General features: G+C 38.6%; 4 protein-coding genes and 1 long non-coding RNA gene across 5 annotated transcripts; 4 read left to right on the top strand and 1 right to left on the bottom strand.

Moving 5' to 3' along the window:
• LOC109849678 (tyrosine/DOPA decarboxylase 1-like) lies at positions 24,665-26,463 on the top strand. The gene is given in 10 exon segments (XM_020419536.1): positions 24,665-25,171; positions 25,174-25,383; positions 25,385-25,476; positions 25,478-25,644; positions 25,647-25,698; positions 25,700-25,775; positions 25,777-25,845; positions 25,847-25,924; positions 25,926-26,060; positions 26,062-26,463. Coding segments are annotated over 10 exon segments (1,587 nt in total). The 5' UTR covers positions 24,665-24,712; the 3' UTR covers positions 26,311-26,463.
• On the top strand, positions 39,700-41,485 carry LOC109849620 (phospholipase A1-Igamma1, chloroplastic). The gene has a single exon (XM_020419477.1). It carries the CDS (start codon positions 39,718-39,720, stop codon positions 41,386-41,388), a length of 1,671 nt encoding a protein of 556 aa, XP_020275066.1. The 5' UTR covers positions 39,700-39,717; the 3' UTR covers positions 41,389-41,485.
• On the bottom strand, positions 41,895-48,160 carry LOC109850606 (CSC1-like protein ERD4). Its single transcript, XM_020420652.1, has 6 exons — positions 47,780-48,160; positions 45,765-45,940; positions 44,929-45,204; positions 43,788-44,632; positions 42,952-43,207; positions 41,895-42,403 (listed from the first exon to the last, which is right to left on the bottom strand). The coding sequence occupies exons 1-6, from the start codon at positions 48,048-48,050 to the stop codon at positions 42,026-42,028; spliced, it is 2,202 nt and encodes a 733-aa protein (XP_020276241.1). The 5' UTR covers positions 48,051-48,160; the 3' UTR covers positions 41,895-42,025.
• LOC109849669 lies at positions 49,464-50,383 on the top strand. The gene is made up of 2 exons (XR_002249197.1): positions 49,464-49,546; positions 50,175-50,383. It is a non-coding gene; the product is annotated as an uncharacterized LOC109849669 (long non-coding RNA).
• Positions 63,575-66,081, top strand: LOC109849423 (non-specific lipid-transfer protein A-like). Its single transcript, XM_020419258.1, has 3 exons — positions 63,575-63,896; positions 64,512-64,783; positions 65,773-66,081. The coding sequence occupies exons 1-3, from the start codon at positions 63,666-63,668 to the stop codon at positions 65,780-65,782; spliced, it is 513 nt and encodes a 170-aa protein (XP_020274847.1). The 5' UTR covers positions 63,575-63,665; the 3' UTR covers positions 65,783-66,081.

Here is a 72,089-nt window from a genome sequence, read left to right as displayed (position 1 = left end):
CTCCACGAGATCATCATCCCCCTGCTCAGTATGCTCAATGTGTCACTAGTACATATTCTCCTGAGTTTGTCTCTTTTCTTGCTGTTATTCACTTTATACATGAATCTAACTCATATTCTAAGGTAGTTAAGTATCCAGAATATCAACAAGCAATGACGGAAGAGTTGGAGGCTTTTCGTCGGACTAATATTTGGGACCTTGTTCCTCTGTCTTCCGGTGTTAAACTGATAAGCTACAAATGGATTTATAAGGTCAAGACTTGATCTGACGGTTCTATTGAGCGGTATAAAGCTCATCTTGTAGCTCGGAGATTCTCACAAGAGTATGGTATTGACTATAAAGAGACTATTGCTCCTGTTGCAAAAATAAAATCTATTCGCACTCTCATTGCTGTTACAGCTACAAAACATTGGCATTTGTATCAAATGGATGTTAAAAATACTTTTCTTAATGGCGATCTGTCTGAGAAAGTATACATGCAGCCACCTCCTGGTTTTCCTGCTCCTCCAGGACATGTCTGTCGCCTTCGTCGTGCTATATATAGTCTCAAACAGGCTCCTCGGGTTTGGTTTGAGCGTTTTCGACAATCTCTTTTTTCTATTGGATTCATTGAAAGCCTAACTGACTACGTTCTATTTTATCGGTCCTCAGCCTCTGGTATAGTCATTCTATTACTTAATGTTAATGACATGATAATCACTAGGAGTGATTCCTCTGTCATTACTTCCTTAAAGCAACATCTTCAGAGACAATTTGAGATGAAGTATCTTGGATCCCTTCGTTACTTCTTGGGTATTGAGGTTACTTTCTCCTCTCGTGGTTATCTTCTCTCTCAACAGAAGTACATTGCAGACATTCTTGACAGTGTTTTAAATGTCGGCCGACATGTCGGACATGTCGGACATGTCGGCCGACATATCGGATAGATGCCTCAAACGACACAAGTCAGGGAATTTTAAGTCGCATATCGTTTTTAAGGGAGATATCGGATATATCGGCAAAAAATCGGTCATATCGGCCGATTTTTCATGTTTGGAAAATCGACCGATATGCTCTAAAATCGGTTTAGGCTCTTTTCACTTATTGGGTTTGAGTTTAGTGAAACCCATTTGACCTTTTATCGGTTCAGGCTCCTTCATTGAATATAGCAGGCTCTTTTCGAACCCGATAGACACTTGATCAAAACAAAAAACAGAAAAAACCTTAAGGCTCACGACTGGGAACCCATCAGCCTCCTCTCTTCATCGTCTTGCTTTTGTGGTCCTTACATCGAAATCGTCGCTGGCTTCTCCATTTCTGGTGCCGCCTTCCTCTCTCCTTCCCTGCGCCATCGGAAGTCGAAGGTAAGCCTCACTGATCTCTCTCTCTCTTCCCATTTTTGGCGCCGCCTACCTCTCTCTTTTTTTTCCTTTTGAAGAACGCAACCTAGAAACGAAACGAAAAAAGAAAATACAGAAAAATGTGAAGAAAATCGATCGATCTGAGGGGAACAAGGAGAGAGAGAGAGTTGACGTTTGGGTTTTTATGAGGAGATAGGGTTTTTATGAGTTGATGTTTGTAAAGAGTGTTTTTTATTATTATTCTTATTATTATATTATGAGTTTTTTCCCCTTTGGAAGAACTTTGTTAGTCAGCAGAATATATGCAGCTGCCGTTTTTATAAGTTGGTGATTGCGATTTTGTCTCAAGCAAAGATTTAAAGAAAAAGTGTTGCACGGTGACAATTAATTAAACTTATTAATATATCGCTAATGACTTTTTTTCTTTGCATTTTTTTTCTAGACTTTTAGTGTGTTGTTGAGTCGCTGACTACTAAGTAAAAGCAATTGTTTCTCAAAATCAGGTAAGCCTCCCTCTTGAATCTTTTCTCTGTCAATAAAATTAATTTTAAGTTAGTAATTGAATTATAAAATTAAAATGTAACAAATTCAAATGCTAATGCATAGGAGATACTTATTAATAGAATCAAATTGTTTCAAGATGCAATCAAGAATCAAATTTCTACAATCGGTTAGTGATCCTAAACATCATATATTATTTACTTTTTTATATATCTAGTATATAAAATTTATAAAGTATGCTTATATTGAATTTAGGAATGCTTAGATTACATTTAGGATATGATATTATATATATGCGCATCACCCGATATGACAATCCGATATTTAGTCCATGTCCCCCGATATATCCCCGATTTTCGCTATCCGATATGGATTTCAGCCGTCTGACATGAAACCGACATCCGATATTTAAAACCTTGATTCTTTAGCGTGCTACTCTTAGTGATCCTTCCATTGCTACCACTCTCTTCACACCGATGGAAATGAACTTGAATCTTTGACATGATAATGGCGATGGCTTATCTCAGCCTACTCGATATCGGGAACTTGTCGGAGCATTGATTTATCTTTCAGTAACACGTCCAAATATCGCCTACGCAGTACACATCTTGAGCCAGTTTGTCAGTAGTCCGACTTCCATTCACTATGCAGCTCTCATTCGGGTTCTTCGATATCTTTGTAGCACTATATCCCGATCATTATTTTTTCCCTCAGACTCTTCTTTGTCTCTTCGTGCATATTCTGATGCTGGATGAGCTGATGATGCAGACACTCGACGTTCCACTACTGGTTTTTGTATTTTTCTGGCTTCATCTCTCATCTCTTAGCGTAGTAAGCATCAAGCCGTTGTCTCTCGTTCTAGTACGGAGTTTGACTACTGGGCGCTGGCAGACACCACAGTTGAGCTGAAATGGCTCCGCGCTCTTCTGTCAGATCTTGATGTCTTTGTTACTTCCCCTATCACTTTATACTGTGATAATCAGAGTGCCATCTTCATTTTTACAAATCCGGTATTTCATGAGCGTACCGAACATATTGAGGTGGATTGTCATGTGGTTCGTCAGGAGCATGTTGCTAGAAACATTACACTCTCATATGTTTCCTCTAAGGAACAAGTGACAGATTTATTTACCAAGGCTCAAACCATTTCTGCGTTTCGCTATTTCTTGTCCAAACTCTCGGTGTTCGATCCACCGTGAGTTTGAAGGGGGATGTTAGATAATATCATGAGCCGTCTCAGCTGCCTACATGTGTATAGCTGCCTCCTAGCCTTCTAGCCGCCCTACATGTGTATAACTATCCCAGCCGCCTCCTAGTATGGGTTAATGTTTGTGTATAATGTGGGCTACTGTTTGTGCATATATACCCTGTAAATCTGATCATCAAACCACAAGTTCTCTTCAATACCAAATTAACACCATTAAAGTTGAATCGAGAAATCCTAAATGGTACATTTCAATTACGTTAGTGTTCGCTATAGCTTCAAGGTTCAAAACTTAGCCTACTCATCAATCAACTCTTTGTAGTATGAACTCTGACTTCCAAAAATTGCATTACATACTATAATGGGTTAGTGTCGATTTTCCCTAAAAAGGGGGTTTGTATTGATTCCTCTGGAGCTTAGTCAGCGTGCATTGTATCCCTTTGAACTCAGAGAATGTTCAATTCAGCAGCCCACCATATCGGACGTCTGATATCCCCTTTTCTTGACAGTTGATAACTGAAAATAGCTGACAACACTTTCCCCTTTTCCCAAATCAAGACTCGTTGTATTGGTAAATGTCTTTCGTGCTTTGTTTTGCCCATTATTAGTTTGAAGATTTGGTACTTACTCAGTTAGTGCATAGTCATTTTTCTCAAATGAGAAAAAGACACCAATACATATGAGATTCGATACTAGCTAGTTTCGCATTCTATCCACTATCCAGTAGCACAAGCATTCCAGAATCCAGAGTCAGATAATGTTCAATTCAACAACCCACCATATCAGATGTCTGATATTCCCTGTTCTGTACGGTTGATGACTGACCACACTTTCCCCTTTCCCCAAATCAAGACTCTTTTTATTGGTAAATGCCAATTGCGCTTTGTTTTGGCTATTATTAGTTTGAACATTCGTTACGTTCTCAATTTCGTGCATAGTCTAACCTAATTCTCCTGCTTGTTTACCAGGACTATTCTGACTATATGTTCTCTGACTTACAAGTTCGAGTTTGTCGGCATACAATCCCACAATGGCTTCAGGTTTTTCGCTGATTTTGTTGAACACTAGAGGTTGGTACATACAATTACCAGCCCTTTGCGAATATGAGATTTGGTTGTTTTCCTACCACGTACATGACATATTCGATCTTCATCTTCGATGTGCATGATGATGTACAGTAAGTTATCATATGCATAGTCTCAGTATCATACTATGTTTAGACTTGCATTTGAGAATATATATATGTGAGTATATATTATATATAATATATATATATATATATATATATATATATATATATATATATATATATATATATATATATATATATATATATATATATATTTGCTTTTTAGTGTATGTATTAGGTATTTAAGGGAGTTGGTTACCTAACTTTTCCAGTGCCGACACCAAGTTTGTATCTATGGCCACTGTTCCCTTCCTGTGTTGATATCTAGCCATCTCGAATGTAAATTATTTATTAAAGTTATTAAGCAGAGTTGTATGTATTTGTCACGGTATATTATAGCTGCCCAACCATTATTAAATCGCAAAAAGGTGGTGTGGCGTGGCGGGGGGTGGGGTGGGGGGTGGGTTGGATCGATGCTTGTCATTATGTGCTAATGTCATAGTCGTGTTCATTTGATCCTATTGCTAATGTCATAAGTTTGAGGGTAAAGTTAGCACTTGGAATAAGAAAGGATATATTGCTTAGTCATTAGCATTAGAATATGATGCCAATTGCATCATCTCGAGTCTATCCTTGTATAGTTAAAAGTATAATTAGTAGTTCAACTAAGAGTAACAGCATCTAGTTGAAAATATTTATCGAGTGTTTATACCTCGCAATTAACTCAGCCTCTATGGTCTCTTTTCCCTCCCTTTGAAGAGAGAAGCAATTTATTGAGTTGCATGAATATACTTCATTTTTAACTCTAATAAATATTTGGTTGCCGAAGAATGCACGGAAAAGAAATAATTTCATTGGACTTGCATGTCTTTAAACTTGGTGTTCCAACACTAAAACACACATACGTACATGTGCCAGGTTTTGGAATTATAATACCGATAAAATAGTAGGGACTTATGATCAATGGTGGATTTAGACAATATTTGTTTCATATCATACTAAAAGGCCAGCATACGCACTTACTAATGTCCATTAAGTTGCCACATACATGGTTCGCAATTCACGCAAGTACTTAGTAGTTAAGTTTTTGACTATACTTATAGCGCGTCTTGAGTCGAAAATGAAAGCTTCTTTTTTTTTGAAGTACCCATCGACTGCTGAGGGGGTCTCCGTCATATCTCCTATGAGATGCGGCGGCCGGTGAGCGATATTTAGAAGAAGGGTAAATTACACTATACACCCCCGAGAACTTTCAGCATTTTGCAACAAACCCCTAATAACTTCTAAAATCTCACTAAACCCCAAACTATTGGAATTGTAGAAAACACCAATAAGTTTCTGCTTTGTGTAGATTGTTGCGCGCAGCGGAAATTTCGGCAGCACTTCGGCAGCACAACAAGAGAGTCATGTCGCAATAAGAATTTCCGTCTCACCAAGGAAACAAGAATCTGAAGCGAATATCTTAACAAAGTAAGATATGAGCTCTTCCTCTCATCAGTTCTAGGACTGACCTGTCGAGGGATCCTAAAAAGCTATTACAAATCACACAAAAGAGATACCACCAATTTTTACGTGGTTCAGCAAATTGCCTACGTCCACGGGGCAAGGAGGGGGGAGATCTACTATTAGAGGGGAGAATACAACTAGGGTTTACAATCACTCAATCTAAACCCTTACACAAACTCTCAAATCCCTCACACAATTATCTCTCTCAAAAGGGGATGCACAAAACCCTAAACAAAAGATTGCGTTTTCTCCTGCCGAAAAATAACCTAAGCCGAAAAATCTCTCCTTGCACTCTTTTTTGCAGCCGCCAAACTTCTGTGCACCCGCAGCCTTGCTCCCACCAAAAAACCCTAAAGAAAAGAATAAATCTATTTATAGTTGAAATTGCGGAAGCTGGGTCATGGGCTCGTGCTCTTCACGCGCACGCGGTTTGCACCCGCGTTCACACACACGTGGCCCCCCCACGAAGCCACGAAGCCGCGTTCACAATTCTCCACCTCGGTGAAGTTTTCCCAAAACTGAGCCGACACCAAAGCAACCAAATGTCGGACAATTCTCCACCTCGGTGAAGTTTTCCCAAAACTGAGCCGACACCAAAGCAACCAAATGTCGGTATCTTTCACCAAATCGGCTGTATCATAAATGACTGTCTACGTATCCTCTTGCCCAAGGAATCAAGCCGTCCGTAGTTCATCCAAATGGCCGCCAACGGTCTCAACAATCACGAATGTGCAACAAGTTTCGACAATGATCAAACTTGTTGCTCGGAACCACCTTAGTGAGCATATCCGTCGGATTATCTTTCGTGTGGACTTTCACAATCTCCACATCTCCATCTTCAAGAACATCCCAAACGAAGTGATAACGAACATCAATGTGCTTCGTCCGCGCATGAAAAACTTAATTCTTTGCCAAATAGATAGCACTTATGCTATCACAATGAATAGTGACAGACCTCTGCGATATACCAAGTTTCTCCAAAAGTCCTCGAAGCCAAATAGCCTCCTTCGCAGCCTTCGTAACCGCCATATACTCTGCCTCCGTCGTAGACAAAGCCACCGTCGACTGTAAGGTGCATCTCCAACACACCGACGCACGGGTCAAAATGAACACATATCCTGTCGTAGATCGGCGCTTATCCAAATCCCCGGCATAATCCGAATCAACATAACCAATGCATAGCTGCCCACCTGTAGTGTCCCTCTCATAAACTAAACCAACATTGAGCGTACCTCGAATGTACCTCAAAATCCATCTCACGGCGTCCCAATGACCTACTCCTGGATCGTGCATGTATCTCGATACCATGCTTACCGCTTGTGACAAGTCTGGTCTCGTACATACCATCGCGTACATCAAGCTCCCAACCGCACTCGCATATGGAGTCTTCGACATCAACTCTCGATCTTCAACTGACTTTGGTGAAAGATCAGCTAAAAGCTTCAAATGTGCTCCCAAAGGTACACCAACTGGCTTCATATCCATGCTAACATGGAATCGCTGTAGAACCTTCTTCAAATAAGCCATCTGTGTCAAACAAATTCTGCCCTTTTTCTTGTGTCTACCTATCTCTATTCCCAAAATACGTTTGGCCTCACCCAAGTCCTTTATCTCAAACTCATTTGAAAGCTAAACTTTTAATTCATCTATAGCCAACCTGGAAGTAGAGGCAACCAACATGTCATCGACATAAAGTAACAAATAAATGTACACATCCCCTTTCAACTTGCAAAAATATACGTAAGGATCAAACTGACTCCGAGTGTACGAATGACCAATCATAAAACCATCGAATCGCCTATACCACTGTCGAGGAGACTGCTTCAAACCGTATAGCGATTTCTTCAATCTGCAAACCAACTTATCTTTCCCTGCAGCTCGGAATCCCAATGGCTGAGTCATATATATTTCTTCATCAAGATCACCATGAAGAAATACCATCTTCACATCCAACTGATTTAACCCCAAACCATACTGTGCCACCAAAGCTAGCAAAATCCGAATCGAATAATGCTTCACCACTGGAGAGAAAACTTCATTATAATCAATACCTTCCTCCTGTGCATAGCCCTTTGCAACTAACCTAGCTTTGAACCTCAATGGAGTGCCCTCAATGCCCTCCTTCTTCGTGTATACCCACTTGCAACCAATTGCTTTTCGCCCCTTTGGAAGCTCAACAAGCTCCTATGTATCGTTCTTATGAAGAGATTCCATCTCCTCCTGCATAGTCACCTACCACGAATCAGCCTCCGAACTCTGCTCGGCTTCTTTGAATGTAGTAGGTACCAACTCATCGATACTCTCCACCAGAAGTGCATACGCAACTGTGTCGGTATACCATGTTGGCATCTGTATGTTTCTCCTCTGTCTCCGAACCGTAATAGAATCCTGAACCTGAGCCGTCGGTCCCTGATCCTGCACATCAGTACCCGTATCCTCCGTGTCACCGTCATGCTTGCCTGGCGTCACCTCAGTCGGCACTCTAATGGATACTATACCATCTGGATAATGTGAAGCTGCATCGATCTTCACCACCTGCGATATCTCCTCTGTCGGGTCGCTCTCCACCTGATGAGAGCTGAGAAGCTTCAAGATAGAAGCTTCATCAAACGTGACGTCCCTACTCAGCACAATCTTTTTATCAACTGAATCCCAAAGCTTATATCCCTTGACACCACGCTTGAATCCTACAAATATGGCCTTCCTAGCTCGAGGTTCCAATTTATCAGTTCTAACATGATAATATGCAGGGCACCCAAATACCTTGAGCTGGTCATAGTCATGTGCTGGCTTTCCCGACCATATCTCCATAGAGGTTTTCCCCTCAATCGCAGATGAATGCAACCTATTAATGAGGTGGCTGGCATATGTAAGTGCCTCAGATCAAAAGATCTTCTCCAAACCACTCTGCGATAATAAGCATCGGATCTTCTCCAGTAAAGATCGATTTAACCTCTCTGCCATCCCATTTTGCTGCGGTGTATGACTAACCGTGAAGTGCTTCTTTATGCCCTCGTCTCGACATAGCTGCAGAAAGGGGTCTGATGTGTACTCACAACCGTTGTTGGATCACAACGTATTGATCTTTCTCCCAGTCTGCAGTTCCAATCTCTTCTTCCACTTTACAAATAAATCTAGGACTTCACTCTTCTTTGTCATGGTGTACACCTAACAATGCCTAGAATAGTCATCTATAAAAGTAACGAACCAATATGTACCACCAAGTGATGCAGTCTTGGTAGGACCCCAAATATCTGTGTTCACGTAGTCTAGGATGCCCATCGTCTGATGAATGGCAGTCCCGAACTTCACCTTCGTCTTCTTGCCAAGAACATAGTGCTCATAGAACTCAATCTTCCCACTCTTGGCTCCCTTCAATAGCCCCTGCTTGCACAATGCCTGCAGTGACTTTTTACCTGTGTGCCCCAACCTATAGTGCTAAAGTCTACTCATGTTCGCTTCTGAAATAGTCGAAGCAACCTGGCCAATCTCGGTGCTTCCCTTCAGATAATATAAATTCTGATTGCGGACTCCCTTCATCACCACCAATGATCCCTTAGTAACCTTCGCTACAACGTTTTCGAAAGTCACCTTGAATCCCTTCGCCTCCAAAGCTCCAACTGAGATAAGATTTTTCTTCAGTTGAGGAACAAATCTCACCTCCTTCAATTCACGGACTACTCCATCGTGCATCCTAATCCGCACGGTACCTATCCCACAAACGCCACAGGATTGATCATTTCTCATGACAACAACGCCCCCGTCGACTTTCTCAAAAGATGCAAACTAGTCTCGCTTATGGGTCACATGATAAGTAGCGTCGAAATTAAGCATCCAATCTGATGCATCCACATGGTTCACCTTCGGAGTAATCAATAGAGAAAAGCACAAATCATCAGAATCATCGCCTTTTGCAACGTTCACCTCATTGGCCTTCGGGCCCTTTTTCTTACCATTCTCTTTCTCCTTGAGCTTCGGGCAATCTCTCTTCTAATGTCCCTGCTCCTTGCAGAATGCATATTGATTATTTGATAATTGATGGCGGCCTCTAGACTTTGACCTTCCTCTATTACCACCTTTCGGATATGGGCTTCTACCTCTCGTCGACAATGACTCGCCTGAAGTACTAGTGCGGGAAGTCTCTTCCTTCCTCATTAAATCGTAATTGGTCAATGCGTTAGTCACTTCACTATAGCTGATAGAAGATCTCCCGTTCAACAAAGTGAGCACGAAGGTATCATACTCCTTATCCGGTAAGGAGCCCAACAAAATAATCGCCTTGTACTCATCTGATATCTTCTCATCAACATTCGCCAAGCAACAAAATAATCGCCTTGTACTCATCTGATATCTTCTCATCAACATTCGCCAAGTCCGACAATAACTTCGTATAGTTGTTCACATGAGCCGCTAGTGAGGTGCCTCTGGACATCTGAAATCTGAAGAGTCTTCGCAGCAAGTGCAACCTGTTCTCAACACTCTTCGTGAGATACTTGTTGTTGAGAATTTATCACATCTTCATCGCAGACGTCACCCCAATCACATCATATTTCAGCTCCTGTTCCAAACAGGACCTGATCACCCCACAAGCGTTCCTATTCATCTTCTCCCATACCTCCTCATCATATTTAGGTGGCTTCTCGTGGACCATGATGGTCTCTTCCAAATTCTTAGCATTGAGCGCATCCTGTACGTCGCTCATCCACAAACCAAAGTTGATTTTGTCGTCATACTTCACCACAATCCTGTACGTCGCTCATCCACAAACCAAAGTTGATTTTGTCGTCATACTTCACCACACTAATCTTAGTATTCTGAAAACCAACTTGACCACAAACCAAAGTTGATTTTGTCGTCATACTTCACCACACTAATCTTAGTATTCTGAAAACCAACTTGAACTGTACTCGCCGTCGACTTGCTGCTTTCACCTTCTTCTCCCATTGCAAACTAACTCCAAATTGTAGAGAAATAACAAATTTGATAAAAATTAGGAACCACTCAACTGAACCCTAGATCGGATTCTAAATAGATCTCCTATCCACACGAGGAAAGCAAAATCTCCAACGGCAACTCCTAATGTTATCTCCACCGAAGCCTAGAACTCCAAGAACCAAGCTTCACACAAAAATCTTCCTCCACCAAACTCCAAAACCTTAGATCTGAAATCTGGGCTTTGATACCACTTGTTACGCGCAGCGAAAATTTCGGCAGCACTTCGACAGCACAACAAGAGAGTCAGGTCGCAATAAGAATTCCCGTCTCACCAAGGAAACAAGAATCTGAAGCGAATATCTCAACAAAGTAAGATATCGGCTCTTCCTCTCATCAGTTCTAGGACTGACCTGTCGAGCGATCCTAAAAAGCTATTACAAATCACACAAAAGAGATATAACTAATTTTTACGTTGTTCGGCAAATTGTCTACGTCCACGGGGCAAGGAGGTGGGAGATCTACTAATAGAGGGAGAGAATATAACTAGGGTTTATAATCACTCAATCTAAACCCTCACACAAACTCTCAAATCCCTCACACAATTATCTCTCTCAAAAGGGGATGCACAAAACCCTAAACAAAAGACTGCGTTTTCTCCTGTCGAAAAATAACCTAAGCCGAAAAATCTCTTCTTGCACTCTTTTCTGCAGCCGCCAAACTTCTGTGCACCCGCAGCCTTGCTCCCAACAAAAAACCCTAAAGAAAAGAATAAATCCTATTTATAGTTGAAATTGCGGAAGCTGGGTCATGGGCTCGTGCTCTTCACGCGCACGCGGTTTGCACCCGCGTTCACACACACGTGGCCCCTCCACGAAGCCATGAAGCCGCGTTCACATAGATAACCCCTATGGCTGTGTGAGTCCACATGTCCACATTTTGCGTTGGCGATACATTTAGATCCTAAAAATGGGAAGCGTTTAAGGAAGAAGAATTCAGAAGAAGGGTTTAGCTACTTAGCTTATTTGTTAACCCGGAGGATTACAAATATATTATTTATAATTAAAAGGTTTATCTCAAATCCTGCCTAAAAAGGTGTATTAGTAAACAACTCACTTTGAGGGTTTAGGAGTTATTTTAAAACCCTCTTTTTATTTCTATGTTTAGCAAACTAAGACGGCTTATTCCGATTTACATCCCCGTAGCTTTTTTGCAGTTGGCAGATTAATAAGTAGTTAACTCCCCTTAAACCCTTACCTAACCCCTTCCTGAACAGGCACTTTTATGTGTTGGTGCCTGTGGTTAAATCTGGAATAATACAGATATATAATAGCAAAAGCTGAACATAAAACTAAAGTGTAGTAATTTAAAATTTTCAACTCAGTTGCTGTGCGTTTGTAAAACACTGTGCTTAAAGCATTATTTGGCCTACTCCGGTGCAAGGATCACAAGGCCAAATTGCTTCCAGGAACAACAGTCCAGTACTCTGGTGTGTACCGACCCAACATTGTCAAGATCTCCTCGATCTATAAGGAAAATATCTCCTCGATCTATCATGCAAAGATCTCCTCAATCTATCAGACAAAAGATCTCCTTGATCTATTAGGCAAAAGATCTTCTTGATCTATCAGTCAAAAGATCTCCTCGATCTATCAAGCAAAATTCTTATAAGCACCAGCTATTTTATAATCTATATCTGTATATATTGATTGTTGTTTTTAGAATGAATTTTCCTTAAGGATTTGAGATTTATTTATAGCGTTTGAGAAAACACTATGCATTAATAAAATAATATATTTTACTATGCATGTGTGCCCCACGTACAATAATTTATTCGGTGGGGCCCACCACTTTTAAAAAAATAATCATCACATGGGCTGCTGCAGCAGCCCATGTTTTCTTTTGAAAAAATTATTCAACATTATGTTTAGTTACTGTGGAGATTTTTTCATATAGACTTTTACGAACATATCCAAATTATCCTAATATGAGGAAAAAGCTTATTAACCTATACTTTAATTTAATCGTAGCATGTTTTCTTCACATGCATTATCATTAAGGCCTTAATGACAGCGTGATTAGGCTATCGCTCGACACGTTTATTGTTTGTTTTTCAACAATGTTGTTGTAAAAGTTTTCATCATTTTCTTCTGTTATAGTTGTCTTTTTTATGAAAATTTGGGAGTGCAGTCGGTCCTCATATACTACTACTACCCTGCAGAAATTGCAAATATATATTGTTTTCCTGGTCATAAAACAATGAAAATGAAAATCAAATTTAGTATTTCAGGAATAAAATGAGAAGGAATAAACTGTAATTTATCGTGTTAGAATTAATATAAAACAACAATTCTTGATCATCACCATAACTTCAGACTTTTGGTGTAATGGTTAGAAGAACTAAATTTAAGATGGTATCAGAGCAAGTTTGGTTCAAATCTCACCAGCCACGAATTAAATATGGATTTTCTAAAAATTAACACAACGAAGTGAGTCCAGGTTTCAACCCATAAAAAAGGGCGCTCGACCTGCGGGGGCATGTTAGAATTAATATAAAACAATAATCATTGACCCTCACCATAATTTTGGAGTTTTGGTGTAATGGTTAGAGGAGCTAAATCTAAGATGGTATCAGAGCGATATTTAATGAGGTAGACCCATGTATAACGAGAGAAATTATCGATAAAACTAATATAATATAAGTAGCCAGATGAAGAAGGCAGATGAGCTGGCCCCTAGATATCAGAATGGACCAAATCAAATAAGGAAGTGGAAACAGATGTACTGGTTAGTAGAGGTAGAGCAGTGAATTTAGCCAATTTATAACCAGTACATGACTCAATATGAGAACGAGAGGATACAAGACCAAGTACTCCGGAGTGGATAAGATTTTCCAACCTTTTATGAGACACATGACCAAGTCGTTTATGCCACAAATCTACGGAAAGCAAGGTAGATGATTTTGGACTTACAGAAGTTATGGTAATGATCAAGAATTATAGTTTTATATTAATTCTAACATGTCCCCGCAAGTCGAGCGCCCTTTTGATGGGTCAAAACATGGACTCACATAGCGGTGTCAATTTTTAGAAAATTCGTGGCCGGTGGGATTTAAACCTGTGTTGCTCTGATACCATCTTAATTAGTTCATCTAACCATTACACTAAAACTCCAAAATTATGTGAGGATCAACGATTATTGTTTTATATTAATTCTAACATATCGATTATTGGAGAGTCAAGTGACTGCTGAGGGATCTCCATCACATCATTGGCGGATCTACCTTAGAGGAAGTGGTGTCGCGTGACACCACATCTTTCAAGGTATTGGTAGAGGTTCATTTGATAAGTTGCAAGCATTAACACATTTCCTCCTACAACATTAATCTTACCAAGATATCTTTTTTTATTCTTCTAATATTAAAGAGGACCACTCTTTAATTGAGAATGAAGGGCATTTGTTTTGAAAATATAAAGAAGAGTAAGTGCAACAAGTAATCAACAATCTAATTTAGTTACATGTTTGTAATAAATCAAACGTGATTGTTTGATAGAAATTAACTCCAGTTTCTTAGAATAAAAAAAAAAGTTTTAAGGGGTTTTGTTAAAAATGAAAATTAATGGCAGTTTATTGAAAGATAGTTGGTAATGCTACTAATGATGTGATAATTGGTACTATTAATTATACGGTGACACCACTGCTTAAAAATTCCGGATCCACCACTGCATCACATCTCCGGCGAGATGTTGCAGCTAAGCTAGCTATCTATAGAAGAATGTTTTTGTCTGCATTTTCATAATAATTAGGGTAGGTTATAGAAAATCTTGTAAGTTATATTAAGAATTTAAAAGAACTTTATTTTATTATTCTGCTTTGATTTTATGAGTGCAATCGGTCCTCATAATGTAACGCTCATGCATAAATTGGCAATAGATATGATTTTATTGGTCTTAAACACCAAACATGAATATTACGTTTTATTGCTTAAAAGAATAAAAAATCTGAAGTAGCATGAGCCTACACCACCAAAGGCCAGCATGATGGCGCCTAAATTAGGCGTGCTTGTTTGAGGTTGAAGTAGATATAAAGTAGCTAAAATAGAGTAAATGCTACTTTCTGAGAAAAAAAATATTTTTATTTCTACAAGAAACTATTTATGGTACTCTCTTAAATAATGATGTGACGTCCATGAGTATCTTTACTTTTAAATATTTTTCCTTCCCTGGAGACACCGAATTACCTCCAAAGTAGCTAAATACATGAGTCAATTTAGGAAGAAAATCATCAATTTTTTTTACTACGTGGATATTCTTTATTTCTAAATAAATCCTGGAAAGATCATCTTTTTCCCTTCCTAACAATATTTTTTAGTTGTTATCCAAACAAAAGGAGTGATTGAAATGGAAGAAATACTATTTCCACTACTTTTGAAAATTTGTGATGCAAACAAAAATAAAGTGGCACTTCCTTACTCCCTCCTTCATAATTTAAAAGGCTAAATATCCATATTGGTATTTTAATTCAACCTCATTTGCCAACAATGTATTTTAATTAGGAAATTCGGCGATAAGACATTTTAATTGAATAAAATTACCATTTAGGTCATTTTTCTCGTCGGCGGCCACTTTTCCGACGAGAACTCATCACGTGCGTTGCACGTTCATTCTCAACTCGACACGGCCACCAACCGCATGGTAGAGGGAAATCACGAGTTTTTACAGTGCTGAAGAACCCAGAATTGCCGACGTGGCCTGTTTTTGTTACAAGGATGAAAACATTAATTATCAAACTTGTGACCAGGAGATTGGTGGAGTAGCACAAATGGATGGCTAATATTTAACAATCACATATACCACCTCTACGAACTAAATTGATCCCGGCTCATGTAGGGTAGGTAGCCTGACTTTGGATTTCCCTCCTGCATGTACTTCATTGTTTACTTTCAAAATAATATGAAGTTTTATGCACTTAACCTGAAAAAATCAGCCAGGGTAATGCATGTCATGAGATACACATGTGATGATGATATGTACATTGCCATGTTAGCTAGTGAGCCGTGTGGACCAACGATAATGTGATATATATTGGGGGTTTGAATATCCAACACAGAAAAAGGTAATGGTACTTTAGAGGATTAATTTCCATGGTGTTTTTAAGCCAATCTCCACATGCATCCCCACAATAATAATAGATTGTGGGACACGTTGCAAATGCATCTATTTTGGAAAGGAGATTCTTTGAATCGGCCCATTTTTGGCTCTAGCGCTGGCCACAGGGAAGTGCCAAGCCGGCCCAATGTGTTGAATTTTTATTTTTTAAATTTTTTTGGTGCTAAATTGGGGCATCTGCTTGGATATTATTCTGATATTCAATTGAATCGTAACAAAGGATCCATCCGCTTTATCTTGAAGCTGATGATGATTTATGAGATAATATTGGATTTGATGATCTATTTTCTTAATCATAATCATCTATTGCTAAATGTTATTATGATCTTTCTGAAGTTAAACGATAGAAGTCAATGTTGGATTTAAATCTAATTAAATCTATTTGTGGGCACATATGATTAATCTGTGTGTATTGCTATTCTTCAGGATAACCCACTAAAGTGATCAATTAATTTGGATCAATGTGTATTTAAATAAATCATGGGGTTATATGTGCAGATACCAGGTTGTAATTATAATTTAATGATGGGTCAAATTACAAATGTACAACACCTATATATATAGGGCTTTGGTCCCTAATCTAGGGTTAGCCACTCTCATTCTCTTATCCCCATCTAAAGAGATCCATAAAGGAGAAATCCTAAGGTTAGAAGATCATCAAAACCCTAATAAAGTTTTCCTCAATGGATTCAGGTATATGCTTCCGCACCTTTTGATTCTTGTTAATCTCTTTGAATTAATCATGGCTTTAAGATTTAAATCTCAAATATTAGATCTAACAAGTGGTATCAGAGCCACCATTGATTTGTTCTAAGAGATTAAGATTAAAATTAGGGTTCTTTGATATTAATTTGTGTTTTATTCAAATCTGTTCACGGATGAACAGTAATGTTTTTTGATTTATTCGGATGAACAGTAACGTTTTTTATTTTTCGGATGAACAGTAAAGATTTTCTTTTTTTGTTTGGTTTTTCTTTCAATTTTGGATTAAAAGGTCATCTTCTATTCTGGATTTGATTTTGAAATAAAATCGAGAAATTTTTTTGGATCTATTTTTGTTTGGTCGTCGGTCCCCGTGCTCCTCGCCGGCGAAGTGTCGCTGGCGGCTTCGCTCTCGACTCCGACGGCGTCGCCGGCGTTAGGAAACCCTAGGGTTTCGACCTTTGGGTACGGGAGCAATGACGGCGGCAGTTTCAGATTAAACCCTCAAGGGGTTCGTGCGAGTGAAAACGTGCGGAAATTAAGGAGGTGGTTACCTCAATTTTTGGCGAGGCTTGAAAGCTTCAAACGAACCTCGCGTTCGTTCTCAGGCATGCCTTGCGCTCGATTCAAGTTGAACATCGCGTTCATTCTCAAGTTGAACATTGCGTTCATTCTCAAGTTGAACCCTGCGTTCATTCTCAGGTTGAACTTCGCGTTCATTTTCAGACGAACATTGCGTTCGTTCTCAAGTCGAACCTCGCGTCCATCCTCAAGTCGAACTCCACGTTCATCCTCAGGCGAGCCCTGTGCTCAATCCAAACGAACCTCACGTTCGTTCTCAAGTTGAACATCACGTTCATTCTCAGACCGAACCTCGCGTTCATTCTCAAGTTGAACATCACGTTCATTCTCAGGTCGAACTTCGCGTTCATTTTCAAAACGAATCTTGCGTTCGTTCTTAAGTTGAACAACACGTTCATTTTTCAAACGAACCTCGCGTTCGTTCTTAGGTGAGTCTTGTACTCAATACAAACGAACCTCGCGTTCGAAGTGAAGAGAACTTCGTGTTCACTATGGTTAAGCCTTGGTTTTTTCATATTAAATTATGGGTGCACTTTGGTATAATTAATTTATTCAATTAAGTTATGTGCCCTAATTAAGCTATGGAAAATTCTTCTAATTCAAATTAAGTTGTTTAATTTGAATTAATTTTAGTAGTTAATCAAGTATTCAAATAATATGACTCTAAGATATTAAGTTGTCTCTCATTCTAAATGATTAATTGAAATAAGATGTTGCCAAAGTAACCTCTCTTGTGTAGATTGATCATGAGGGATGCCAGATGTTTGTGTATATGCTTTCGTGTAAATATTTAATCGGCCCAAAGAAATGTTAATATGTATTTAGACTACATACACATCTGCGATGATAAACGTGTGACAATTATAAGGTTTACATGTGAATAATGAATCGATCCAAAGATAGTTTTATTATTTGACATGAGTTATTGTTAATGTTTGATCATTACAACAAGGTATCAATTACAAGTTAATATTACTATCCAAAGACTTGATATTAATGTTGTGCCAGATATCTTGAGATGAGATTTGTCATTATTTAAATTTTATTGATTACTAATTACAGTTAATGATGTGAGTATCTTTTGTTTATTTCAACTAATGCATCTGCTACAATAATTTCTACTAACATCAACTCAATTCCCATGCTCAATGGGACAAATTTCAAGGTTTGGAAAGAGAACATATTAATTATTTTTGGCTGCATGGATCTAGACCTTGCATTAAGAACTGAACAACCCTAACCTCTCAATACGGATAACACTCCTGATGCAAAGAAGGAGTATGAGAAGTGTGAGCGTTCAAATCGCATGAGTCTTATGATCATTAAGCGCAGCGTTTCGGAAGCCTTTAGGGGCATAGAATCCGAAGGGATTATTAAAGCTAAAGATTTTCTTACCGAAATTGAGAAGCGTTTTGCGAAAAATGATAAGGTAGAAACAAGCACGCTTTTAACTCGCTTGATTTCGATGAAGTATAAGGGCAAAGGAAATATCAGGGAGTATATTATGAAAATGTCTCATGTTGCTTCAAAACTTAAGGCACTTAAACTCGATCTTTGTGATGAGTTATTGGTGCATCTGGTTTTATTGTCTCTTCCTGCACAGTTCAGTCAGTTCAAGGTCAGTTATAACTGTCAAAATGAGAAATGGACTCTAAATGAGCTCATTTCATACTGTGTGCAAGAAGAAGACATGTTGAAGCAAGATAAGACAGAAAGTGCTCATTTGGCTTATGCCTCTAAGGATAAGGCCAAGAAAAGGAAGAATGATAATGAAACTGCTAAGGGTCAAGTTCAGAAGAAACAACATAAGGATAATCAGGGTTGTTTCTTCTGTAACAAGCCTGGACACGTAAAGAAGGATTGTACCAAATATCACGCCTAGCATGCTAATAAGGGTATGTTCCTTACTTTGGTTTGTTCTGAGGTTAATTTAGCTTCAGTACCTAGAAACACTTGGTGGTTAGACTCTGATGCTACTACTCACATAAGTGTTTCTATGCAGGGTTGCCTGAGCTACTGAAAACCAAGTGATATTGAAAGACACATCTTTGTGGGCGACGGTCAATCGGTAGATGTGAAAGTAATTGAGCACTTTAGGTTGCTATTAGGAACTGGTTCTTATTTGGATTTGAAAGATACTTTTGTAGTACCATCTTTTAGACGGAATTTGGTTTCTGTTTCTGTATTAGACAAACAGGTTATCATTGTTCATTCGAAAACAGTCAATTCAGTTTATCTTTTAATTCAAATATTATGGGAACTGGTTACTTGAGTACTTATGACAACCTATATTTGCTTGATACAATTGCTTCTTATAATAAATCCTTGCATGTGGAATCACGTGGTACTAAGCGTAAATTAAATAAGGAAAATTCAGCAACATTATGGCATAAGCGCTTGGGTCATATCTTAAAAGGTAGAGTTGAGTGTCTTGTGTCTGATGGTATTTTAGATTCCCTTGATTTTTCGGACTTCGACGTATATGTTGAATGTATCAAGAGAAAACCGATCAAAATTAAAAGATTAGGTGCCAAAAGATCTTCAGACGTCTTAGAATTGATACATACAGATATTTGTGGGCCATTCCCTACGGTATCCTGGAATGGTCAATAATATTTTATATCATTCATAGACGATTACTCACGTTATAAGTACCTATATCTTATTCATGAAAAATCTGAGTCTCTGGACATGTTCAAAGCCTATAAAGCTAAAGTTGAGAATCAACTCAACAGAAGAATTAAAACTGTTAGATCTGATCGTGGTGGTGAGTACTATGGCAGATATGATGGTTCAGGTGAACAACGTCCAGGACCATTTGTTAGATACCTAGAGGAATGCGGTATCATCCCACAGTATACCATGTCGGGTTCACCTAGCATGAATGGTGTAACTAAAAGACGAAACATGACTCTTAAGGATATGGTAAGAAGTATGATTGCTCATTCTTCTTTATCAGAGTCACTCTGGAGAGAAGCACTAAAGACAGCAGCTTACATTCTGAATAGAGTACCAAGTAAAGCAGTTGCTAAAATATCTTATGAGCTTTGAACTGGTCGAAAGCCCAGTTTAAAGTACTTACATATTTGGGGATGTCCAGCTAAGACAAGGCCTTATAGGCTAAATGAAAAGAAATTGGACTCCAAAATAGTTAGCAGCTACTTTATTGGGTATTCTGAACGCTCTAGGGGCTATAAGTTTTATGATCCCACATTCAGGAATATTTTTAAGAAGGGAACCGCAATATTATTTAAGGATGTTGAGTTTGGGAGAAATAAGGTTAGAGACATTATTTTTGAGGAGGAATTGACTTCAGATCCAATTCATACAGTTACTCTTGACAATATTCAGGTTCATATACCTGCTGTTGTTGCTCAAGAAGTAAATCCGGAACCTTAAGATGACAATGTTGAATAACTCCCTGTTCCAGAAGACCAAACTCAACAACCTCAAGAACCAATGCCAATAAGGAGATCCACGAGAGAAAGGAGAAATGCTATTTCGGATGATTATATTGTATTTCTCTAAGAACATGAGGAAAGTAATGAAATGTTGGAAGATGATCCAATCAACTTCTCTCAGGCCATGAAAAGTTCTAACTCTCAAGAGTGGATTGATGCCATGAATAAAGAGTACAAGTCTATGCAAGACAATAAAGTTTGGGAACTTGTCCCGTTGCCAGAAGGTGCAAAACCAATTGGTTGTAAATGGATTTTTAAAACCAAGCGAGATGCAAATGGTAATGTGGAGAGGTATAAGGCACGTCTTGTAGCTAAATGATTTACTCAAAAGGAAGGGATTGATTATACAGAGATTTTCTCTCAGGTTTCATCGAAAGACTCTTTCAGAACAATCAAGACACTTGTTGCTCATTATGATCTTGAGTTACATCAGATGGATGTTAAGACTATATTTCTCAATGGCGACATTGATGAGATGATTTATATGGTACAACCAGAAAACTTTGTGTCAGGAGACCCAAAGAATATGATTTGCAAATTAAGGAAATCTATCTATGGACTCAAGCAAGCTCCTTGTCAATGGTATTACAAGTTTCAATAAATAATTATCTCGTTCGGTTTTGAGATGAACATTGTTGATGATTGTGTATATCACAAGTTCAGTGGGAGTAAGTATATTTTTCCGGTTCTGTATGTCGATGACATATTGCTTGTCACTAATGATATAGGCATGTTGCAGGAAACAAGAGATTTCTATCAAAGAATTTTGAGATAAAAGATATTGGGGACGCCTCTTTTATATTAGGAATCCAGATACATCGAGATCGCTCTTGAGGTATACTTGGATTATCACAAAAGAGCTATATCGATAAAGTACTTAAAAGGTTTGGCATGCAAGACTGCAGACCAGGAGACACCTATGTGGCTAAAGGAGACAAGTTTAGTCTCAATCAGTGCCCTAAAGGCAACCTTAAAATTCAGGAAATGCAGAAGATTCATTATGCTTCGGCTTTAGGAAGTCTAATGTATGCTCAGGTATGTACGTGTCCGAATATTGTGTACATTGTTAGGATGTTAGGCAGATACTTAAGCAACCCTGATATGGATCATTGGATAGCAGTCAAAAGGGTTATGAGGTATCTCCAGAAAACAAAAGATTATATGCTTACATACAAAAAATCAGAACAGCTGGAGGTCACTGGGTACTCTGATTCTGATTTTGCTGGATGTCAAGATAGCAGGAAGTCTACATCATGCTACATTTATATGTTAGCAGAAGGAGCTATATCATGGAAAAGTGTCAAACAAACACTTGTAGCTTCCTCCACTATGGCAGCAGAATTTATAGCTTGCTATGAGGCATCCAATCAGGGAATATGGCTGTGAAATTTTATCACTGGACTTCGTATTTTGGAAAATGTGGAAAGACCACTAAGGTTATATTGTGACAATAAATCTATAGTAATGTATTCCAATAATAACATGAGCTCAACTAAGTCAAAACATATTGACATTAAGTTCCTGGTTGTGAAAAAAAGAGTACAGAGTGGACAGATATCCATAGAGCACATTGAGACAAACTCCATGATAGTAGATCCTCTTACTAAGGGATTGTCACCCAAGGTCTTTCATGAGCATTCCGCTCATATGGGTGTGGTGATATTAGAGGATATCATGATTTAGTGGGAGTTTGTAATTTTTGGTGCTTTGTGTTTGGTTGTATTGTCTGATCAGAATAAAGTATTCAATTAAGACACTCTGTTACATTATGTTTGGTTTTGACCTCACTAAAGTAGGACCAGTTGAAAATAGACATGTACTGATCACATTGCATGTAATTTTCATGCTGTACATTCATGATTGATCTATGTCGTTTGATTGTATTGGTATATGTGACCATTGATGGGTCGAGTCACGATAAATGTGACGAATGCCGCTTTGATCCTATATTGATATAGTCAATGGACGAGATTGTTCAGAAATACCTTTTCAGTGATAACAATTTTGAGCTCATAAGGTTATACACAATTTAAGGAAGCATATGGTGCCCAAGTGGGAGATTGTTGGATTTAAATATAATTAAATCTATTTGTGGGCACATATGATTAATCTGTGTGTATTGCTATTCTTCAGGATAACCCACTAAAGTGATCAATTAATTTGGGTTAATGGGTATTTAAATAAATCATGAGGTTATATGTGTAGATACCGAGTTATAATTATAATTTGATGAGGGGCCAAATTATAAATATACAACACCTATATATATAGGGTTATGGTCCCTAATCTAGGGTTAGCCGCTCTCATTCTCTTATCTCCATCTAAAGAGATCCATAAGGGAGAAACCCTAATGTTAGAAGATTATCAAAACCCTAATAAGGTTTTCCTCAATGGATTCAGGTATATGCTTCCGCACCTTTTGATTCTTGTTAATCTCTTTGAATTAATCATGACTTTAAGATTTAGATCTCAAATGTTAGATCTAACAGTCAACTCATCTAAACTAGAATATAATATCAATACTATACTAAGGGGCTGTTTGGTTCGTTTTTTAACTCGGAGGAAAAATTTTACACCGCCTCCACATTAGATTTTTCGTGGCCACGTAGAATATAAGCTTTCCGTCGATTTTTTTTCCCATCTTTGGTTCGCTAGGTTGAAGAAGGGAAACTCGGTGAAAAGCGCCGCCACATCAATTTTTTTTCTCTCTCCCAATTCCTTTCTCAACATCGTGAAATTGACGAAAACTGCAGCCATGTTAGCTTTTTGCCATATAAACAAAAGTTTTTTCTTTTTTTTCCATGCGAACCAAACACAAGAAAAATAAATGCATTGGTTTCCTACCATTTTTTGTGCGAACCAAAGCGAAACGATCTATTTCTTGGAAAAGTTTGGAAAACTCAAAACTTGTGTTTTTATACATGGAAATGCATTTCTCTATATCTAGGAAACAAACCAAACAGCCCCTAATAAAACAACAATTTCTGCCCCTAATAAAACAACAATTTCTGGTTGTTTTTTTTTGCCACTCGTCAACGTCAAATCAAAGGCTTTTACCTATTTAATTTCTCTACTTAGCACTGTTAAGCTTCTCTTAATTATTAGTTCCTATTTTTCTGACCATCTCCCTTCCAAATAAATCTTTTATTAATCCCCTCTTCAAGAAACCTTTTAGCTCCTTGCTCCAGTGTCCAACAAAGCATTCATCATGTTCTGTATCTCATATTCTCCATGACAACACAATATTCTATCTTCAAAGATGTTTATTTTTATTTCATTAATTTTTTTTTCTTGTAGAAAGGCTTCAAAGATGAACATATTCCTTTTTTCTACTTGCTAATCCTCTTCATAATTTAATTTGTAGGTTGAATTTCCTTTTTTACAGTTTCATCTTTTGTAAGGATTGGGTTCTTGTGGTATTTTTTTTTCTATTTTATTATATTCAAAATAAATTAATTTGAACCTCATCAATGTAACATCTTAATATCAATGTCCCGTGCATATATTTGGAGCAGTTCATAAGCATTTCAATATTTACCAATCGATTGAAAATAATACAAAAAATGTGCAATAAAATTATAGCTTTTTTTTGTTTAAAAGCCAATGACATATGCTGAGGATCCTCACTCTCGCTACTGCCAAAAAATAGCTTCTTGTTTTAATGAAAGTTGATAGCCCATTTCTAATTTTATGTGCGCTGCACGTGTCCTTACCTATCACCATTCTGAGGTTAATCGCGCGTATGGCTCCTCATTTTCCACCAACATTCGAGATTATGATGGCATCGAGAGAATTCTAATCCCTCTGCCCCCTTTTCACATAAGGGCTGTTTGGTTGGTTTTCTAGAATCGGAAAAAAAAAAAACCGATAAGAATATCATTAAAACTTGTCTTCCATCTATTTAAAAAAAAATTATAAAATGAGTTTCCTTAAAATTATGTTACATCCTTCAATAAGATGATAACAACTCATCTCATCTTTTTTTTTTTTACTTTTAGATGGTGAACCAACAAAAAAAGACTCTATTATAAAAAATAAGTTTCTCATAATAGGTTTCTTATTTTTTAAGACCAAACATCCCCAGATACTCTCCAACCAAACAAACACTTGAAACGATGCGTGGCGTGGGCCATCGTCAGCATCCTCGTTTGGGGACGTTATATAAACCCTACCCCCCTCTTCCCTCCATGTTAAATCCTCACAGCTCATCCCCTTCATCTTCGACCTCGATCCCAACTCTATCTATCCAAATGGGCAGCCTCGGCACCGACGCTCTCGACGCCGGCCTCGGCTTCCTCCCCTTGAACCCTCTCGACCCCGAGGAGTTCCGCCGACAAGGCCACAAGGTCATCGACTTCCTCGCCGACTACTACCACAGCGTCCACAATTACCCGGTCCGAAGCCAAGTGGAGCCGGGTTACCTCAAGAAACTCCTGCCCGAATCCGCTCCCAACCAGCCCGAATCCATGGACACCATCCTCAGCGACATCTCCGACCACATTATCCCGGGCCTCACTCACTGGCAGAGCCCGAACTACTTCGCTTACTTCCCGTCGAGCGGTAGCACCGCCGGGTTCCTCGGGGAGATGCTGAGCACCGGGTTCAACGCCGTGTGCTTCAACTGGATGTCGTCGCAGCGCTGCGGCCCACTGAGCTCGAGGAGATCGTCACCGACTGGATCGGGAAGCTGCTGCGTTGCGGAGAGTTCTTGTTCTCCGGTGGGGCGCGCGGGTTTCTGCAGGGCACGACGTGCGAGGCGATACTGTGCACGTTGGTCGCGGCGCAGGGACCGGGGTATGTGAGTCGATCGCGGGAGGGAATCGGATCTGACAGGCTCGTCGTCTACGGATCCGACCAAGACGCATTGCGCGCTTCAGAAGGCCGCCAGATCGCCGGCATCCTTACCCGCCAATTTCCGAGCCCTTCGAACCCTCAAGAGGGACAACTTCGCCTCGCTCCGGATCGCTGAGGCGCGCCGTGGAGGCGGACGTTGAGGCGGGCTGGTCCCGCTTTTCTTGTGTGGCGACTGTGGGGACCACCTCCGTCGACTGCGGTCGACCGGCTCCCCGGCTGTGCTCCGTCGCGGCGGAGCACGGATGTGGTGCACGTGACGCGGCGTACGCGGCAGCGTGTGCATATGCCCGGAGTTTCGGCACTTCATCGACGGGTCTGAGGGGCGGCCTCCTTCAGCTTCAATGCCACAAGTGGTTCTTCACTAACCTTGACTGCTGCTGTCTCTGGGTCAGGGAACCCGCAGGCTCTGGTCAACGCACTGTCAACGAACCCCGAGTACTTGAGAAACAAGGCGACGGAGTCGAAGGCAGGTGGTTGACTACAAAGACTGGCAATCGCGCTGAGCGCGGTTCAGGGCGATGAAGCTGTGGATGGTCCTGCGGAGCCTACGGTGTGGCGAACCTTAGAACTTCTTAAGGTGCCACGTTTAAGATGGCGAAGAATGTTCGAGGGCTGGTGGCGGCGGACGAGAGGTTTGAGATCGTCGTGCCGAGGAATTTCGCGACGGTCTGTTTCCGGTCAGGCGGTTCCAACGCCGGTTGGTACCCGAATCGCTGGGGATGAATTGGACCGGGTTAACGAGCTGAACCGGAAACTCATGGACTCGGTCAACGCCTCCGGCCAGCTTTTCGTGACTCATGCTGTTATAGGCGGAGTCTACGTGATAAGATTTGCGGTGGGGGCCACACTCACTGAGGAGAGGCACGTGAGGCGCGCGTGGAAGGTGGTACGGGAGCACGCTGAGGCCATGCTCATGGTGTATGGCAAATGATCGCGTGATCATCCGTGGGATTGGGGAGAATGAAAAAAGAGGGAGAATGAAAAAAAAAGGGTGTACAAAATTTGGGGCATCAAAATACTTTCTTTTGAAGAAATAAGGATGTTGTTTGAATTGCATTGAGGTGTATATCTTTCGGAATTCTTAACAATCATGTCACTTCATTGTTTAAAATAAATTATTTATCATAATTTATCTCATTATTATTGTTCCTTGTTTTTTAAAAAATTCAATAATCATCCTCTTTGTTTGAGCTTCCAATATAAATATAGAAAATTCAGATAGTAATTTATCTCATATTGATAATTTATTATCTTTTCTTTTTGAAAAATGAGTTTATTCATGTCTTCTCCAATGGTTCGAAACGGGCATGTTTGGTTTGACAGAAATACCGGAAGTAGAAAATAAAGCAAAGACGTAACTTCTAAATTTATGAAGTAGGAACCAGTAGAAGTAATACTTTTTTGTTTGTTTCACAGATTTTTTGAAATAATGAAAATAATACTTATTATTCATCATTCTCCTTTTTTTGTTTGGATAGCAATTAAAAGTTGTTAGGAAGTAGCAAATAAAGAAAGTATTAATAAGAAAAATTATTTATTTCTTAATTAATATATATTTGGCCTACTTTCGAGCTTTTAGGGGTGGAATTTTTTTTTGAAAGTATGGATGGAACGTAGGTGTCACATCAACATTTAAGAAAGTATTAAAAGTATGGTTTTCAGATAAACAAACAATTTTTTTATACTCAGAAGTAGCAGAACTAGCTTCTACATTCTTTACTTCAGTTACTTCATAATTGCTTTCGCATAAACAAACAGTCCCACATATAAAGCTCTACAGTTGTCACGAGAAAGTTTCCATTACATATAGTTCAGAAAATATTCTGAATGAATATGGATCACGAGAAACTATCCGGTACACATAAGTCAGAGAATATTCAAAATCTGAATATGAATCAAAATGAGACAAATCATGAATTGCTATTTTTGTTTTTCTGAATATATACTTCCCCAAGTGAGTAGTTGATTAGGAGTTAAGGAGTTTCGTTAGTTGTCACCTTCAAGGACCCAGAGAGAGAAGAACACAGAGTGAAATACACGATTATAATTTATAACTACTAACTGTACGTAGGAGTTCGCGTGGCATTCAATGCGCATTGATACTGTGTTTAGCTGTGTAATGGAATTTTCGGGATCATCGCCAAACAGTGCGTGGTGATTTTTTGTAGTTATAATGTCTGCAACTTGCAAGAATCATGATACTTGCGTAATTAACTTTTGTTTCTTTGGTAAACTTTTCGTAATTGTTTTGACAAAAGTTGAGCTAACTAATAAAACCAAGTTTAGAGTTGGTACATTTTTATCTGAATAACAATTCAACCCATTAAATAGATTAGCTCCACTAGCTTGGATAGCAGGAGAGTTGCCAAACACACCAAATACACCCTTTAGTTTGGTACCATTCCTTCTCCATCACGCTCACGGTTCATGACAGCTAACCTGTAAATTAACGGAACCACACTTCAGAGAACGACACGTTGATGTTGGTCCACAAATAACAGCGCCATCAAAATTAATGGGCTCGCTGAAAAGCTCGACCTCAAGCGTCGCACTACCACGACAGGGTTCCCATTTTCTAGCATATACGCTTCAACAAAAATGTTGCGGTTGCGCGCGTAGGCATTGATTTCTCGGTGTTCCTAATGGTGGTTAATCTTATCATTCGACCAACTATTTGTTTCTGTATATGTCACGTGCCACGGTTTAAACCGGTGCACGACTAGGCTGACAGCATACCACTTCGAAGATGGACTTCATCGAGAGATGATACGCTAAGCCTATAATCAGATCGATGCGGTTCATTATTTTAAGAGATCGAGAAAAGTTTGCAAAAATGCTTAATTTGTGCAATTTGATGAATTAGTATTAAACCCGTTTATCTATATATAGACAATGTTCTCGACCGATCCAACTCAGATCTACCGGTGTAGATCTGACAAAACAAGATGAAAAAATGACCGACAACCAAGAGTCTTCTCCTCTCCATCATGGCCAGCAAGCAATATTGGTGCTCTCACGTGGTTTATTTCTGGAGTTTTATCATATTATGTATGTTTGGATTTTTTTTTTTTTATTGAGTTGAAAATAGGTTCACACTATTCACCCCTCAAATGGCAGGTGTCGTCCACGGTGAAACGTATGGGCTAAAATAATACACGTTGTAAATGCATGGACACACCGCGCATACTAGTAAATTGTAGGAACGTACTAATTTATTCGCCTCAATGTTATGGTTAAATCTAAATATTCTATCTTAATTTGCCTAAATACTATACAAAGCAAATCTATCTATTAGAAAAGGATTAGCGACGCGGCTTGTTGCCCGCTTGCCATCATCACATGTGTAATATTTTGATTTAAATAAATCTATTAAAAAATAATAAAAAAATATACCATCAGTTACCAATTCAGTCAACAAAACGAAAGAAAAAGGGAAAGAAAGAACGAAAGAAAGAAAGAAAATTATTAAAAAAAATTATCCCCTTTGCTGGCCATTTCTCGAAGTAGAGTTTCGATCGTATTATTTACGAAGAGCTGAGAAATTCACACGCCAGTCCAACGATGTAAACCAAGTGCATTAGCAGGCTAAGGATTACCTTGAAGCCCAATCCTAGATCATTAATTTAGGTTAGGCCCATTACTTTAAGTAACAATCTTCAGTTGGACTGGCCCATTCACAATATCCTTTGGACTTTATAGCTGGCCATTATTTCTTTTTTAAGAGAAAGCTGTTGTTATGGGCTGATCTATGACGTGACAAATGCTGGGCTTGGGCTAGCCAGATTTTTGTCTGACTTCAATCAAGGTTTGGACCTTATAAATAAGCAAGGGCTCATGACACGTCAAATTCACAAAGGAAAGAAGTCCCATTGAAATAAGTTTTGTAAAAATATTCTAGATAACGCAAGATATAAGTGAAAATATCAACGATTTTCCTAGTCTCCACTGGTCATTATGATCAGGGGAGGATCTACATACAGTCTAGGGGGGGGCCACGGTCCCCCCAAAATTTGGAAAAAAAAAATAGGGTGCTCTATTCCTTAAGCCCCCTCAAAAAAATTTTTTTGGGGGGGTGAGGTGGGGGGAATTAGGGTGCTCTATTCCTAATTTGGGGAAAAAATTAGTTTGTGAATATTAATTATTTGAGGGGTTTTATGTATATATTAATAGTAAATACATTACCATGAGCAGCAACAAGATTAATAAAGGAGGTTTCATTGAAATTGGAAATTTATGAAGAGGTATTTAGCGAATGGTTATTCTTAAGGGGGTTTATTAATAAAGGGGGTTATTCTTAAGAGATTAATAAAGGGGGTTTCATTGAAATAGGAAAAGATAATGTATCTTCACTCCATCGTAATGCTGAAAAGGCATGTGAGGATTTGATGAACCAACCGCAGCATATATCATGACGATTCGACAACTTCAATGCTGAACAAGTTGCAACAAATCGTCTTCGGTTAAGAGCTCACATACTTGTGGTGCGATTGCTTGCACTCCAAGGGATTCCGTTTAGAGGCCACGATGAGAAATCTAGTTCGTCCAATCGTGGCAATTTTCTTGAATTTTTGGATGTGCTGGCCATGGAGAATGACGAATTTTCAAAGGCAATTGCGAAAGCTCCCAAAAATGCCAAATATACAAATCATGATATTAAAAAACAAATACTTCATGTGTTTTCAGTGAGATTGAAAAATGCAATTCGTGAAGAAATTGGAGTTGCCATGTGTTTTCAGTGAGATTGAAAAATGCAATTCGTGAAGAAATTGGAGTTGCCAAGTATTGCATTATTGTGTTGGATTTAATCTAATAAATCTATTTGTGGGCACATATGATTAATCAATGTGTATTGCTATCTTTCAGGATAACCCACTAAAGTGATCAATTAAGTTGGGTTAATTTGGTATTTAAATAAGTCATGGGGTTATATGTGCAGATACCAGGTTGTAATTGTAATTTATTGATGGGCTAAATTATAAAAGTACAACATCTATAAATAAGGGGTTATGGTCCCTAGCCTAGGGTTACATTCTCTAATTCTCTTCACCCCCATCTAAGAGAGAAATTCGGCTAGAGAGAACCCTAAGGTTAGAAGATCAAAACCCATCTCAAGATCAAGCAATGGATTCAGGTATAAGCTTCCGCTCTTTTGATTATTTGTTAATCTCTTTGAATTAATCATGGTTATATGGTTTTAGATCTCAAGTTTTGATGTAGATCTAACAAGTGGTATCAGAGCCACCTTGATTAATTCTTAGGGATTTAAGTTTTATTGGGTTTTTTGATCTTAAATCTCTAGTTAAAGATTTAATTTTTTGTTCTCGGATGAACAGTAATGTTCGGTGAACAGTAGCGAAATTTTTTTTTCGGATGAACAGTGAAGTATTTTTTTCGGATGAATAGTAACTGAAAAATCACCGGTGAACAGTAATTTTTTTGGAATTTTTTGGATTTTTCTTTGATTTTTTCTTCAATTTTTCCAATTCTGGATCTGTTTTGAAAATAAAAATCAAAGATTTTTGGGTTTGTCGGCGGCGGTTTCAGTTTAAAACCCTAAGGGTTCATGGCGAAAATTAAGGAGGTGGTTACCTCAAACGAACCTCGCGTTCGTTCAATTTTAACCGAGCTTCGCGCTCAACGAACCTCACGTTCGTTCAATTTTAACCGAACTTCGCGTTCAAACGAACTTCGCGTTCGTTATCAAGTGAGCCTCGCGCTCAACGAACTTCGCGTTCGTTCTAAAGTGAACCTCGCGTTCAACTCAGGTGAGCGTCAAGCTCAATTTTAACGAACCTCGCGTTCGTTCTAAGGTGAACCTTGTGTTCAACTCAGGTGAGCGTCAAGCTCAATTTTTAACGAACCTCGCGTTCGTTCTCAAGTCGAACCTCGCGTTCGTGCTTCAGACGAACCTCGCGTTCGTGCTTCAGACGAACCTCGCGTTCGTACTTCAGACGAACCTCGCGTTCGTACTTCAGACGAACCTCGCGTTCGTACTTCAGACGAACCTCGCGTTCGAACTTCAGACGAACCTCGCGTTCGTACTTCAGACGAACCTCGCGTTCGTACTTCAGTCGAACCTCGCGTTCATTTTTTAAACGAACCTCGCGTTCGTTCCCAAGTTGAACCTCGCGTTCTTTTATCAAACGAACCTCGCGTTCGTTCATTTTCAGACGAACCTCGCGTTCGTGCTTAAGTGAGTCTCGTACTCAATACAGTCGAACCTCGCGTTCGAAGTTAAGGGAACTTCGTGTTCATTATGGTTAAGCCTCGGCTTTTCATGGGTCCACTTTGGTATACTTAATTTATTCAATTAAGTTATGGGCCCTAATTAAGCTGTGAGACCCCAATTAAGTTTTTGGAAATTCAGTTGATTTAAATTTTTTAATTTAAATCTAATTCGGTTTTTAATCAATTATTTAATTCAAATATTATGACACTAAGGTATTAAGGTTGTCTCTCACTCCAATTGATTAATTGAAACAAGAAGTTGCCAAAGTAACCTCTCTTGTGTAGATTGTTCATGAGGAATGTGAGATGTTTGTGTGTATGCTTTCGTGTAAATATTTAATCGGCCCAAAGGAAGGTTAATATTTATTTAGACTGTATACACATCTGCGATGATAAGCGTGTGACAATTATAAGGTTTACATGTGAATAATGAATCGATCCAAAGATAGTTTCATTATTTGACATGAGTTATTGTCAATGTTTGATCATTGCAACAAGGTATCACTTACAAGTTAATATTACTGTCCAAAGACTTGATATTAATGTTGTGCCGGTATCTTGGATGGGGATTGTCATTATTTGAATTTTATTGATTATGGTTATTGATGTGAGCATTCTTTTGTTTTATTTCAGCTAATGCATCTGCTGCAACAATTTCTGCTAACATCAACTCAATTCCCATGCTAAATGGGACAAACTTCAAGGTTTGGAAAGAGAACATATTAATTGTTCTTGGCTGCATGGATCTTGACTATGCATTAAGAACTGAACAACCCCAACCTCTCAATGCGGATAGCACTCCTGATGCAAAGAAGGAGCATGAGAAGTGGGAGCGTTCAAATCGCATGAGTCTTATGATCATTAAGCGCGGCGTTCCGGAAGCCTTCAGGGGCATAGAATCCGAAGGGATTACTAAGGCTAAAGATTTCCTTGCCGAAATTGAGAAGCGTTTTGCGAAAAACGATAAGGTAGAAACAAGCACGCTTTTAGCTCGCTTGATTTCAATGAAGTATAAGGGCAAAGGAAATATCAGGGAGTACATTATGGAAATGTCTCATATTGCTTCAAAGCTTAAGGCACTTAAACTCGATCTTTGTGACGAGTTATTAGTGCATCTGGTTTTGTTGTCTCTTCCTGCACAGTTTAACCAATTTAAGGTCAGTTATAACTGTCAAAAGGAGAAATGGACTCTAAATGAGCTCATTTCATACTGTGTGCAAGAAGAAGACAGGTTGAAGCAAGATAAGACAGAAAGTGCTCATTTGGCCTATGCCTCTAAGGATAAGGGCAAGAAAAGGAAGAATGATAAGGAAGCTGCTAAGGGTCCAGTTGAGAAGAAACAACATAAGGATAATCAGGGTTGTTTCTTCTGTAAGAAGCCTGGACATGTAAAGAAGGACTGTACAAAATATCACGCCTGGCGTGATAATAAGGGTACGTTCCTTGCTTTGGTCTGTTCTGAGGTTAATTTAGCTTCAGTACCTAGAAACACTTGGTGGTTAGACTCTGGTGCTACTACTCACATAAGTGTTTCTATGCAGGGTTGCCTGAGCTACCGAAAGCCAAGTGATGTTGAAAGACACATCTTTGTGGGCGACGGACAATCGGTAGATGTGGAAGCAATTGGGCACTTTAGGTTGTTGTTAGGAACTGGTTATTATTTGGATTTAAAAGATACTTTTGTAGTACCGTCTTTTAGACGGAATTTGGTTTCTGTTTCTGTATTGGACAAATCAGGTTATTCTTGTTCATTTGGAAACAGTCAATTCAGTTTATCTTTTAATTCAAATGTTGTGGGAACCGGTTACTTGAGTATTTATGACAACCTATATTTGCTTGATACAATTGCTTCTTACAATGAATCCTTGCATGTGGAATCACGTGGTACTAAGCGTAAATTAAATAAGGAAAATTCGGCGACATTATGGCATAAGCGCTTAGGTCATATCTCAAAAGGTAGAATTGAGCGTCTTGTGTCTGATGGCATTTTGGATTCCCTTGATTTTTCGGACTTCGACGTATGTGTTGAATGTATCAAGGGAAAACAGACCAAAGTGAAAAGATTAGGTGCCAACAGATCTTCGGATGTCTTAGAATTGATACATACGGATATTTGTGGGCCATTCCCTACGGAATCCTGGAATGGTCAACAATATTTTATATCATTCATAGACGATTACTCACGTTATGGGCACCTATATCTTATTCATGAAAAATCTGAGTCTCTGGACATGTTCAAAGCCTATAAAGCTGAAGTTGAGAATCAACTCAACAGAAGAATTAAAACCGTCAGATCTGATCGTGGTGGTGAGTACTACGGTAGATATGATGGTTCAGGTGAACAACGTCCAGGACCATTTGCTAGATACCTAGAGGAATACGGTATCGTCCCACAGTACACCATGCCGGGTTCACCTAGCATGAATGGTGTAGCTGAAAGACGAAACAGGACTCTTAAGGATATGGTAAGAAGTATGATTGCTCATTCTTCTTTACCAGAGTCACTCTGGGGAGAAGCACTTAAGACAGCAGCTTACATTCTGAATAGAGTACCAAGTAAAGCAGTTGCTAAAACACCTTATGAGCTTTGGACTGGTCGAAAGCCCAGTTTAAAGCATTTACATATTTGGGGATGTCCAGCTGAGGCAAGGCCTTATAGGCCAAATGAAAAGAAATTGGACTCCAAAACAGTTAGCAGCTACTTTATTGGATACTCTGAACGCTCTAGGGGCTTTAAGTTTTATGATCCCACTATAAGGAACATTTTTGAGACGGGAACAGCAACATTCTTTGAGGATGTTGAGTTTGGGGGGAGAAATAAGGTTAGAGACATTAGTTTTGAGGAGGAATTGGCTTCAGATCCAATCCATACAGTTACTTTTGACAATATTCAGGTTCCTATACCTGTTGTTGCTCAAGAAGTAAATCCGGAACCTCAAGATGATAATGTTGAACAACTCCCTGTTCCAGAAGAACAAACTCAACAACCTCAAGAACCAGTGCCATTAAGGAGATCCACGAGAGAAAGGAGAAATGCTATTCCGGATGATTATATTGTATTTCTCCAAGAACATGAGGAAAGTAGTGGAATGTTAGAAGATGATCCAATCAACTTCTCTCAGGCCATGAAAAGTTCTAACTCTCAACAGTGGATTGATGCCATGAATGAAGAGTACAAGTCTATGCAAGACAATAAGGTTTGGGAACTTGTCCCATTACCAGAAGGTGCAAAACCAATTGGTTGTAAATGGATTTTTAAAACCAAGCGGGATGCAAACGGTAATGTGGAGAGGTATAAGGCACGTCTTGTGGCTAAAGGCTATACTCAAAAGGAAGGCATTGATTATACAGAGACTTTCTCTCCGGTTTCATCGAAAGACTCTTTCAGAATAATCATGGCACTTGTTGCTCATTATGATCTTGAGTTACATCAGATGGATGTTAAGACTGCATTTCTCAATGGAGACATTGATGAGATGATCTATATGGTGCAACCAGAAAACTTTGTGTCGGGAGACCCAAAGAATATGGTCTGCAAATTAAGGAAATCCATCTATGGACTCAAGCAAGCTCCTCGTCAATGGTATCATAAGTTTCAACAAATAGTTATCTCGTTCGGTTTTGAGATGAACATTGTTGATGACTGTGTATATCACAAGTTCAGTGGGAGTAAGTATATTTTTCTGGTTCTGTATGTGGATGACATCTTGCTTGCCACTAATGATATAGGCATGTTGCACGAAACCAAGAGATTTCTATCAAAGAATTTTGAGATGAAAGATCTTGGGGACGCCTCTTTTATATTAGGGATCCAGATACATCGAGATCGCTCTCGGGGTATTCTTGGATTATCACAAAAGAGCTATATCGATAAGGTACTTAAAAGGTTTGGCATGCAAGATTGCAGACCAGGTGACACCCCTGTTGCTAAAGGAGACAAGTTTAGTCTCAATCAGTGCCCTAAAGGTAACCTTGAAATTCAGGAAATGCAGAAGATTCCTTATGCTTCGGCTGTAGGAAGTCTAATGTATGCTCAGGTATGTACGCGTCCGGATATTGCGTACATTGTTGGGATGTTAGGCAGATACTTAAGCAACCCTGGTATGGATCATTGGATAGCAGTCAAAAGGGTTATGAGGTATCTTCAGAAAACAAAAGATTACATGCTCACATACAGAAAATCAGAGAAATTAGAGGTCATTGGGTATTCGGACTCTGATTTTGCTGGATGCCAAGATAGCAGGAAGTCTACATCAGGCTACATTTATATGTTAGCAGGAGGAGCTATATCATGGAAAAGTGTCAAACAAACACTAGTAGCTTCCTCCACTATGGCAGCAGAATTTGTAGCTTGCTATGAGGCATCCAATCAGGGAATATGGCTGCGAAATTTTGTCACGGGACTGCGCATTTTGGAAAATGTTGAAAGACCACTAAGGCTATATTGTGACAATAAATCTGCAGTAATGTATTCCAATAACAACAGGAGCTCAACTAAGTCAAAACATATTGACATTAAGTTCCTGGTTGTGAAAGAAAGGGTACAGAGTGGACAGATATCCATAGAGCACATTGGGACAAACTCCATGATAGCTGATCCTCTTACTAAGGGATTGCCACCTAAGGTCTTTCATGAGCATACTGCTCATATGGGTGTGGTATTATTTGAGGATATTATGTTTTAGTGGGAGTTTGTATTTGTGGTGCTTTATGTTTGGTTGTATTGTCTGATCAGAATAAAGTATTCAGTTAAGACACTCTGTTACATTATGTTTGGTTTTGACCTCACTAAGGAGGACCAGTTGAAAATAGACATGTACTGATCACATTGCATGTAATTTTCATGCTGCACATCCATGATTGATCTATGTCATTTGATTGTATTAGTATATGTGACCATTGATGGGTCGAGTCACGATAAATGTGACGAAGGCCGCTTTGATCCTATATTGATATAGTCAATGGACGAGATTGTTCGGAAATACCATTTCAGTGATAGCAATTTTTGAGCTCATAAGGTTATACACAGTTTAAGGAATCATATGGTGCCCAAGTGGGAGATTGTTGGATTTAATCTAATAAATCTATTTGTGGGCACATATGATTAATCAATGTGTATTGCTATCTTTCAGGATAACCCACTAAAGTGATCAATTAAGTTGGGTTAATTTGGTATTTAAATAAGTCATGGGGTTATATGTGCAGATACCAGGTTGTAATTGTAATTTATTGAGGGGCTAAATTATAAAAGTACAACATCTATAAATAAGGGGTTATGGTCCCTAACCTAGGGTTACATTCTCTAATTCTCTACACCCCCAAGAAGATCAAAACCCATCTCAAGATCAAGCAATGGATTCAGGTATAAGCTTCCGCTCTTTTGATTATTTGTTAATCTCTTTGAATTAATCATGGCTATATGGTTTTAGATCTCAAGTTTTGATGTAGATCTAACATATTGTTGATGAAGCCCGTGATGAGTAAAAAAAAGAGCAAATGTCTATTGTGTTGTGATTTGTGGACACTAATGGATTCATTCAAGAAAAGAGCATTATTGTCAAGTTTTATGCACAAGATTTTACAAGTGAAGAAAAAAAGAGTTTGAAGATGCAACTGAAACATTATGAGCATAATGTAGTCAAAGGGTCAGACTTCAAAACTCTTTCAACCATTTCTGAGTTGTGTCAATGGTTGGTAAAGACTAATAAATCTGCTACATACGACTTCATTTTTAGAGTGATCGTACTTGTGCTTACTCTTCCAGTTTCTACTGCTACTGCAGAACGATCATTCTCAGCTATGAATATCGTCAAAACTAGGCTTCGAAGCAAAATGGATGATGCTTTCCTCTCCGACGTATTAATGTTGTTTATTGAAAGAGAAATTGCTAAAAGTCTGAGCATTGATGCTATCATTGAAGACTTTAAAAATTTTAAGGAACGTCGTATTCCTTTTAGTTAGAGAAATTTTAGTTATAAAAAAATAGATGATGCTTATTTGACTATTTTCTATATAATATTTGTCTTCCTCTTTTGAAATATTTTGGAGATATTGATGTTGGCTATTCTACTCGTTTTATTTAGGTTGTGGTATATCTCTTGTGAATAAAATTACATTAAGAAATTTTTTTATCTATCTTTTGTACGCGGTCCCCCCAGAACTAAAATTCTGGATCCGCCCCTGATTATGATGTTCATGTCCTAAAACTTTGGTGTCTCAATTCTCATGTATCAGAGACCATGGGGTGTCGACTTAATATGTATGGATCTAACGGTCTTATTTGTTCTATCTATCATTAGATATGTTAATTTTGTAAAAGGTTTAAAAAAAACTTATGTTTTTTTTTTGCTAATTACAAATAGAGCTTATCTATTTCCAAAGCTTGATTTCTTGAATGTCATGTAACAAAATGTCCTGAAGCTCATCTTAGTCTAATGTGCAGCAAAGAAAGATCTTTGTAGACTTTGTTGTAACTTAACAACATTTGCTATCACAATATATGTATATTTTTTTTTTCATATGTATTAACTTCTAAACTCTTTGAATAAGGATTATATCGGAACCACCCCTATAAAAAAAAGACGTATTGCATTATCATAGATAGAAGAGCTAAAATTTTCAAACTAATCCCGAATCAGTAGTGAATGATATAGATCACCCAGAATTTGTACTCAAGCTCCTACCCTCTATCATTTTCACTTTTATTGTAATTTAATATGAGTGCTACAGAGCAGAAATTGGGCCTCAACCTTAACAATGATTCAACAACTTGGTCTACTTTATAGCTGACCTGAAATCGTCCACTTCTCTACAATGCGCGTACACAATATAACCACCATTTCAACCTGAAAAAAAACCAAATACTTAATCTAATAAATTATAAGTCAACTTGGCTTATAAAAATCACTAAATATAATAACCCAACTTGCCAATTATGTTTTCTTCTTGATACCAACTTGATCTTTATATTGATTGGGCTCGACCCTCTCAATTCTTAAGCAATGAATTCGTCGTGGACACGTGGCAACCTCGCCACCCAACAATTTACTCCCCCCCGAATGTATAATTTGTCTCCTATGATAATCTAGAAAAAAAATCAAGTCAAATTAATCAAGGTTTCACACGGTAAGTTAATTTTCCGATTCCATGGTTGGAAAATAAGTATCGTGTTGATCAAGAAGTTCAAATTTCATACTCTTGACTCTCCCAAATTTCCAAAGACTTCCATTTCCAACCATTTAACTGTAAATTTGTCGCTTTTGAAGAGAAAATGATCTCTTTCCAATTTATTTGGCCTCGTTTGGTACGCGAGAATGAGGTGAAATGGAATAGTCATTCTCATTCCTTTCTACCAAACACATCCTCTTTTTTGAAGTTGGATTGCTCATTCACATTTCTCATCAATTCTCACTTTATGTGGGAATGAGCATTCCCAATGAAATGATAGGGAATGAGCATTCCCACTTAAATAGGAATCAATAAAATATATAATTTTAAAATACGTTCATTCTCACTTCATTTTATAAATTATAACTAAACGTGAGAATGAGAATGCTTATTCCATTCTCACATTAATTCCATTCCATTCCTTCTTCCATTCCATTCTCATTTGAGTCCATTCCCGCGTACCAAACGAGACGTTATATTCCTTAATGCAAAGGATTCAAGGTCCTTCATGCATGTTCAATGGAAACATAAGACTGGAATCTATTATTTTTTATTTTTTACTTTTTATTTTAGAGGGAATCAGTGGCCAAATACCCGTTGTTCCATTAGTAAGAGTTCAACGAAACAATCCAAATATATAGAGACAAGGACAGATATGTAAGCTTGGGTCCAGACCTTCCCATCTCATTCTTGCTGTAGTCTGGAGTGTTTGCGCGTGTGTATATTAATATTATCATGATCATAATCGTTGTGAATACACAGAATTAATATTGCTTAATTTACCTTAAAAAAGGTGTGATCATAAAATAATAACCAGTTAAACATCTACGTATCATTAGATTATGCAACATAAAACATGAAGATGACAAACCGCACAAAGTCATAGATTAATTGTAAACACTTTGTCCTCCTGAATCATTTGGCTAATTCAAAGTCATAGCTCATGCTAAAGACCAAGACAAACACAGTCATGGTCTTCAAAGACACCCCCCCTACCTTCCTATTTCCTACATATATCTCAAACACATCCTCATCCCTCAACAAACTCTCTCAAGCGTATCTTCAACCTACAATCTACAAACTACCTTCAAAAAACAAAACACTTGCTACATCTCTTCCGACAATGTCAGTATCATCAATCTCAACAATCCACCGCATCCCTCTCCCTACCACCAATAACACACTACTCTCCGGTCACCGGACCACAAAGGCGACAACCACCGAACCTCCATCGCTCGCCGGAAAACGCCCAAGCTTGACCATCAACCGCCCCTCAACCCTAACAAACCTCCTACACCTCTCAACCGACAAACACAACAACAACATCCATATCAACACTCTCCCTACTCCAACCCCCACCACAAAAATAACCACCCCTACTCTCTCTCCTAGAGAAGACATCTCCTCCCTCTACCCTCAAATCCATGGCGACGCTGACTGGTCCTCCCTCCTCGATCCCCTCCACCCCTGGCTCCGCCGTGAGATCCTCAAGTACGGCGAATTCTCGCAAGCAACCTACGACTCCTTTGACTTCGACCCTTTTTCCGAGTACTGCGGAAGTTGCCTGTACAACAAGCACAACCTCTTCAAGAAACTCAACCTCGCCCACAATCGATACAACGTAACTAAACACGTATACGCAATGTCACACATAGAACTCCCTCGATGGCTAGAACGGTCAATTCACGCCGACACATGGAGCAAGGACTCGAATTGGATGGGATACGTCGCCGTGAGCAACGATGAGGAGTCAAGGCGTATAGGGTGTCGTGATATCGCCATCGCTTGGCGAGGGACGATAGCCCCTGCCGAGTGGTTCGAGGATCTGCAAGGGAGGCTCGAGGCAATCGGAGACGGTCACGGCGATGTTAGGGTTGAACATGGTTTTCTTAGTATCTACACTTCAAAAAGTGAGGCCTCGAGGTACAATAAGACCAGCGCATCGGAGCAAGTGATGGAAGAGGTTAAGAACTTGGTCAAATTTTACAGAGAGAAGGGTGAAAAGGTCTCTTTGACGGTCACAGGACATAGTCTGGGAGGAGCTCTGGCTCTTCTCAATGCGTATGAGGCTGCATCATCAATCCCTGAGCTTCCAGTGACTGTAATTTCTTTTGGAGCCCCGCGGGTAGGCAACGTGGCGTTCAGCGATAGGTTGAAGGATTTGAAAGTGAAGACATTGAGAGTTGTAGTGAAACAAGACATGGTGCCTAAACTGCCAGGAATTCTATTCAATGAAGGTTTGAAGAAACTCCATCTAGAATGGGTTTATACCCATGTTGGGTTGGAGTTGGGTCTAGATGTGAAATCTTCGCCTTATTTGAGGCGCGGATTACATTTGGCTGGGTTTCATAACTTGGAGACTTACTTGCATTTGGTTGATGGATTCCTGAGCAGAGATTCAGAGTTTCGGAAAACCGCGAAAAGGGATGTGGCACTGGTGAATAAAGCCTCAGGGATGCTGAAGGAAGAACTTGGGATTCCAGCGTGCTGGAATCAGAGTGCGAATAAGGGTTTGGTATGTAATGCTTATGGGAGATGGGTTCAGCCGCAGAGAGAGCCTGAGGATATACCTTCGCCTCTTCGACATGAGCCGAGAACTTTACAGAGTATATGAATTCTGTGTATATACAAAGTTAATACTAATACAAATTATCCTTTCTGTGTATATCCAAAATGAAAAAAAAAAGATAGAGAAGCTAAAGAAATGGATGCAGTGAACAACAGTACAGATCATAGCAATAGAGGTTATTTTCTCACATAAAAGAGGCCCAATTGCACATAGACCCCCTTGTAGTGTTGTTATTTTGCATTGTTGCCCCTGTAGTTTCGTTGTTTGCGGATAGATCCCCTGGATCAAATCTTGGACTCTTTTAACCTTAGGTGAAATTTTGGCAGATATTAGTGAGTCTACCTGAGGGTAAAAGAGTTAGATTCTAACACGGGGTGTATCTGCAAAAATGAAACTACAGGGCAAGTAAGTGCAAAACAACCATACTACATGGAGTCTATGTGCAGTTAACCCAATTAGAGAAGTAGAAGCTCAACAGGAAGGAAACTAAGAAATCATCATTAAAAGGGGGCAAATGCTACAAACAAGCAGAACTAGGATAGTCACATAAATGGTCTAACAGATAAATAATCGATACACTGATGTAAACTCATAAATATCAATCAACAAGTATGTGTAAGCAGTGGTCTTCATAAAAACTATTAATTACAAATGCAATTTTAGATTTGAGTATCTCATTTCATCAGAAGGATGTAGATCTTGAAACTTGAGATTGGGCATCCTCGAAATATTCAAAGTCCTCGAGCTTCTCAGGCTTCAAGCTATCAGGAATATATGCATTATAGACAGATTCTAGATTAGGAACCTCCTTTGTATCTTGGCATGCCACTTCCAAAGGAGTGCAGGCAAATGCACGATAAAAGCGTTGTTTGCACACATAAGCAAAAATGAAGGATATTGCGATGACGGGAAGTATCAAGGGAGCATAGATAAATTCTTTTAATGCGATGTAACCAAACATTGTGATTTGGTATAAGATCAGAGCTGCGATTATTCGGGTGTGCATGTGAGGCCACATTCTCCCATAGCTCTCATAAGAAGGGACATAAACTTTCAGCGCCTGCACATCGTCATCATCATCCTTATGATCTTATTCAATGAAATATACTAGGATTATCTTGCACACAATCATGTCCATTTTTTATCAGCATATTGTTATTCTTTCATCTGTCTTTTAGTTTTATCACACGCAAAAAAAAAACACACACACTTTATTATGCACTTCTGTTTATAGATTAGAGGTAGAATTTTCTTCTTCCTTCTCCGTAAGTGATTAGCTTCACAGGAAAGTTACAAATTGTGGTACGCTTGACAAATTTTGCAAATGTTAATGAAAAATACATCCCATTCCTCATATCAATTTATCAACTTCATGCTGATGGTAGTTTTATAAAATAAGACCTATAATATTTTGTTTTGTTAAGTTTTTTGCATCTAGTAGATAAAATTTCATAGGTCATATTTTCTCAAAAAAATTTCATAGGTCATATTCCATCAAGAGAGAATTATTTTGTATGCACATCTTATTTTGGACATACAACTTTTTAAAGAATCCAACCATTATACTTTGCAGTATTTTTCACAAGTAAAAAAGGAATGTCTGTGTACCTGATTTCGGGCAATGAGCCATCCAAGACCAAGGTAAATGGCTCCAAAGGGAATAATCAAGGGAGCTATAACTGAGTAGCAGAGGGCAATAGTAACTACAAGCATGTCATTAGGAACTCTAGTAGCAAAACTGAGGTCTCCAGGAGCCCAAGCCTCTTTAATTTCGTCTTCTGTTTTGCAAAGATACTTCTTTTTCATATGGAACATGATTAGAGGAACTAAGCGTGAGAGCTCAAGTCCATAGCCGATGAAGAATCTGTCACGCAATCAAAACAGGAACTTACGTTCATTAATAATCACAGTGTATCAACATTTTGAAATTAATGTAGTTTATATGCAGCTTTTTTAATATTACTCCTCCAATGTTTCATATTTTGAAACTAGTCCCTGAAATCTTTTGAGTGTTCTGAAATTAGTACCTCTATTATGTTTACCATTCAAATTGTTAACCATGGTTGGGTTAGTGGTTAACTAGTGATGTGCAATTAGCATCTAACCAAAATCAATCGAAATCAACACCAAAATCCACCATGATCATGCTCAAAATCAGTATACTTCAAGTCTAATATTGCGGAATATTTGCCCAATTTGCACTCCAGTGAAGTTTTTTAGGTTGTTGGGTTTGAATGCATAAAGGTACAGCTGATATTGCCTCAAAAAATATAAAAGATTCCCTCGATTTCAACCACCCCTTAACTAGAGGGACTAATTTCAAGCCACTTAAAACAAATAGAGGACTAAATAGAAAAAAAATAAAGATTTGGGACTACTTTGAAAATATAAAAGATTTGGAGCCTGATGCATGCAGAATTACGTAAGTTGGAAACTCAACTTACTTCAGTGCAACATAAGTGAGGAAGAATGTCGCATTTATTGGCAAGCCTTTCGCAAGCATGCTCACAATTCCACTCGGATGATTAATTATAGTCTTCAAAGAGCTAAATAATGTCCCAGTAATTGTAACTCCAAGAAACACATTAAACACAATGAAGTAAAAATACTTTCCAGAGGCCGCTCTTATTGCGTGACTCACCGATGGAATGCCTTCTGCCTTCGACAACACCATAAGAAAACTCGGAAGAAATGCCAAGAACAAAATAAGTGCGAGCTGAGGGAGATAAGCTTGCAATACTGTCTTAATAGCTGAGTTGTCCACTATCACCTTTAGGAAAGGTATTGATTTCCTCAAGTTGTCTAATGTGGTTACTGCAGATATTAAACCAATAGGAATCATGTAGAAAACAATAGTGAGAAAAACAGTACCATAAACAATATATTGTCTTATTTTCCTCTCATAGAATTTTCTTGATAAATTTGGCCATAGTACTTGGCGAGGCTCAGGAGCTTCTGTTATAGTCCAAGTATCAACTATTTGACTGTGCAGGGTTTGTGCAGCTAAAATCGCAGCTTGTCTACTGTTGAAGAACACAAATGCAGCGTTTTGCTGCTTTTGCCCAAGGGTCCTTTCCTGTTCAGCCTCTAATTTAGGAAGCAGTTCACTGATTTTCTCATTACAGTATTCGATAGTTTCGACTTTTTTCCCTATAAGACCGAGGAAACCAATTCGATTTGTGGGTCTTGTTCCTTCTGGTTTTCTCGCAGTTTTAGACTCTGAGAATAGAACTTCTGCACGAGCAAGTTTTTTCTTGTAGCCTTCCAACTCTTCCCATATTTTATCGGCCTAAATACAAGATATTTCACTTTATTGAGCATTATCAAAGATCATAAGGTTAACTGCGGATAAGACACCCTGTACTATTGCCAATTTGAACTTACTATCCCTGTATTCTATTGTAGAAAATAGAACCCCTGACAGAGTTCTATTGTTACAGATAGACCCCTTAAAAGGGTCAAAAAAAATTCACTTAGGGGTCTATCTGCAACAATAGAACTAAAAGGGTAGTAAGTTCAATTTGGCGGTTGTACACGGGCTCTGTCCATCTGCAGTTAAAAATAAATTTCAAGTCAATAATCTACCTCTTTGTTGTTTGTCACGACAATCGACTTGTAAAATGTGTCGGGATGGAGGGCCCTAAAATAATTATCCACCTGTTCTTTCCTAGTTTGATCCTTAGGAGGATTTGGGATGTCTCTAACCAATATAGCAAAATCCTCTGGTTTCGCCTCTGGAAGTGCTTTGGCTGTTGCTCTCAAGTCTGAGGCATGCTTGTATGCTCTCCATAAAACAGAGAATGTCACAAAGGAGACCCAGTAGGTTCCTAGTAAGAATGCCCACAGCCTTGGACTTCCCTCCTAAATGCACATGCATGTGAAAGATTACAGACTAAGAGCAATGAGGAAAAAAATATTTCAAGATAGGTCACCGGTTACAACATTATAGCCTTGATAGGTCACAAATTTCACTTCATTATTACTCTTCTCAATATTCAAACAGTAACGGCTCTACTCTCGCATACTAAGCCCGTCAACAAAAAATAAACACTTGAAATAATAGCAATATAGGTACTTTCAAGAGTTAATTGTGGATACACCCCTTGTAGTATCTATGTTTTGAACTTACTATCTCTCTACTTTTATTTTTGCAGGTAGACCACTGAGTGAAAATTTTTCGACTCTTTTATTCACAGAGGAAGAAATTTATTTCTTGACAAGTAGGCCCCCTAAGGGTTGTATCCGCAAAAATTCCACTCACGGCGTCTATCTGCAAAAATACAACTAGAGGATGACAGTAAGTTCAAAACAACGATACACAGGGGCTCTATCCGCAATTAACCCTATATTCAGTTAGTAATTAAACTACAGACGAATATATGAAAGGTAAAAATAGTATCATCCATCAAGCAAGTCCTTACTTGGATATTTCCCATTGCTAGCTTGTCGAGCCTGGTAAAGTTCCCATGGTTGTTGTTGTTGTCGTCGTCATTGCTACTACTGTTATTGTTCGCTTGTTGCAGACCATGATCAGTTCCGGCCAGTGGAAGAAGAATTGGAAGCAGAATTAGGCCAGAGAAGACCAGTATTGCAAGAACTGTATACAAAATTATCCACTATTATTATCACCATTCAGAAATTAGCCTATACATTATTATGGCAAAAGTCTATTTATAAAGTATGTCCTAGACCATTTGCAATCATATTGTTTTTGTACCCAAATGAATTATTTTCTCATGGTGAAGGCAAAACATGAAATATATATATATATATATATATATATATATATATATAGAGAGAGAGAGAGAGAGAGAGAGAGAGAGAAATAGAGAAACTTGGTACCAAGTTGCTCCATCGAACTTGGTAGTGATGTGGACTGATCTGATCCTTACATCTACATTGGAGTAGGTGAAAAGTGGTTGAAGCTCTATTTTCGAGTAGTGATGTAGGGGCCAAATCAATCCACATCACTACCAAGTTTCATGGAGTAACTTGGTACCAAGGTTCTCCATTTTTCTCATATATATATGAGAGAAATGGAGAAACTTGGTACCAAGTTACTCCATCGAATTTGGTAATGATGTGAACTGATCTGGTCCCTACATCTACATTGGAGTAGGTAAAAAGTAGTTGATGCTCTATTTTCGAGTAGTGATGTAAGAGCCAGTTCAATCCACATCACTACCAAGTTCCATGGAGCAACTTGGTACCAAGGTTCTTCATTTTTCTCATATATATATGAGAGAAATGGAGAAACTAGGTATCAAATTGCTCCATCGAACTTGATAGTGATGTGGACTAATCTGGTTCCTACATCTACATTAGAGTAGGTGAAAAGTTATTGAGGCTCTATTTTCAAGCAGTGAGATAATGAACTGAAACCTTATCGTGAGATGGACTAATCGAATTATCAAATACATGATCTATACCGAACATCTTATTCAAAACATTATCAAACGTACATGATCAAATTTTCACATAGTTTGGAGTCTTCTAGAATATGAATCAAACTGGTTTAATATGTTGATTTTTCAGACAGCTTAATAGCTGTCACTTATATACATAGCTAAAATAATAATAATAAATTTCAACATGATATAACTTTTTCTTTATATAGATCATGATGAGTGTAAATCACGATAAGCGATGCCGATTATTATTCTGGTTAGCCTGTTGGGACATCTCATGATAAGAATCTTATCTCACCATCTCATTTTATTATTTTTCTATGTATATATAAAGAAAAACACAAATATGCAAATCTCAAAATGACAATTCAAGTCACACGATGTATCATATTCTTCACTGGAAATGTATCACCATTAATTGCGGAAGACTACTAAAAATTAGGGGCACAAACATCAATAAAATCTTTGAGTATTCAGGGCCCGCTTGTTATGAAAGTACTTAATTTGAGAGAACGGTTCATGGATTTCATTCTAAAATCCTAAAAAAAAAACTAGAGGAAATAACAAAGGCAACTTATCAAAGCATAGTAATATGCGAACCCTAAATTACACTCAACCCACAAAACTCAAATAGACGCGATGCTAGGCGATGATAATTTTTTAGGCAACCTTCGATTCTTCCGCCCTCTGAAGTCTCCGCACTTGGTAAATTTTACAATAAAAACCCTGAGCTTATGGATGATTTGCATAAACCTTCGTGAACTTCGAAAATAAGAGAGGAAAAACCTGCATTTTGGGGAGCTTCTCACATAATTAAGCTTATTTCCTTTGTGGAAATTTACAAACGGTGAATTGCACTAAACCTCCAAGAACTTCCAGAATTTTGCGGCAAATCTCAGCAACTTTTAAACACCCAATAACAATTGTAATTGCAGAAAACTCTTAATTATAGGTTTCCGCATTTTGTAGACAACTCGTAAGGATGCATGCGATGAGGTTGAGAAACAAAAATGATGATTTAAAATCACCTGAACTCAGGAAAAGCAAGTAGACGGCAGCGTCGACGCCAGCGGCCTCGATGACGTCAGACTCACTGGCCCCCCAAGCCTCCTTGATCCACGCAAACGGGTTTCGGGTCCTCGCCCGACCTTCAACCGGGTCCAAACCCCTGAGGATCCGATTCGGGTAATAAATCACCTCATTTCCTTGGCTTTTCGAAAGCCATGAGAACAAAATCATCAACACGACGAAAATTACGAAAGAAGTCGCTAACGATGTAACAAAAGAGCTGATATCCATTTTCTCTTTCTTTTTTCTTTTCTTTTTTTTTTGGGATTAATTTGATGGTTTGAGATAAAAATGAAGAATAATTAGTAGCCGTTAAGAGAGAAATGAAGAAGTATAGAACAAGAAAAGGGGAAGCGTTACCTTTTTAACGGTGGGGGTTTAGAGCGAGTTTATTATGGTGGCGGTTAAGCGGGTGAGTGAGAACAAAGCAAAGCATTTGGGTGATAATTACTAGGGTGCCCTTGTTCATATCAACGAGCTGTTTTGTTCCTTGTTTTGTTTTGTTTAGTGTTGTCTTTTTAATAAAGTTTGGTTGGGGAAAAAAAAATCAGACAACATATCCGAACTTGTAAATAATAATAATAAATTTCCGCACAGAGTCATCATGGAAATCACAATATTGTATTTACATTGATGTAAAATCATTTTGTTTGTATGTGACTTTATATGATGATTCATTAAACTCTTGAGAATAGTACATGACAATTTAATTATAATCCATCGTCTTGTGCAAGAGAGAAGAAAGTTATAGTCATTTATCAACTAAATTTACATGATTTAAATAACATTTTTAATTTGGCCTACTATGTTAGCTAAGACGGCTGTTTTGTTCGTTGTTGTCAAATTCATGCATGTCAACTACTGTATTTTAGGAAACACCCCCATTTCAAGTCCATTATAGTAGGGACTGTATATAGGGGGTGAAATTGACAAATACTAATGGGTATCGGAGGCTAGTTTATTTTATTTTTATTTTTGGGTTTGTCGTCATAATCATACTAAATATAATGAGGAGAGCGCGAGTCGAGGCCAGATCGACGTAATGGAGGAGTCGATTATTTTTAAGAAAATCACAGAGAATTTAGGTTCACGTACATTAAACTTCATCCTAATTTCAAGAATGCCTACATAGAATAGAATTCGAACCTAGCTAGGAGGAGCAGACGCGCACCAAACATCAAGCGAGCTCTCCCCTAATCTCCCCCTAACCAAAACCACCTATAACGCGTGAACTAATTTCCCCAACCAAGAAGGAAAAAAAAAAAAGATAATAATAGAAATCTCATCACACCCAGAACGCCTCCTCCACAATAAAAAAAAAAAAAAAATCACCCCATTAATATAAATAAATACTTTCTAGCTCCTCTATAAATAATACTTCACACTTATGTAAAACCCCTCAAACAGCCTCAAGATGAAGCTAAACATGAGAACCGTTCTCCTAGCCCTGCTGCGTGCGCGGGAGCAGCCGAATCGCGTGCGCGGTGACTCGCTTCGCTGAGCTCTGTGCGTGGGTTCTTGAACAGGGATGCAGCGTGCCGACGCTCATGCTGCGACGGCGTGCGGGCTGGGACTTGGCGGCCCACTCGGAGGACGGCAGACGGCGTGCCGGTGCCATGAATGGCGCCGTCCTTCCTTTGAATTCGTCAAGGACATTGCGACGCGCTGCCGGAGATGTGCGGGACTCCCGTGCCGTTTCCTATTAGCCGCAACGTCGACTGCACCCAGTGAGCCCCCTTGCTAACTCACCCTACTGACTTAAAATACTCCTCTCATTTAACGTCGCTAAATTTGAAGTTGAAAGTAGTAGATCGATGGCAAATATTTAGTTATTTACTACGTACGCCTATGAATTTTAACAATGATAAATAAAAGGGGTGTAAAAATTTATGTGAGGCGATGTAGCTAGAGATAAATTAGCGAATATGCACATTTTTTATGTATTTGGAAGGTATATGGCAAATACCATTCCTTAGTTTGTGGCAGTTTTGCATGTAAAGCTATGTCAAACTTTTATGAGAGAGAAGTATCGCAAAATCTCAAATCAATAGGAAATTAAGTATCATATGATATAAAAAAACACAATATGATCATCTAGTAAGATTATTCGTGTTAGAATCGAGGTGAGAGCGAGAGTTATGATTTTATACAATAGTTTTTAGACATAGTGAATTCACAAGTAGGTTTTAGACAGTATTGCAGTATTTTTTTTCCGGTAATTTGAAGATTTGAGATACTTTTCTCTAATAAAAAGCTTATGGTAGTTCATAATAGTTTTATGAAAATGCACCCTTAACTTAAGCTTGGAAATGAATTTTTTTTTCCCTCTATCTTTTCTGTTTGATGTTATTGCAGGCTCTAGTTTGGGGTCAAGATGATGGAGGTGAAAATAGGGTTTTAAATTTGAAAGAAGGTTTTCTATTAATAAGAGTTGAGAGAGCTTTTATTGCGTAAGAATGCAAGTCCACGTGTGTGGGTGTTGGGCTGTGACTGTGAACCCAATGTTGTGGGCCTTGTATGAAATCAGTGAATAAATAAAGAAATTTATGGTTTCTGCCTGAGAAGTTCGATTCAGTTTTAATAAGTATCACCACCTTTTCATACTGAAATTTAGAAGCATAGGCCCATACAGTTGGACTGGGCCTAAATTGCATGGTGACTTACATATGCCGGTAGAATTTTTCAGTATTCATACTTCTTTTTTAATCCCGTGAAAGTCTTATATTAATACTAGAAAGTGAGCTTTGCTACAGGGACCCAAAAATGAGACCAATAAGGAGGACAAGTAAGGTGTCCCACTTTTATTGGATAATGAGTTGGCCATTAATGATGGCCAACTCATTATCCAATAGGAGGGTGACACCTCACTTGTCCCCCCTATTGGTCCCATATTTTGGGTCTTTGAGGAATTTTTTCTAGAAAGTATATGGTGACTTGTCCACGATATTAATTGCCCACAAAGACATTTTAATCATTGTATCCGTAGGAAATTTTCACTACAACACCTGAAATCATCTATAGCGGCCGAAAAACACTATGGTATTATTTAATAGCGTTTTAATCAGCGCTGTGTCAGAACCCGCTATAGTAAGTCTGTGGCTTTACATAGCGCTTCCCCAAACGCTATCAAAAAGGTTCCAACCATAGCGTTTTTATGTAGTTATAAAAGGGTATTCAATAGCGTTTCTGTATTGCTATGACGAATATCTTTTATAACAGTTGAAAAATGCTATTAGTTAGTTTTCATTCATAGCATTTCAACGATGTTATTGTCTTACATTTGATAGCGTTTGAGTTACTACAATGGCGTTTCAGCGAATGCTGTCTTTCTTCTTTTTATTGTCTTACATTTGATAGCGTTTGAGTTACTACAATGGCGTTTCAGCGAATGCTGTCTTTCTTCTTTTAATAGCATTTCAGCAATTGTTTTGGCGTTTCAGCGAATGCTGTCTTTCTTCTTTTAATAGCATTTCAGCAATTGTTTTCACTTCTTATAGCAGTTCAATTGTGCCTATAAACCTTTGAGGTTGAACTAGAAATAGCTTCCAATTATGACAACCATAAAAAAAAATATTTCATTTAAAGGTTCAAACTGATACATAACCAAGTTGTAGCATACAAAAAGTTCAACACAAATGTGCCAAAAAATAAATACTAATCTTTGGATAATCCAACATGGAGTACAAGAAATTAATCATAGTACACAGAACAACAAAAACTAATTTTGCTGCATTAGATATGACTTGGGAGACTCATCATCTTCAGCAATTGAGTACTAGTACTGCTGCAAAAATAGAAATTAACACCACCAATAATGAGATCCTAGAGCCATGAATATATGGACACAAAACAAAAAACAACAACACAAATAATTAGTCTAACAACCAAGGCATCAGGATGTGAAACCAAGCACCAAGGCAATATATGCCCATAACCAGGATCTGAAAACAAGCACCAGGCCCATAACCAGGATCTGAAAACATGCATAGCCAACACTGCAAACCCTCCAGTTTATAGAGAAGGAATAACATGCAATAGTGTTCTGAAATCAAGAGAACAGAGCTTTGGAAACTGCAGCTTCGAAAACTAAAACCAAGAGAACAGTATTTTCAGCCATTCTTCAAAACTAAAACCAATTGTAAAAACCACATTTGGGGCTCACAAACTCTAGCCAAAGTCAAAACTGAAACAAATACACAGTCATGTAGTATTTTCAGCCCATAAACATGTTAGAACAACTTGTCAAAGTACCAGTCATATAACCAAGCAGATAGAAAAGCAGGTTTTGTAAATCATGGCTGTGTTACACCTAATGAATGATATGTGTCCACATGTGCCACACTTCATTTGTTTAGATTGATAGCAGGTTTTGTAAACCATATAGCAAGATAGTAGGCTTTGTAAACAAGTCTCGAAGGCTAAAACCATGGCTGAAACACAGAGAACGTGGATAAGCAAAAAGGATGTGGTGTGTACTCTTGGTTGCTTCTTTGTAAACAAGTTCACGCTTGCTTTGTAAACAAGTTAATAGGTAATAGAAGCTTCAATAATATTATGTCCTACTACATAAATACAAGGTAACATGTAATAGAAGCTTCAACAATTTATAAATTACTTGTTGAATGAAAGAAATGCATGATTTTATATTCAAAGAATAAAAGCACAAGTACCCGAATGGCTCTAACACTGAAGTAGCCCAGGTCAGCAAACATAGCTTCAGCCCCTGTTCATGAGTTTTCTTAGTGTAGCAAATTAAGTTGCCTGGATTCCTCATGCAAATAAATTATCTGTAATATGTAACTGAATATGCAGAGTCTAGGATCCAATATTACTAAAACACTAGAAAAATTAATTTTAATTATGTGTGGCCCTTTACATTGAACCAATTATACTGAGGAGAATATATAAATCAAAGTGTATGTTAAAGTAATATGTAACTGATACATCATTGAAATTGCACTTAAAACTGCAGCATTCAAAATAAAACAATTCGGGAAGGGGGGGGGGGAGGAGTTGCAAGAGAAAAAGAAGGTATATGTAACTTTTTTATCAGGTGCACAAACCACTGCATTTTGAGTAATGTGTTCGGTCTTATTAAACCACCACAGACTTGTCTCATTAAGAACCTGAAAAGAAGTACAACATTTATAAATATCACCATACATCTTGCTCAATAACAACAAAAAGAAAAAAAATGGTATAATTGACCAAAATGATATCTGAGAGAGGACATGATGCATTAAGTTAAAATTAAATATTGTGGAAAGAGAAGAATACGGAGTATCGTGAATTATCAAAAAAATTACTAAACCTAGCAAAACCAGCACAACCTATTATCAGTTAATGAACTTCCCAAAAGTCTAAGAAACAAGCTATCAGCTTTCAAGGAAACTTATTATTCAAAGGAAAAGACCACAACTTTGATCAAGCACCCATATAGAAAGAACCAACTCCACCAAAAGCCATCATCTTTGGCAAGAAAACAGCAAAGGAATACCAAAAAAAACCAAAATTCAATCCATAATGAAGAAAAAAACCCACAAATACCTGCCCTTTGAAAGGAATCGAAGCAAGAACCCGATCAAAAGCGCTCTGCCTATCCGTTGTCACCAATACCAAGTGATCTCCTCCTTCATAAACATTCCTAACCTAAAAGTACAGTGAAATTTTCAAAAAAAAAACGATTAAAAAAAACTAGCTCATTCCCGCTAGAGAATTTACCTTCCCCTTAGCTTTCAACTTGAGCCCATCAACCGTGAGATCAAGGTGAGTCTCTGAAAGGCAATCGAATCTCGACTCCTTTGCAAGCTGAACAATCTCATCGCGGTGGCGACCGCTGAGATCGAGCGTTCACGATTGAATTCGCGCTGAAATCGGCGAGATTGAAGAGGGGCTGCGGTTTTTGGGCATAAGAAGATTCGAGGGATGAGAGAGTGGAGAGAGTAGCGAGGTTTTGCGAAGGGTTTTAGTGGGGTTTTGGTGGCTCGGACAGAGAGAGAGATTAAGGGCATGCTAGCTAGGGTGGTGAGGCTGATGAGGAACAAGGAGACCAATGAGCTCGTCGCCATGAAGTACATCGAGAGGGGCCGCAAGGTCTGGATCCCGTCGGGTCGATCTCAGAGAGAGAGATCTGAGAGGAGAGATAGAGGAGAGAGGGAGAGTGGGGCGTCGTGGGTTTGGTAGACGAGGAGGGAGCAGATTAAAGACAGGCGAAATTTTTGGGGTTAGGGTTTTTTTTCTCGGGGCGGGACCAATGAAATTGGTGGGGAGGGGGGAGGAGACGAATGAAATTTTAGGGCGGCTGTTTTAATTTTCAATCTGCCGCTTAAGTTTTCAACGCGTCAGAACAAAAAAAATTACGATCAAGTATTTATAGCGTTTAAAATTTTTCAAACGCTATCAAAAAATAAGGCACATACGATCTATAGCACTTACAACATTTCAAACGCTATCAAAAAATAAGGCACATACGATCTATAGCACTTACAACATAAACGCTATCATTCAACGCTATAAAAAAACAAAATAAGGCACATACGATCTATAGCACTTACAACATAAACGCTATCATTCAACGCTATAAAAAAACAGTTTTGTTGTAGTGTTTGAAGTACAGTAATTCAAAAGTTGACATCTTTTTGGTGTGCCTTTAATGTGATAGATCTAGATCCATTTATTATTTTCTCAGTCTACTGCACGTACTCTAAGGTCGTCTATTAAGATGTGAAATATACACTAACCTAGCACTAAATGACTTGCAAACAATCTTTTTTTTCCAACTCATTTAACAATCACAGAGCTTTTATTATGAGAATAGGCATCCATCTTAGAATTTAAGAGGACTCTTTTACTTAAGAGTTCCCATGGTCTCTTATTCAAGTTGGAAATAAGATTCCTTCTAAATAAGGGTGCTGGTTTTGTCTGTTAGAGTAAGTAAAGCTATATATAAGTTCAATTCTCATCACAATTTCATAATATTTATGTAGCTAGTCTAAGGAATAATGAGTGGTATAAGTACAACATATATTTTAAGTTTGAACATACACACATCTAAATCTTTTTTTTTTATATTGTGCAAAGTAGTCCAGATTTCGGCAAATAAAAATAACACTAAACCTATGTTAATGTACTATTAAATTATAATTAAACTAGCTGTGTAGATATATTAGACTTAGTTAGTCCACAATGACGGAACTTTAACCAAGGTCAGACTAATCCACGAAACGATGGATGTTTCAAAAATTGTCAACATATATAAGTGGCTAAGATTTTGTTAGATCGCATGTAATTAAATATTGAGTAGTGTAGGCATCGAAAATTGCCTATAGGTCTCCACGAACAGCTCAGTGTTAAGAAATGACGATGAACGTCACCATCTGGTTCACAGAAGCTTGATTGATGTCGGTGAACGCTTGAAGTAAACCGACGAACTACGTGAAACAACGAAACTTCGGAATGATGAAGATACGAACTGATCGGGAACCTCGTATCGTTCACAAACGGCGAAATACCCTTCGTGTCTCATTTGTTCAACTGATGATATAATCATTGGAGCTTATAGAACTCTTCGTCAGCTTTCCAACGCACTTGGAATCACTCAAATCCGAGTTCGGACGAAGAATTTACGGCGGAAACAATCAAACAGGCATAACGGAGCGTCTCAGGCTGAACTGGGGCACCCGAGGTGTCTCGGCCCAGTTTGAGACACCCTGGGGTGTCTCCAACGCAGAAATGATCCTTTAGGCTGTTTTAACCGCCCGAAACCCCCTGGAGCCTATAAATACAGCCCCGGGTCCTCATTTTTTTCAGATCTGGAATTCTCGTGCCTCGGCGAAGCCCTGCCGGATTGAAGACTTAAAGTGCACAGATTTCAGAGAGGAGGAGGAGTTAGATCTGTAGCCCGGTTCGTTCCTTAGGATTATCCCGTTGCGGTAATCTTAAGAAGAGTGATTATCTCGCTTCGCCGAGATAAGAGCTACAGTTTCTCGATCCCTTTTGCGGATAGACGAAGCTCTGCCCAATTTTTCAGCAAGTAGATCTGATCGACGGTGGTCCACGGATAAACCCCGACACAGGCAAAGATCCCACGCAAGCAGAAGACCGATAAACGATCTCTGCGTTTGTTTGATAAAGTTGTAAACTTTTTATTTTCATTGTGTAAGGAGATCTTATAAAAAGATCAACTCTTTATTTCATTCGAGTTTATTGTAACGACTAAAGTTGTAATAGATTCGATAACAATCGGTCTCCAGATCTGAAGAACCAAGAAATCGATCTCCCCATAGTCGATGCTACAGTCGTACCTTGCAACGATCCGCCGGCATCCAATGAGACCAGATCTGCAGATCTGAACTCCTTCACGATTAAGGAGTCGATTGCTGAAGGCGCGCCAACTCTATCAAAGAGAGCACGTCAAAGGAAACGGCAACGCCTCACGCGCCAATTCGCCAAGGCTTTGGATCAGATGGATGGACTCCATTACCAAGCAGATCTGGAGCTCAGAAAGCGCCAAGTGGCTAATCTGTCGCCACGACCAGCATCGGAATCTTCTTCAATCCAGAAGCGTCGCGCCTTGCTTGCGCATGCCCGGACCCTTGTGCGAAAAGCACATGAAATGCAAAAGAACGAGTCAGTTAAGAGATCGTCGAGATCCAAACAAGTTTGGATGCCAAAAGCCAAATCGGCGCCTAAGGCAAAAGCAGGCGACGTTGCTCTCCGACCTTCGTCAACTCCAGATCCTGCTCTCGCACTTCCGGTGAAGTCCTATGACCGCGTGGGTCTCTCCAAATCTAGAATCCTATTGAAGGGTCGCATTGGCTCTCTACCTGAGGATCGAGGCAACGCACCTATGAAGGAGCACTTGGGACCATTGAAGGAACCCCGAGCAAACATCCAGACTTGGGGTCGTACGTGACATCCTAACAAATTAATTTCTACAACGGCCCGCTTGGCGGTGCGTGCAGAAAACCAGGAGCCCGTTAAGGTTTCACCCTCACAAAGGTGTGATTCCAAGCGTGTGACTCCTGTAGACGCCGACAAGGCGATGTTTACTCAGAGGAAAACGCGTCAGACAGAAGAATGCGTTATCCCTGAGAATTTATGTAACCAGCCGATAGGTTGCTCTGACCGTAATGTCGAGGAGTTGTACTATCGGGCTGGGGGTACGAATAAATCTCGAAAGAGAAGTACCCGGGAAGCGGACTCTCACTGCCCGTGTACCAAAATTATCAGGGCAGTATTATTAACGTGTAGCTGCCCCAAGACCACTCCGCAGAGGGTCTCGGTATTCAAGAGAATCTCCGATGGAACGACGAAGCCCAAATCAAGGCGTTTCCACCAAAGAGGATCGGTTGCTCGAGATGATGAATTCCCAGAAGTTACCATCAACATGGTCAATAAGGGAAAATCTCCGATTGTTTCAAGTGGTTCCAACCCTAATTTCTCTCCAGGAAGAAGAATCGGTTCGGGAATAACCCAACGAATATCTCAGCTTCAGCTAGAAACCATTGGACATAATGATTACCAGGGTGTCCATGAAGGAATCCATTCCGATGACGAACTCTCGGATTCTTATTCCGCAATTGCCTTTGACGATACAACGTCTAGCATAGGACAAGCTCGGGAAGTGTTCATGGTCAACACCGAGCAAATAACCAAAATCATTGAGGATGCTCTAGCCAAGCAGAAAGAAGCATTCAAAATCGAAATGGAAATGGCTATGCAGGAGATGAGACAAATGCACGACTAACAAATCCGAACTTTGTCAAATCAGCTAGGTGAATCCAGTCGTCGCAGCACTGCTAAGCAAGCAGGTAGCGATTCAGACGTGGATGAACACAACGCTGGGGGTGGCCCCACTAAAAATAACGATGCTGAGGGTGGACCCACTAATGATGATAACACTGGGGGTGTCCGCATTATTCCTCCCGAAAATTGTCCAAAACAGGATATAAATGAGACCGAAAAGATGAAGGATCTCAAAAGCAAAATTGATGCCCTGATGTCTGCTCGAGAGGTGAAGAAGACCGGGATTCCGTGTCCTTATCCAAGAGAATGAGAATTGATCCCGTATCCGACGAAGTTCAACCTGATCAACTTCACGCCGTTCGACGGGAAGGGTTCCCCCACTCAGCACCTGATCTATTTCAAGTCCCATTTGGGAGTGATCTCTGGCAACGAGCCTCTGATGGTCCAGTCATTTGTTGGCACCCTTCGCGGGCCCGCCTTCGATTGGTATCGCCGCCTCAAGCCCGGAAGCATCAACAGCTGGGAGGACCTGGAAAGCATGTTCCTCGCTCATTTCTTCGATGATGACGCCGAAGTGTCGATCAAGACACTTTTCGATGAGAAACAAAAAGACGGCGAGTCGGTGGATACTTTCATCAAACGCTTTCGTAATCATGCAATGAACTGCAAGGATCCCGTCACGGAGGAATTCGTCTTGCAAACCTGTCATAACAACTTGTCCATTAACATCTTAGACGTTATGGAAGTAGAGCCACTCAATACCTGGAGAGAGTTGAAGGCGCGCGGAGAGCAGGCCGAACGATTCCTTAGAAGGAGGAAGGTTGAAAGATGCCAACCGATGACTAACCCTCTGAATCCGGGTCTCGTTTCCCATAATGAAGGGAAGACACCTACAACAGTTGTTGACGTTAATCAGACGTCGCAACAGCAGTCCCGAAGACAGCAGAATAGTTCGGATCCGAGGCTCCAAAAAGAGTACTCATTCAAGGACGAAGACGTTCCAGCCATCTTCGAGACCCTTCTTGAAAACAACAAGATCAAGCTGCCGCCCATCACAAATCAGGAGGAAGCTGATAATACTGCAGATCCGAAGTACTGCGCATACCACAGGAGGATCCTTCATCCCACCAAGGTTTTCTTTACTTTAAAGAATAGCATCCAAACCTTGGTTGAAGCCGGCGTCATAACGCTAGGATAAGCCAAATAAGAACGGCAACACTCCGAAGAGTACATGAGTATAAACTGCTTCTCATTACTCCGAAGAGTATACGAGTATAAACTGCTTCTCAATCCTCCAATCGGTATATGAGGTTAAACTGTTCCCTGATACTCCAATAGGTATATGAGTCTAAACTGTTTCCTACCGTTGACGGGAAGTTCCTGGAGAATGTTACGCTAATATTCTTAAGGATATAACCCGATCATGTAACCGAACGCAATGATAAACTCAGTTTCGCGAAGAAACTGGGGGTGGATGATTCATGTAACGGGAAGTTCCCGGAAAAATACTATATGTAATTCTCTTAGGGATAACCCGATCATTACAAACAAAGTGATAAACACTAAACCCCCATTGTGATTTCCGAACACTCTTTTGCTGAGACGAGATTCGATCACTTCCCAAAGTCCCCTCTCGATTCCTTCCATGAACGAGAGGTCCACTTTCAAATTGAACGATCAAGCCTGTAAAAGGTAAGATCATCTCAAACCTCCCACTTTCACTGCTTCCTTGGTCAAATCTATAAAAGTTAGGGCCACAACCAGATTCTCCTCTCGATTCCTTTCATGAACGAGAGGTCCACTTTTAATTGAGCAATCAAACCTATAAAAGTTAGGATTGTCTCTAACTTCACTTAGTCAAACCTGCAGATAGTTAGGACTAAGATTGAGTTATCCTTTTCGATAAACGAAAGACTTTCATCTTTTCCCTTTTTAGCTAAACCTATAAAAGTTAGGGTCGAAATCGGAATTTCCCCTCAATAAATGAGGAACTCTTTTCTTGGATCAAGCAACAAATCCTATAAAAGTTAGGGTTACTTAAATCTTTCCGATTCTCGGAGTGGAGATCCCACTCCTAGTTTCATCTTTCCGGATTCTGGGGGTGGAGATCCCACTTCGAGTTTCCTTTCCAACTGAAGATAGAATATAAAATTCCTCCTCTTCGGTGCCGGGAGATAAAATATAAAATTCTTCCTCTTCCATTTTGGGTTCGTCTTTATCCTGAGAAAAGACACAATTCTCAACTTCAAATCCGTACATTCTATGCACGGGGAATTTTATCCCGAATCCTGAGCAAGGATATAAGTAGGGATAAGTCAACGCCTAACTCGCGTTGCCGGTTTAGTCTTTCACCGATTGAAAAAGACACCAGAATCCAGTCTGGGATATTTTATCCCGAAGCCTAAGTAGGGATAAGTCAACGCTTAACCCGCGTTGCTGGGTGGTTCGTTCCCGTAAAAAAACGACCGAGTCTACGTATTCAGCATCGTAGCAACAAAAATCCATGCCTTTTATGCATGAGGAATTTTATCCCGAATCCTAAGTAGGAATAGGTCAACGCCTAACACGCGTTGCCGGTTAGTCCTTGACCGTAAAAAGGACAAAAGACCACATATTCAACATTGTGGAAGGTTGTTATTAATAACACCAAAATCCATGCCTTACACGCATGGGGAATGTCATCCTGAATCCTAAGAAAGGATATGCCGTAAAAAGGACAAAAGACCACATATTCAACATTGTGGCAAGATGTTATTAATAACACCATAATCCGTGCCTCACACGTATGGGGAATTTTATCCCGAAGCCTAAGCAGGGATAAGCCAACGCCTAACACGCGTTGCCGGTTTAGTCTTTTACCGGTTGAAGAAGACACCAGAATCCGAGTCTGGGGACTTTTATCCTGAATCCTAAGTAAGGATAAGTCAGCCCGACGTCTACGTATTCGAAGTCGTAACATCAAGTCTAAGGGAGTTCATTCCTTTAGCACAACGTCACATTCGGAACGGATGTAAACAATCCGCTTGCTAGCCCGACTTGAACGGTAGTCGGTAAAGGCACATCAAATCCGTTGAGGGCTGAGGATTTGCCAAAAATCCTAAGCCTACGTCTAACACACGTTGCCGGGTAGTCTATTCCCGTGAGAAAGACGAAGTCTACGTATTTAATGTCGTAGCACTAAAAGAGTTAACTCTTTTAGCACAACGTTATGTGCAGAACGGATCTAAGCAATCTGCATGCTAGCCCGACTCAAACGGTAGTCGGTAAAGGCTCATCAAACCCGTTGATGGCTGGGAATTTACCAAAAATTCTATAAGTGCGAGTCATTGATGCATCAACTCCGTTAGTTGGTCTCGTGACTCGATTATCCAACAATATTAAGATAAGATCCACAAATACAGATGAATCAGCTTTAACAGTTGGTCCTGCAGCCCCGACACTTGGGACCGCCGTGCTCCAATACCTTAAGAGCTTAAACTGTGTATACTCCAGTAAACGTACGAGTATAAACTGTGTCAACGTCGGGCGGTCTGAAACCCAAAGTCAACACTGAGCAATCCGTAACCCTACGTCAACGCCGGTCAACACGTAACCCTAGGTCAACGCCAGTCAAAGCGTTGCGATCAAAAAGTCAACGTACGACGGTTCAAAACCCTAAGGTCAACGCCGGTCAACGCGTAACCCTAGGTCAACGCCGCCGGTCAACGCGTAACCCTAGGTCAACGCCAGTCAACGCGTTGCGATCAAAAAGTCAACGTATGACGGTTCAAAACCCTAAGGTCAACGCCGGTCAACGCGTAACCCTAGGTCAACGCCAGTCAATGCGTTGCGATCAAAAAGTCAACGTACGACGGTTCAAAACCCTAAGGTCAACGCCGGTCAACGCATAACCCTAGGTCAACGCCAGTCAACGCGTTGCGATCAAAAAGTCAGCTCAATAACACGAGCCAAACTCAACTCATCAGTTGTAGATTTGAGACTTCGACGACGGCCAGACGATAAACGCAGCGCCGGAAGGATTTCAGCTATTCATCAAAGCATCGAGTAGACTAAAAATCGAAGGAGTCAAGAATCGAAGCTAACTACAGGTCCTTTACGCCGACTGAAGGCTAGACCAATCACATCCAAAGTATTTCAGCCTCTTCTACAAAAGAAACGAGTCTGGAATGCTTTTGAGCGGGTATCTGTAGGCATCGAAAATTGCCTATAGGTCTCCACGAACAGCTCAGTGTTAAGAAATAACGATGAACGTCACCATCTGGTTCACAGAAGCTTGATTGATGTTGGTGAACGCTTGAAGTAAACCGACGAACTACGTGAAACAACGGAACTTCGGAATAATGAAGATACGAACTGATCGGGAACCTCGTATCGTTCACAAACGGCGAAATACCCTTCGTGTCTCATTTGTTCAACTGATGATATAATCATTGGAGCTTATAGAACTCTTCGTCAGCTTTCCAACGCACTTGGAATCACTCAAATCCGAGTTCGGACGAAGAATTTACGGCGGAAACAATCAAACAGGCATAACGGAGCATCTCAGGCTGAACTGGGGCACCCGAGGTGTCTCGGCACAGGCGAGACACCCTTGGGAGTCTCGGCCCAGTTTGAGACACCCTAGGGTGTCTCCAACGTAGAAATGATCCTTTAGGCTGTTTTAACCGCCCGAAACCCCCTGGAGCCTATAAATACAGCCCCGGGTCCTCATTTTTTTCAGATATGGAATTCTCGAAGATTAGGCGAAGCCCTGCCGGATTGAAGACTTCAGAGAGGATGAGGAGTTAGATCTGCAGCCCGGTTCGTTCCTTAGGATTATCCCGTTGCGGTAATCTTAAGAAGAGTGATTATCTCGCTTCGCCGAGATAAGAGCTACGGTTTCTCGATCCCTTTTGCGGATAGACGAAGCTCTCCCCAATTTTTCAGCAATCAGATCTAATCGACGGTGGTCCACGGATAAACCCCGACACAGGCAAAGATCCCACGCAAGCAGAAGGCCGATAAACGATCTCTGCGTTTGTTTGATAAAGTTAAGCAGAAGGCCGATAAACGATCTCTGCGTTTGTTTGATAAAGTTGTAAACTTTTTATTTTCATTGTGTAAGGAGATCTTATAAAAAGATTAACTTTTTATTTTATTCGAGTTTATTGTAACGACTAAAGTTGTAATAGATTCGATAGCAATGAAGAAATCAACTTTCACCGCAAACAAGTAGTGCTGTAACATTTCCGGTAGTTATCGGTTCAAACCAAGTCAAAGTAGAGTCCACCGTGTTCGTGCGAATGATGAAGTTAAATTATACTCACAGTTGAGTGGGGGTATTTATATAAGCTCATATTGATAAACCTAAGAGCTAGTGATGGTCTTGAACAGAAATTTGAGCTTAATGAGATAGCTAGCTAAGTTTTTAATTAATTTGTTGATGGGAGTAGTGATGATGTTGTTGTGCACACTTACAGTATGAGATAGCTTTTGTTTGTGGGGTTGAAGTTAAGAGTACTACTCAATGTAGCGCCTGCATGCGCTTTTGTTTTGGCTCCATATATCTCTCTTTTAGCTCCTATACAACTTGTTGGCAAAAAATGACGGAAAGGAGAAGATGATGACATTTTTGTTATACCTATGGATGTTGCTTTGATGTAAGATGCAAAACTAACTTTTCATTTACCAAATGTGAAAGTTAGTAAATGAAAATAATATTCTTCATTGACCCAAAAAAAGATGCAAAACTAATTTACAATCCATTAATGCTCCATGTTTGTAGTAAAGTCCTAGGTACGTAAGGTTCTCTTCACTAGACCTAGATATCGTGTAGCTTTAAAATAAGGCCTATAAATTGATGAACAATTATGATAATTTACTCTGGTGAAACGTTAAAAAAAATAATACTACAATTTACATAAGATAACTATATACTGCTTAGCTCATAATGTTAGATGGCTGTGTGGATTTCATTGCAATAAATATGATCCACCGATCACCGTATATTTGCTAAGCTAGCTAGTTGAAAGGCTTACATCACTATAGTATCATGCAGAGACAACAAATTTAGATCACCTTCTTCCTTTTTCAGTTATCACCGCTTGTTCTCATCTTCAAATGCAATCATCACCCTATCTATATTATCTCCATTTCCACAAGCCACTACACGCTATAAATGCCCCCCATGATCGATCTCCTTCAACTTCATCTCAAACACATTCACTCTCGTTCGATCACCAAATAAATCAAAGCACTTCCAATCTCCATCAAATGGCTCCAAAGGCATCGCTCTCTGCATTTGCTTTCCTATTCCTTGCCATGGCTCATCTCGTGGTCCAGCCATCTCAGGTAGGGTGGAAACGAACCGAATACTATTTGAATAATACCCAGGTTTTCATGTTTGTATTCATTTAAAATCTTCGAGTTCGAATCCAAATACCCCTTTTTATTTTTCTTCAAATTAATTTGAATCTGAATACTAATATTTTTTTTTGGAATATTTGTGAATATTTTTTGAATATTAAAATATTTTTATTTGAAATTAATTTATGGTTTATGAAAATTAAACTATTAATTAAGAAAATACTTTTATCTTGTAATTAATGAAATACTTCTATTTTTAATTAAAGGGGTTTGTATTTTATTTAAGAGTTTAAATTTGTCTTAGAAAATTATTCATTTATATAACTATGATGTATAAATCCTTTATTTGAATATTTGTTTGAAGATTTGACTTGAAATCTCTTTAATTCCCTTAAAATTAGTATATTACCTAAAGTTAAAAAATCCAAGGTAGATGAAAAACATATCATCATGTGTATATATAATAACATAGTTACAATTAGTATAAGAGATTAAATTTAAATGAGTATAGTTAATAATAAAAACGAATCGAATATACTTCTGATCAAGTTCTTTCATCAGTGAGTTAATTGTTTGGTTCGTTTCCGCCCCTAATCACAGGCAATCAACTGTGTCGACGTCGACGTGGCTCTTCGCCAGTGCGTGCCTTATATTACGGGCCAAGCACCGAATCCTGCCAAAGGATGCTGCGATGGAATTGGACACATCAAGAGCATTGCGACGACCAAGGCGGATCGACAGGCTGCGTGTGGATGCATGAAGGCTGCGGCGTCACACCTCCCCGGGATTGTCGACAGTGCCGTGACCGCGTTGCCGGCTAAGTGCAATGTTCCGTTGCCTTACCCCATCTCTGCTTCCGTTGATTGCTCCAAGTGAGTTGTCTCTATTGCTTTCATGCTCGATTTGGATATCGTACATCTTGAACTTGGTTATTGTGTTGTTTATGGTATCTTTCTTGCATTGGTAAGTTACATGTTTTAAGTTATATTCACTGATTGCATCGATGTTGTATGCTGAACATGCTGCATTAAAATAGAAGAGTACACTCAACTTTACATTCTAAGAGCATCTCCAACAACTTCTCTATTTCTTACTTTTGGAGAATTTAGTTAGGTTTTTGGTCCAACAGATTCCTCATCTCATTCCCCAAAATAGGGATGGAGGAGAAAAAATATGAAAGTTTCCCCAAATCTGCAGCATTCTCCAAATTTTTGGAGGAAAAAAGGAATTCTTCAAAATGGGGAAGTTGTTGGAGTTGTGTAAAAATAATTTGGAGAATATGACTTTTGCTTCCCCATTTTGGAGAATATTTTGGAGAAGCTGTTGGAGATGTCCTAACACTTTCTTGTTCGTTGTATGTTCTTTTTATGGATTGAAATCTGAATTATTTTCCTTAATTATGCAAATTTCTACTTTATTCATATCCTTGTACACTATCATTGTTATAAGCATTAGTTATTTTATCAATAAATTTCAAACACCAACCCTTTCACATGAAAAATGAAATCTGAATTATTTTCTAGTTCTCTTTAAATCGACTTTAAATACATGCAAAAGGTTTTAAATTTGGATTTTGCTGATACCATCTTAAGACTTATTTTATCACATACAAAGACTCTAGCGTTGTCATATACGCTGAGGGCTATAATTTTATACCCCCGACGCTTTGTAATAAACAAGCTAATGAAAATAAATTGTAATAGTCCATTAAATAGTAAAATTATCACAATTGAGAAAGTGATAACTCTGTTCTCTAATCAGAGTAGGTAGAATCCGAATTCCACTATTTTTTTTCCTTAGAATTTTAAATTTCTAATTTTTTGCTTTGAATTGAGTTGGGACTCTTCATTTACTTTTGCAGGATCCAGTAATCTAAGAAGACGTTAGAGAGAATAAAAGCAGGGAATGGCAGTTCAAGCTCCCATGCGTTTTTGAGTGTTTTCCTCTTCGAAGAGTGACTAGTATTAAAAATAAGTGTACTTGCGGAGATATTCCACATGAATTATGGAGCTGAGAACGTTTTCGCTTTTAGCTACGTACGATGTAATAAAACAATGTACACAATAGAAGAGAGTGGTTAAAATTAGAGGTGTTGTTTCCATCTCTGTGCGGTATGTATCTTTTCTCATCATATTGTGATAGTAATTTATTATGTCACGGGAGCTTCCTCCCCATCCAGGGGGAAAAAATTCAAGAATGTTAGTACCCTTCGTTGGGCCTCAAATAGGGTTGTCCAAACGGTTCGGCCCGACAAATCGGGCCCGGGTCGGCCTTGTTATTTTTTTTAATTTTTTAATTGCAAGAGTACATAACAATAAATTAAGCGAAATTTTGATAAAAAATCAATCATATTATTAATCACTTGTAATTATATAATTTACAAATAAAAAAAATCATAGAAATTAAAATAATAAAAATATTTTTTTTATTAATAATCAGTTAATCACTAATAATTACAAATTTATTTTTAAATTTATCGTATCATAATAGATGAATACATCCAAACTTGGTTGACATCTACTCATCTATATCACTATCATTTGCAACTCTTTACAAAATAATTTATCAAAAATTTTCAGGTAAGAAATAAAAATTACAAACTAATGAATAATCTCTACTCTTTATCTCTATCCGCTAGTCTCAACTCTTTAAATTTATCTTCAATATTAGTCATCCGATCGATGCCTTGAGTTCTCTTCTCGTACACCTACCAATCCTCTAGGCACATTACCGCCTGTACGGTATACGAATCTAACGATGTCCTGTGGTCGTCGATCAAACGTCTTGCGGCGCTGAAATAAAATTACGAAGCTATCGTGGAAACCTGCACTGTTAGTAAGTCACGAGCCATGATGAAAAGTATAGGATATGAAATTGTTATATATACTCTCCACCATTACAAAATATTAAAACTATTATTTTAACTTTTAACTAAATATGTAGTTAAATATTGTTCAATTTCAGAAACTTCCATTGATGATCTAGATCCAGATCCAGATCCATCAATTAGCTGAGCTATCAATAATTCCATATCAAAACTCTTACCTATGCTTCGACTTGAACTCGTAGAAGCAGAAGATATAGACTAATGTGTACTTACACCATATCTAGCTGCATACTCATCATATAATCTTTGAAAGTAAAATTTAATAGTATTATGATGAGTAAGAGCAGTAATAATTTGACCATCATCAGTGTCTATTATCATATTACCATACAAAGAATTTAACAAACTTCGAAGGCCAACATCCTTCAAACATGGGTTAATAAAAACCCCTAAATCAAAAATAATAGGAATATGCCTAAAATACTTATTAAATTTACTTTCTATTTAAAAAATCATATTTCTAAAATAATTATCCATACGATAATAATTAATTTTTTTTGAATATTTAAAACTTGTAAAGCAACTTGAATAATAGTTGGATAATAACATAGTAGCATTATAAAAACTTGTAACATCTCTTTTACACTATATATATATAACTGATCATTCATCCTCAGTTATTCCATACATATTATCAGAGCTAGAACTATAAGTATAGAAAGTAATAAAATTATTTATAATTTCTTTATACTTTATTACTACATTTAACATTGCATAGATAAAATTCCACCTATGGTAAACATCTTTTGGAATTAATATGGGTTTAGAAAAATTTTCTTTTATATAATTGTTTTTATCTTTTAAGTCTTTGTTCAAAAGCATTATGAGCATAAGTTACTGTTCTAATCTTTTCTATCATGGATTTAATTTCACCAAATACACTTTGAACAATTAAATTTAAAATATGACACGTACATCTAATATAAAAATTACCATCATGACATGGCAATAGCAAAGATGATTTGTGATGCAGTATAATTATGTACCAAAATTACAAGTACACAATTAATCAAGTTATAGTATAAAAAGTTATCGATCCCACAAGGAAATTGATTTTAAGAGATTATTAGAATAGGTTCTTGTGTTGTGTGCGTGACAAAATAGGATTAAAGAATAAGTATGATTGTGATGGGTGATTGTTGTGAATATATACAAGAGACAATAAATTGAATTTTAGAGGAGAGGAGAAAGAATTAAAGAATAAATGAAATCACAAGGCTAGAAAGAAGAATGAATAAAATCAAGAAATAAAATCAAGAATGAAAAGAGAATTCAAGAAAGTCAAGATGGAGAATTCAATTTAAGATATGAGAAATCTAAAATTTAATCCACTAGCTAATATCAATTACAAAATATAAACTATTCTCTTTTTATCATATTTCAACTTAGATTTATTAAGCATATACTATCAAACCATTTAAGGAAAGTATAACCTATTAAATTATTATCTAAGTTAAAATTACTATTCATGATAAAAATAACAACAAGATAGTAATCCTAGAATTCATAAGCATAACCTATCAAACCATTTAAGATAAGTACGTATAGATTATCAAATTATTCTTCTACCGATTAGTTAGTTGATTATCCTAAACATGAATATTTTAACTGAAAGAGAATAATTCATACAATATAAAAGAGATTAGACTAGTTTCATACAATTATAAGATTCCTACAAGAATTAATTTCACATCTTAAGAAATAAAAGCAAGAAGAAAATAACTAATTACAAAAAGAAAAAGAAAAGAAAAATCTAAACTATATATGAACAAGAAATAAATCTAACTATAAAGAATTAAAATCTAAACTACAAAATAAATTACAAAAATTAAATACAAAAACATAAATCTACTCTACAAATTAAAGTGTAAAAAAATAAAAAGACAAGAAAATAAATCTATACTACAAGCATGAATGTAAATCTAACTAATAAACAATAATAAAGAAATTACTAAAAAGAAATAAGAAATGCAAACCTTCAAATTGTTCTTCATCTCCATCCTCATCATTCAACAAAGAGGAGAAAAAAATTTAAAGTAGAGAAAAATTATTATTATTAATTATAACAAAAGTTATAATTTTTAGAAGGCATTCTCAATTAAGAGTAGCCCTCCTCTCCAAATGGAGTTATAAAATTTTTCACACCTCTAACCCTCCACTCTCTACCCCTATTTATAGTAAACATCAGTGAATGAGAGCCGTTATATCGAAATCTTATCCAAAAATATTAAAAATCAGTCATAGATCCGTAACTAACTGTACGTCATATCGATGCCAGCATCGATAGGGGTATCGATGCTGACATCGATACGGGCATCGATGCTGGCATCGATGCCCCTATCGATGCTGGCATCGATGCCAGCTCTTCTCTGATTGCTGTCCGAACTTATTTCTTCTTGTGGGCTTTGGGCTTGGACTATTCGACAATTCTTTGAATTCTTCATGTATTTGGTTTGGGTTTTGGCATTTCTTGGGCTTTACTTCTTCTTCTTAGCTTGGGCTTTTGGATAATTTAGAAATTAATTTTTCAATTGGCTTCTTTGCTTCATTTCTTTATTTAATCAACGAGTTTTTGTTGAGAGATGAGAGTTTGAGATTTATTTTTTATTAACCTATAATTAAAGATAAAAACAGTTATTAGTGGTATATTTATTTATATAAAATAGATAATGAGGGTATAAAACTGTAATAAAATGTGATTATCAATTTGATATGATCAACAACTATATTATTATTACTTGTATTATCTAGTGAAAGAGAAAATGTTTTTTCTAAAATTTTTAATTTTTTAAGTTCTTCAATTATTAAATTTATAACATTAATATCACTATGTGAATCTTCAAATATAATAAATAAAATAACTCTTTTAAACATTTGTCAATTATCATAAATCCAACGTGTTGTGATACATAAATAACCATTTTGTACTGTAGATGTCCAAATATCAAAATTAAAGAAAATTTACAGTTTAAATTTTGAAAATAAAAAACTATTTTTGCTTGTTCCTCGTGATAATATTTTAAAATATCACGTTGACAAGTTTGACGAGAATTTTCTTTAAATACGGGATAAAAACCATCTATAAACATATATTCAAATTCATCATCTTCTACTAATTTAAAATAAAGTTTTTTAAGAATAATAAACCTGATGACATATTTTCAGACTCGGATTGCGTCATAGTTGTAACTACCAAGACTACCGGAAGATGATGATTGAGAGAGTAAAGATTATCAGATATCGCCTTGAGGCGTTGTTTGACCCTTGTTGTGTTTCTCTAAATGGTGTTTGTGGTGGTTGGTGTCGCTTTTATTATGAGCTTGGAAAATATGGCCACACAACGCATACTTAGCCTTCTGGGTGAGAAGCCTACCGTATTGATCCCTGGTGACTTCTATCTTCTTGAAGAACTTCCACACATCGGATCTCGGCCTTTTAGGAGCTTTAGGTGCAGAATCATCGCCACCGGATTCGTGATCAACATTGGTAAGAGTAGTAGGAGTAATTATAGCTCCTGTAGTAGGAGTATTAGGACTCATTTCAACATCCAGTTTCATTACAGACATCTTGGACTTTAGAGTGAAGGCTTTAGAGCTGAGTTGGGAGCAAACTCTAGAAAATATCTCTCACAGCATATTCTTGAGTTGAGGAAAAAACACCCTCTGCTTGGCAGTGATTATGGAGGAGATCTTGTCATAGACATTGGAGGCAAACTTGTTGAGGATGTGCTGGAGGTCAGTAGTGGCAGAGAGGGAGGCGGGAGAGGGAGACTGTGAGGATGAAGGGTGTGCTCGAAGTTGGTGGTGGCGAATAGGGAAGTGGAAGAAGGAGACAACAGGACCGGAGCATGCACCCAAGGTCGGTGGTGACGGAGTGGGAGGCAGAAGAGGGAGATGGTGTGGTCAAAGGGTGCACTTGAGGTCGTGTGTTGGTAAAGAGCGAGGAGAGAGAGGGGGGTGTCGGTGTTGGAGGAAAAAAGGAGGAAGAGAGAGGAGGAAGGTTAGGGTTAGTAAAGAGGAGGAGAGGAGATGGAGGAGCGGCAATGAAGATTAAGATTAGGAGAGGAGAGAGGAGAAAACAAGGGTAGTCTTAGATTTTTATTTTTTTCTCTCTGTGCTCTCGGTAGTTAGTAGGGAATAAGAGATGAAAAATATCATTGTATTGTACATGGGCTTTTTATATAAAGATAAAACTACAATGGGCCAGGACGCATCAAGTTCTCTCATTTGGGGCCTTAACGTAATTTTTCTTTTTGTTAAACCCTTACAAGTAGATTTACTTATTCGTAATAAAAGACTACTTTGACCTCTCATAAAATATGTAAAACTAAGCAACAAGTAATTTATAATAATTCATGAAATAAGTATTAGCGTCGTGCAACGTGCCTTTCATCTCTCCGTACTCCTTCAATATTACCTCCGTGTCCCATCCCCATGCAAAACCCTAACCAACCCCCCATGAAAAAACCCAAAATAATCCCAAAAAACTACTCGACAGCGATCGGCATCACGTCAGCGGTCAATCAATACCGAAGAGCTTGCATGGGTCTCCGTCCTCCTATTGACTCGTCGCCTCATAGGCTCACGTGGCACCTCACGTGACGTCATAAAAGCCTGAAGCTCCAGGGGGCTGGACTGCACGCGTTAGAAATGAATTAATTTCCTACTAGGCTCCAGAGCTATAGCTGCCTACGAGACACTGTTCACTTTAATTGGACTGGATCGGATCAGAATCTGATACCTCTATTTACAGGGCCTGAACCTAGACTGCTAGGGCTGGCCTCGATTTTGGTAAATTTTGCTATCTGAAGCTTCGAAGCTCTGCGTGGTCCATCAATCAAATTCGGACCGTCCAGATTTTGGGGAAAGGCCCGTTGGGGGGTTGTTAGGGCCGGCTTATGCGTGGGCCAACGGTGGGTTGGATGACAAGACAAGTCGCATTGAGTCTAGGACCTGGAGTTGGGAAACCGGGACCAGAAGAGAAGCACCAAATGAAATTTGTTTGATGAGAAAAGACAAAATAGTATTTTAAAAAGGGGTTTTTATAATATAAGACCCCATATCTATCTTATTTTTAAAAAACACCCCTTAATCTTGATAGTTATTAACCCCCACAAAAAAAAGGTCATGTAAGTTGGTAAAAAAAAACCCTCTGAAGGATGTTTTCCATCCAAATGACTTACCCAACCATAATTAGCCCTTAGCGATGTAGGTTATATTATAATAATAGCTTTGCTCAATAACTCCAATAACTTAGCCTCCTTAAACGGTTAAACCCTAGTCTCTACCCCC

Source organism: Asparagus officinalis, chromosome 7 (assembly GCF_001876935.1).
Source record: "Asparagus officinalis chromosome 7, Aspof.V1, whole genome shotgun sequence".
In the NCBI taxonomy this organism is placed as follows: domain Eukaryota; kingdom Viridiplantae; phylum Streptophyta; class Magnoliopsida; order Asparagales; family Asparagaceae; genus Asparagus; species Asparagus officinalis.
The sequence above is the reverse complement of the archived record's forward strand: the minus strand, read 5'-3'. Positions and strand labels throughout refer to the sequence as shown.

Coding starts and splice junctions, on each gene's coding strand:
- LOC109849620 (XM_020419477.1), top strand. CDS start 39,718: ATGCTAAAGACCAAGACAAACACAGTCATGGTCTTCAAAGACACCCCC.
- LOC109849423 (XM_020419258.1), top strand. CDS start 63,666: ATGCAATCATCACCCTATCTATATTATCTCCATTTCCACAAGCCACTA. Junction 63,897..64,511: donor TCGTGGTCCAGCCATCTCAG/GTAGGGTGGAAA, acceptor CCCTAATCACAG/GCAATCAACTGTGTCGACGT.
- LOC109850606 (XM_020420652.1), bottom strand. CDS start 48,050: ATGGATATCAGCTCTTTTGTTACATCGTTAGCGACTTCTTTCGTAATT. Junction 45,941..47,779: donor CTTGCTTTTCCTGAGTTCAG/GTGATTTTAAAT, acceptor TTTTGTATACAG/TTCTTGCAATACTGGTCTTC. Junction 43,208..43,787: donor CTCACTTATGTTGCACTGAA/GTAAGTTGAGTT, acceptor ATTGCGTGACAG/ATTCTTCATCGGCTATGGAC.